Raw genomic sequence first — 72,089 nt, forward strand, 5'->3', positions numbered from 1 at the left:
TGAGAAAAAAGGCTGCACCAGTGCTTGATTTGCACTTTACCTTGTTCCCAAAGGGGGGCATCAGATAAAGGGCCACTCACTCAGGAGGTGATAGTAAGTGGTGTAATAGTAAAGGGTATCGGCTGAGTGTCTCTAGGACGAATTGCAGGGTACACCAGAGTTTCTTAATAAAGAGGCAAACAATGAACATTTGTTATTGAAAATGGGCTCTTCAAAATTATACGTACACCTTAAAGACATTAAATGAATGATCGTATTTTTAATGTATAGTGCAGATGATGTACTGGGTCTCTTCTGGGCGTCTCTAATTTCTGCTTGACAAAAGAACAGAGGTGCAGAGAAGTTAGATGGTATGCCGAGATTCACATATTTTGAGACATGTTGAGAAGAAGGCCCTAACCTGTGTTCTCTGCTTTGAAAGCCACATAGAGATGCCAGTGCGAAGACAATCCAAACATGGAGTAGGCCCTGCACAAATATGCTACTTTCTGAAAGCAGTCGCCTCTGAAAACCCACCTCTCAACGACAGCTCAGAAAGGAGTTTTAGTGTTGAAACATGTTAACGATCAAGCAGGAATGCAATAGGCTTGTTGTACAAGTGAAGTTATATATATTTAGATGAACGGAGACTCTTGGAAAGGTGCATAAAGTTTGTGTTTCATTAGTGCACAGCGATATTTTTTATACAACTATAACGTTGATATAAACAAGTAGAAATTAACGTATGCGGTTCATTTACTGGAATAAGGGTTTTCGACCAGCCTGAAATAAAGATCTTATTTGAAAAATGTACCTCATGCAACAGGAAATTCACCAATATGTAAGTTCAGTGGAAAGAATGAGACGGTGAAATTAACATCATCCGTTTTTCCGAAGCAGAAGGAATGCAGCCTCCCACACACAAGTTTCCTGAAACAGAAAACAGGACAAAGGTAACAGTAATGTTCACTTTTCATTAAATGTCTGCAGTGTAACACATACCAGGATACAAAGCAAACAAAAACCAGCAAGTATTGACAACACCAGTTGGTTAGGATGTTTCTTAGTGCATGCACTAAATACAAAAGATCCATACACAAATAGATCTAAATCCCACCTACATTCACATGTGCATAAATTCAGGAATAGGAAAAAACACCCACCTATCAAAATCCAAGTACATTCAAATCTGTATACAGACACCAAAGGGCAGAGACCATAAGACATGCAAGTGCACAGCACAGAGGTATAAAGGAGCCACGATCATCAGACTACTGACACCCAATCACCCGGCCCACCACACGTAAAGCTGTCCAAGCACACAGCCCACCAAACATGCAGTGACCTATACATACAGACATCTAGTGATGCAGAAAACATGCATACAAAACACTAGACTTTGCAATCACTTGTTATGACTTTTTCTGCAGGGCCACTCCCAAAAATGTTGCCGTTCACCTCCCCTGTTTGCTGAATTCGTTTTTGTTGGCTTTAGGACTCTGAGCACTTTACTACTGCTAGCCAGTGCTAAAGTGTATGTGCTCTCTCCCCAAAACATGGTTTGATTGACATACAACATTGGCATTTGTTATTCACCTATAAGTGCTTGGTAAAGTACACTACTTTTGCCCAGGGGCTGTAAATCAAATGTTATTAGTGGGCCTGCAACACTGATCGTGCCACCCATATAAGTAGCCCTTTAAACATGCCTCAGGCCTACCACTGTAGAGCCTGTGTGTTCAGTTATACACTGCCATGTTGACTTGATATTTAAAACCCTTTGCCATGTCTTCAACTCCCCTTTTATTACATAAAAGTCACCCATAAGGTAGGCCCTAGGTAGCCCAAGGGGCAGGGTGCAGTGTAATTAAAAGGTAGGGCAAATAGTGCTAAGCTTTACATGTCCTGGTAGCGAAAAACTCCCAGATTCATTTTTCACTACTGTGAGGACTACCCCTCTCATAGGTTAAAATTGGAGATTCTTTGTTACAGACAATAAACTGTAATTACCAATTGGAAGGAGGTGGATCTGTCATGTTTAGCATCACTAGAATTGTAGTGATAAATACTCTTTAATGGTAAAGTCGAATTTATCATTTCAATTTTAAAATTGTACGTTCGTGTTGCCACACCACTTTGAAGTTAGAGCAACCACCACTGCCTAGGTGTTGGCATCTGGCCAGGAGCGGGAAGGCAAGCTGGGGCTAGCGGCATTTATATGCTGTCACATACTATGGGGGAGACTTACAAAATCTCCATGCAACGCAGCACAGCCCCCCACGAGACTGCGCTGCGTTGCACGAAAGGGAGGTAACAGGAGAGCGTACATAAACATAGGGATCCACCCACGGGTATAGTAAATCAAGAATCTTCCGTTTGTACAATATGTATCCCACAGTCGTGGAGAATACACATTAGTTGTTTAAATACCCCTCACACACCAAAAGGGCCCTTGGTGTCATGCTTCATCATAGGGGTCTTCCCGCCCCTCTACGGGACGGGGCGTGCTACGACCTACGTTTGCGTGGGAGCACTGTTGTTACTGAGACAACTATGTGTGATGCAGGGGTGTGAGAGGAAGGGTCAGGAGTGGATGGACAGGTGAATTAAAAAATACCTGGCTCTCTGGTCTAGGAAAATTTTATTCTGCCGTTTGAGGTGGTATTAGTAAAAGGTGAGGGGGAGGAGGGTGTATGCCTCAATGAGCTATGCCTCCTAGTGGTGTCGACATGTTTCGAAGCTTCCCCATGCTTCTTCGTCAGGACCTTAAGGATCCCTTCCTACAACTCACTGTGATGTGTGAAAAAACAACAAAAATATGAGTGAATCAATGTAAAGGAAGTAAATAACCTCCAGAAGGTAGTAATGCCTCAATAGGTCTTACATAATCCGATTAACCTAAAAGGAATAAACATAAAAGGGAGAAAAAACGACATTAATCACGTGGGGAGAGGTTCAATCCAACGTGTGAGAATAGTGATCTGAAAGGGAAGTGAGAAACAATCGTCTCTTAACGCTATCCATAACGTTACCACGTGATCTGTGATGGAAGGACTGTGCGACGAATGGACATCAAACATAAGACATAACAAACAAAAAACATAAAGCACACACTCTATTCAGAATGGAACAAAGTTCCTGGAATTCTGCAATATTCAAAGGGATTATCCATGCCAGTAAAACATATCCAAAGTATAACATACTTGTTGAAAAGAGATAAATAACCTCATGAGCTCAAAAACCGAGTGGTGGGAGTGCCAATTGGGCTACCTAAATGGAGGAAGGAGCAGGAGAGAAAGATGTAGTCAAATGGTCATGAAAATCACACTGCCAGGAATTACCCTAGACCAGCCGGGTACGCCGTACTTACAACCCCAAGGATCGATGTCCCGCCAAATGAACCACCCCGGTCGGCTCCGTCGATGGAACTGAACTGGAGGGAACGGGGATTAAATAACTGCATCAATTAGGCAGTGCGTGCCAAAAAACGGACGGGATTAGACCTGTGCGAGGAGATGTGCTGACTCTAGCTGGGGAGACCCGGAACCGGAAGGTAGAACGGTCGGGTCAACTGACGGAGCTCAGAGTGAATTTGGAAGGACCCCAGGAGTATAGGTGTCTAAACAGAATGCCTGCGTGAATGGAATATCGGGAGAAATACGGGAAAGGCAATATGCTGGAGCGTTTTGGCTGCAACAAAATATTTTAATAAAAAATACCATGAAAGAAAAGAATAAGCTTTCAAATTAAAAATTCAAATCAAAAACAATAGTTAGGGAAGTTTGATCAAGTGCATGAGTTAAGTAGTGGTAGCGGTAAAGAGCGTGATGTAGAATCGCCCAGAGAAAAACAAAAACAGCAAATAGCAGCAAGGGCATGTCTACCCAGAGGGAGGAGCCGCTAAAATGAGGGGCTCACAGCCAAATGAGCAAAGAGAGCCTGGTAAGGTATTATATATGTGCGTGAAAGTTACGGGGCAACGAGGGGTAGACTGGCCCCACAGTGCTGGATTGGCTATTAGAAACCCCCCCGGGGGGGGGGAGAGGCAAGTAGAGGGAAAAGGAACCACTTCAACATGTTAGGGGGAAGGTGAGCTGAGCTAACAAAACTTGACGCTGAAAAATACTCAGTCTGCAGTCATGACTTTTAAACCTGAAACTGGTTCCATGGTATATCATCAAAAAGACGGTCAAAAAGACAAAACAGGCAAATCACTAAGAAGTGGGAAGACAGTAATTTAGTAATTATCATTTCATCTCACATTCTAAGTCCACAAGAAAAAGCCATCTTATCCAAAGGAATGTCATTTGTACCCACTAATAAAACAACCTTACTCAATGTAGAAGCTGATTTGTACAAATTCATGAGACAACTACGTCTAAAGCATTTCTTTACCAATATTGTGCTAACCGAGGAACCAAACATAATGTCACCACCCAATCCTTTTAAACCACGCAGCAAATTCATTCCTCCGGTTTCACATAAGATTCTTGACACTTTTGAACGCTTGGTTCGTAGAGATGTCGCCAGCATCAACTATCAATCCATGAAAAACAATAACCTCTCACAACATGAAAGATCAATCATTAATCAACTGGCCAACAACCCGGATATCATTATGAAACCAGCGGACAAAGGAGGCGCTATTGTCCTGATGGACACCACATACTACACGTCTAAAGTCAACACCCACGTACAAGATTCCAACACCTATATGAGACTTCCCCGAGATCCTACCACACAATTGGAAGACATTTTGTCCAAAATTCTCCAAGAAGCAACGGATCAGGACTGGATAACTGAACAAACCAAAAATTTCCTGATGATAAAGAATGCCAGGAGACCTAAATTATACATGATACCCAAGATCCACAAAAACCATCTTGATCCACCTTTTCGACCCATAGTTTCAGGCTGTGGGTCCTTGTTTGAACCCCTAGGTAAATTCGTGGATCACTACTTACAAATATTCGTCCAGAAATGGCCCTCCTACATCAAAGATACCACTCACTTCCTACAACAACTGAACACGATTAAAGACAGGGACCTCACAGATGTTCTACTGTGTACTATAGCTGTCACGTCTTTATATACATCCATTCCCCATGAAGCGGGATTGGAAGCCTCAGAGTGGGCTTTACTGCAAATTTCTGAAATTGACACAGAGAGACTGTTCATCCTCAAAATTCTTCACTTCTGCTTACACCACAGCTACTTTGAATGGAAAGAGAATTACTATGCACAACTCACTGGTACATCAATGGGTTTTTCAGGAGCACCTGCTTATGCTAATACATTAATGTCATCATTTGAATCCGAGAACATCATGTCAAACAACTGCTGGTGGAAACACATGTTGATGTACTGTCGTTACATTGACGACATTTTCATTTTATGGACAGACACAACCACAGCTTTTGAGAACATGATATCTGCACTCAATACAGTCAACCCAAGGATTCAATTTACCCACAGGATCCACCAAAAACAAATACATTTCTTGGATGTTCTCATTTCCAAATCACCAGACAACCGGACCTTTGAAACTTCGGTCTTCCAAAAACCAACAGACCGCAACAGCACATTAGCTTTCACTAGTTTTCATCCCAGAAGCTTATTAAAAAATCTTCCGTATTCACAACTACTCAGAGTTAGACGCATCTGTTCAAACCCAGACAACAGTCAAACTAAAGAACAGGAATTCATTCAACGATTTAAAGAAAGAGGATATCCTGACAATATATTACAAGATTGTTTGACACGTGCCCAAGAAATTGACAGAACTAAGCTATTACAATCTACAACCAAACCAACACAAGCCCGCACTGTCTTTGTATCCAAATTCTCTACTGCATCCAAACCCATACGAGACATCATCAACAACAGATGGGAAATGTTATCCACAGAAGAAGACTTTAACAACATTTTTTCCGCAAAACCTCTGTTTGCATACACGAGGGGTAAGAACCTCAAGTCGCTATTGTCCACACCGGTTCACACAGTTCCCATTCATGAATTTAAAGGCACTACTAAATGCAATAATTGCATCCATTGCAATAACGTCATTTGTGGCAATGTATTAACTCATCCCACCTCTGGTAAATCCATGAAACTCAACCATTCAAGCGACTGCAACACAATGAATGTTATTTATTGCATCAAATGCCCTTGTGGAAAAGCCTATGTCGGAAAAACAGAAAGAAAAATCAAAGTGAGAATTACTGAGCATAAAAGCAAAATCAGGATCCACAATACTACTTCACCACTATCTACCCATTGGCATGAAACTAAGCACACCATCTCACAGCTTAGATTTCAGATTATTGAACCCGTGACACCCAAACCAGGAGTAGATATTACCCAAAAACTTCTCCAAAGGGAAATTTACTGGATCAAATCTTTAAACACCTTGTTTCCGAATGGTCTCAATGACCACATTGATATGAGTTGCTACCTCTAGAAGTCTGGTTATGCTTCGAGACACACAATGCAGATACCACCACTATGTTTTCTATTAGCCGTGCAAATCCGACCACATATTAGTATTTACCAATGCTTTCTGTTCCATACTGCACGTTCTTGAGTAACATCATGTCCTCATTAAGTATCATTGTATTGCATGTATATTTACTCAGTTTGGATCACCAATATTTATTGCTTTTTGTATTTGCGTCTGCTAGCACACACAGTACATATTAATTATCAACTACACCTTACGTATCATACATACATCAATACTCATATACCACACACCATTCCCTAGATTTCACAACATTAAGGTTTTCCATGGTTCACCAGATTTTATTTCGTTTTCCTAAAACTTTATTGACTTTCGTAGTTCCATTGCTTCATTTTACTTCCAGTCCTATTTCTGCCTTCATGAATGCACGGTTATCACACGCTCCGTTACTCACTGGCGTCACTCTGCGTTCCTCCGCGTTGAGTTCCTGTACTTGGCTGCCATTAACAACGCGTTACGTACATCCCGTCAACTCCTGCCGTTCAGGTACTTCATATTTGATCACCCCGCTCTACCCAGAGACCGCGACTGGCATCTTAATGCACAGTAAACTAAACTCCCGCTACTCTTACAGAACCGATAATTATCGACTGAAGGTTTTCCCCGACAACCATTACTGCCGCGACACGGTCCAGCTAACGAGCTCACCACGGACACTCAGCCTTTGCAGTCTCGTTGAGACTTCAGGTACCTATCTCATTTCATCGTTCACTTGGGACAGTACGGGCCACACTTTTTGTTAGTATACCACCATGCCTTTTTCATTTCATTTTTCCTGTAGAACTTGAAGAACTTTACTTCAGTCCATCATTGACTGACCATTTTTTTGTCTTCATTTCTTATCCCGCATTGCCGCTTTAAGAGGTGAGCCACCTTTAGATCGGTTTCTCTGTCGCTTTCCTTTTCTCTGCCTTACATCATGGTCTTATGAGGTTCACGCGCTTTCTATTCGTTAAACATCACTGTTCTATTCTTTTGAATAACACTGACCACATGGTATATTCGGGACTCTTTCCCGTTTTTCCTTTCCACTCATGATCATTGTCTTACAGAACCCTATTGGATCTCCATCAGGGTCCTTATCATTTGTGCAATCTATAGAATACCATTGAACGTCTTGCTGAACTTGCCTGCTAAATACTAACACGGACAGTTCGCATTGGTATCTAATCGTCATGTTTCACAGTCACACTTGGTTTTTTCCACCCTGTGGATTTGTTTTATCAGGATCCTTATCACATGAGCTATTTACATAACACCACTGGCTCATTTATTGCACTGGCTCACTAACCACACATACAACCAATCCTTAAGGTTCACGCAAATGTATCTCCACCAATGTACCATCAGATTTGTATTTGAATATTGACTATACATTGTCTAGAGACATGTTTCTGTTTTCTGTTTACGTTTTAGACTGCCCCTGACGAAGGGATTCTACAAATCCCGAAATGCATTGGGCTCCAACACCAATGAAGATATAAACTACTTGATTGATTCTTTTCTCTTCCAATGGAAACCTTGTATATTTACACAAGATGTATTTACTGTTCAACATATTGTGAAACTAACAATATAAATGTGATAATGAAATGATTTTTGCTTTGTTTTTTACCTAAGGTTAAAACTGACTGAAAGTTAGCAATAGATTTCTTGCTCACAACCCAGAAGTATCTGTCTGAAATTTGTATTTTGAAAATGTACACCCAGGGTCTTGTTCCCACCGAGTGAACAGTGCGAGGCACTTAGTGGGTTCCCCCACTTTTCCTTGTTTCTCATTAATTCCACATCCGCAGTGACACCGGATGCAGTACCTCAGCACCCTTATCAAAATGTTTAACCCTTATCAACTTTAAATTACCTTCAACATCACGCACAAATTGGAGTGCTCCTTACTACCTATTTATATCATCATTTAATCCATGAATGTGGGTCCCCAAACGAAAAACCCACCGCTGTTCTTTTTCAAGGAGGCCATGTTCGCTGCCCAATTGTTCAACCACTGTCCACAGTAGATCATCAATGCCATGTCCACTAGAGATATAGTGGTTGGACATCTTGGTAGTACTTCTCCCACATCTGACATTGCTACGATGTTCGCCAACACGTATCTTGATTGGTCTGGTGGTCATCCCCACATATTTAAGACCACAAGGGCAGGTGATTAGATAGACAACATTTTTGCTATTACAATTGGTGAAGCTTCTCTGGTCCCATTCGACGCCATTACGGAATTTAATGTGTTTACTTCTTTTCGTTAGATAACAAGTGCTACAGTTGCCACAGGGGTGATGACCCTGTACTGGAGGTAGCAAACTTATGATTCTGGGCCGAGACGTGTTCTTGGGTCTGGTGTGGACAAGCATGTCTCTAAGGTTCCGACCTCTCTTGTGTGCAAACATAGGTGTAGTAATGTTCAAGCCACAACTATTGAGAAGACGCCAATGTTTATTCACTATCTTAGTGATCTTGTTGGAATGAGTGTTAAAAGTGGTAACACAGATAGGTCTCTCATCGGTCTGGTTGACCACTTTGTCTTCCAAGAGGGCCTCTCTGTTATTATTCCTTGCTCTCTTGAGGGCTTTATCAATGACTTTCTCAGGGTAGTTCCGCTTAATCAGTTTCAGGCGTAGTTCAGATGCTTGTTTTTTTAACTCTTTTACTTCCGTGCAGTTTCTTCGAAGACGGAGGAATTGACCATATGGTAAATTTACTCTTAGGTGACGGGGGTGAAAACTATCGAACAGGAGCAAACAGTTCTTCGCTGTCGCCTTGAAATGTGTAGTGGTTTTAAGTCTCCCCTGTTCAGGGTAGATATTGAGGTCCAAGAATACCAGGTTGTGAGCCGATACAGTATGTGTGAACTTCAGAAATATGTTCTGTTGGTTAAGCCACAGCATAAATGCCTCAGTTGAGTTTGTGTCACCTTCCCATATGACCAGGACATCGTCTACATACCTTTTTCAGACTTTGATGTGTGGGAGGTAGGGGTTCGTTGTGTGCAGGATCCTATTTGTTTCCAGATGGTGTACATAAAGACCTGCTAGAATAGGAGCAAAGGTACTCCCCATACTGGTACCGTGTCGTTGTTCATATATGTCATCAGCATACATGAAGAAGTTTCGAGTGAGTGCCAATGATACACACTCCATCACCAGATTTCGTGGTGTGTGATATTCCCATGGAGCAGAGAACAATACCTCCTCTATAATTAGCAATGTTTCGTCATGAGGGAGGCTAGTATATAGGCTCTCCACATCAAGTCCCATGAGCAGATTCTTTGTAGGGTCAAACTCAATATCCTGCAGTACTTGCAGGACATTCTTGGTGTCTCGCAAATAGGTGCTGGTAGCTTGAACCAAGGGTCGAAGGAACGCGTCCGCAAACCTAGACAGTGGTTCCAAAATTGAATTAACGCCAGAGACGATGGGTCTACCAGGGGGGGAGGCCAGGTTTTTATGAATTTTGGGTATAGTATAGAAATAAGGGACCCTAGGATTGGTATTGACCAGAAATTCAGCCTCCTTCTTAGAGATCCAATCATTTGCAAAAGCTTCCTCCACCATCGTGACGATTCGGATCCTAATTGACTCAGTAGGATCTGCCTGTAGGATGCCATAATTTCTGCGATCGTCCAGAAGTCTCCTACACTCAGTGTCATAGTTTACTGTAGTTTGTAACACAATGGCTCCCCCCTTGTCTGCGGGTTTGATAGTAATGTCCTGGTTCATGGATAGTGTGTGTATAGCCTCCTTTTCCTCCCTTGATGTATTGTGAAAGGTGTTATTATTTACTGTCGGGATATCTTGTATCTCTCCCATCACTGCTTTTTCAAAAGCAAGGATTTCCACCGGTAGTGTGGAATTGGAGGGTACAAAAGTGGATTTGTTCCGGAGACCTGTGTCCTTTCTCATCATCTCAGCGGTAGGTAGATTATCAAAAAACACCTTCAACTTCAATTTGCGAATGAACTCAGTGACCTCAGTGAGGATCTTAAATTTATCAAACCTATTGGTGGGTACAAAGCCAAGTCCTCTCTCAAGGACCTTGCTTTGTGTCGGTGTAAGGGCCAAAACAGTGAGATTGACCACTAAGTTTACTTCCGACTCGTTGATGGTTGGGGGGCATGTTGTTGGTCATGCTCCTGGTTGAAACCCGAGGGGTCTCGGTCTCTGGTGCAGACCAATGGACGTTGTACCCTCCTCTGTTCCGGGCCCTTCGTGGTCCCTGGCGTGCCCCTAAAAAAGGTTGTGGGGTATAGTTATAATCAAATTCTTGTGGAGGAGGTATCCACTGTGGAAAAGGTCCGCCCATCATAGGTGGACCATAGGCATACGGGGGATACGCAGGGGGTCCTTGGTAGCCATTCCATCTACCACCCCTTTGGTAAAAAGGGCGCTGGTTGTAATTACCTCTCCCTCTATTGAACCGTTTGCCACTACCCCTGCTGGAATTAGAGTTATCTGAGCCAGTATCAGATGAGTCTCCATCATAGTTCTGATCTTGATTTTTGGGAACATAATCATCTCGTGTATAAGGGTACACTCGTTCATGACTAAACCGTGCAGTGTCTTTCTTAAGTTTATTGTATTTGCTTTGTTTTAATGTCATTTCAAAATCGGTTATTTCCTGGTTGAGTTCCTCCAGACGTTTTTTGAGGACACTTGGGGATATATAGGCCTTCAAACGGATTTCCAGGTTCACAATCTCAACCTTTAGCTCTTGTGTTAATCTGGTGGCTGTTTTTATGATCAGGATTAGCCAGTCCCGGGTACAATGCCACGTAATCAATGACCAGTCGCGTTTGGAAGTCATATCTTGTTGAAAATTATAAGGTTCGTTACGGACTATCAAGCCCTGGGGGGCTGCATTTGCCCGTAAATATTCTGTCATCAATAACCCATGCAGAGCAGTTCTGATCTGCTTTCTCCTTAGATGTGCTAGTTCGTCCCAATCAGTATTGTTGGGACCTGGGTCGGTATTGCTTAACCCTTCGAAGGGGTTGATAGCAGCCAAAATTCTTTCCACTTCGTCTTCAGCAAAGGTCAATCCCATGTTGTCTGCCATCTCAATACCACGTGAGATGTAGTTGTAGTGTTACTGAATAGAGAGGGTGTGTCAGTCTGGAAATGTTATGTGTCTAATGTTGGGTGATGTAATTGTCTAACGAATCTGTTTATGTCACAGAGGTAGATAGCCTCTGGTCTCAGAGGTAAATAGCCTCAGGTAGGGAAAAGACCGCAGTGCTATTAATTACAGCACCGGTGCCAGAAATACTGGAACTAAGAAAAACAAAAAACTCCCACAGCTGCACGCTGTCTATCATAGAAAAAGGAACAAAGAGGGGAGTGGAGAGGTACCACTCAGCGAGTGGTGGAGGTGGATACTTCCTCCCAGTCAAGCGTACATAAACATAGGGATCCACCCACGGGTATAGTAAATCAAGAATCTCCCGTTTGTACAATATGTATCCCACAGTCGTGGAGAATACACATTAGTTGTTTAAATACCCCTCACACACCAAAAGGGCCCTTGGTGTCATGCTTCATCATAGGGGTCTTCCCGCCCCTCTACGGGACGGGGCGTGCTACGACCTACGTTTGCGTGGGAGCACTGTTGTTACTGAGACAACTATGTGTTATGCAGGGGTGTGAGAGGAAGGGTCAGGAGTGGATGGACAGGTGAATTAAAAAATACCTGGCTCTCTGGTCTAGGAAAATGTTATTCTGCCGTTTGAGCTGGTATTAGTAAAAGGTGAGGGGGAGGAGGGTGTATGCCTCAATGAGCTATGCCTCCTAGTGGTGTCGACATGTTTCGAAGCTTCCCCATGCTTCTTCATCAGGACCTTAAGGATCCCTTCCTACAACTCAATGTGATGTGTGAAAAAACAACAAAAATATGAGTGAATCAATGTAAAGGAAGTAAATAACCTCCAGAAGGTAGTAATGCCTCAATAGGTCTTACATAATCCGATTAACCTAAAAGGAATAAACATAAAAGGGAGAAAAAACGACATTAATCACGTGGGGAGAGGTTCAATCCAACGTGTGAGAATAGTGATCTGAAAAGGAAGTGAGAAACAATCGTCTCTTAACGCTATCCATAACGTTACCACGTGATCTGTGATGGAAGCACAGTGCGACGAATGGACATCAAACATAAGACATAACAAACAAAAAACATAAAGCACACACTCTATTCAGAATGGAACAAAGTTCCTGGAATTCTGCAATATTCAAAGGGATTATCCATGCCAGTAAAACATATCCAAAGTATAACATACTTGTTGAAAAGAGATAAATAACCTCATGAGCTCAAAAACCGAGTGGTGGGAGTGCCAATTGGGCTACCTAAATGGAGGAAGGAGCAGGAGAGAAAGATGTAGTCAAATGGTCATGAAAATCACACTGCCAGGAATTACCCTAGACCAGCCGGCTACGCCGTACTTACAACCCCAAGGATCGATGTCCCGCCAAATGAACCACCCCGGTCGGCTCCGTCGATGGAACTGAACTGGAGGGAACGGGGATTAAATACCTGCATCAATTAGGCAGTGCGCGCCAAAAAACGGACAGGATTAGACCTGTGCGAGGAGATGTGCTGACTCTAGCTGGGGAGACCCGGAACCGGAAGGTAGAACGGTCGGGTCAACTGACGGAGCTCAGAGTGAATTTGGAAGGACCCCAGGAGTATAGGTGTCTAAACAGAATGCCTGCGTGAATGGAATATCGGGAGAAATACGAGAAAGGCAATATGCTGGAGCGTTTTGGCTGCAACAAAATATTTTAATAAAAAATACCATGAAAGAAAAGAATAAGCTTTCAAATTAAAAATTCAAATCAAAACCACTAGTTAGGGAAGTTTGATCAAGTGCATGAGTTAAGTAGTGGTAGCGGTAAAGAGCGTGATGTAGAATCGCCCAGAGAAAAACAAAAACAGCAAATAGCAGCAAGGGCATGTCTACCCAGAGGGAGGAACCGCTAAAATGAGGGGCTCACAGCCAAATGAGCAAAGAGAGCCTGGTAAGGTATTATATATGTGCGTGAAAGTTACAGGGCAACGAGGGGTAGACTGGCCCCACAGTGCTGGATTGGCTATTAGAAAACCCCCCCGGGGGGGGGGGGGGGGAGAGGCGGGTAGAGGGAAAAGGAACCACCTCAACATGTTAGGGGGAAGGTGAGCTGAGCTAACAAAACTTGACGCTGAAAAATACTCAGTCTGCAGTCATGACTTTTAAACCTGAAACTGGTTCCATGGTATATCATCATTTAATCCATGAATGTGGGTCCCCAAACGAAAAACCCACCGATGTTCTTTTTCAAGGAGGCCATGTTCGCTGCCCAATTGTTCAACCACTGTCCACAGTAGATCATCAATGCCATGTCCAATAGAGATATAGTGGTTGGACATCTTGGTAGTAATTCTCCCACATCTGACATTGCTACGATGTTCGCCAACACGTATCTTGATTGGTCTGGTGGTCATCCCCACATATTCAAGACCACAAGGGCAGGTGATTAGATAGACAACATTTTTGCTATTACAATTGGTGAAGCTTCTCTGGTCCCATTCAACGCCATTACGGAATTTAATGTGTTTACTTCTTTTCGTTAGATGACAAGTGCTACAGTTGCCACAGGGGTGATGACCCTGTACTGGAGGTAGCAAACTTATGATTCTGGGCCGAGACGTGTTCTTGGGTCTGGTGTGGACAAGCATGTCTCTAAGGTTCCGACCTCTCTTGTGTGCAAACATAGGTTTAGTAATGTTCAAGCCACAACTATTGAGAAGACGCCAATGTTTATTCACTATCTTAGTGATCTTGATGGAATGAGTGTTAAAAGTGGTAACACAGATAGGTCTCTCATCGGTCTGGGTGACCACTTTGTCTTCCAAGAGGGCCTCTCTGTTATTATTCCTTGCTCTCTTGAGGGCTTTATCAATGACTTTCTCAGGGTAGTTCCGCTTAATCAGTTTCAGGCGTAGTTCAGATGCTTGTTTTTTTAACTCTTTTACTTCCGTGCAGTTTCTTCGAAGACGGAGGAATTGACCATATGGTAAATTTACTCTTAGGTGACGGGGGTGAAAACTATTGAACAGGAGCAAACAGTTCTTCGCTGTCGCCTTGAAATGTGTAGTGGTTTTAAGTCTCCCCTGTTCAGGGTAGATATTGAGGTCCAAGAATACCAGGTTGTGAGCCGATACAGTATGTGTGAACTTCAGAAATGTGTTCTGTTGGTTAAGCCACAGCATAAATGCCTCAGTTGAGTTTGTGTCACCTTCCCATATGACCAGGACATCGTCTATATACCTTTTCCAGACTTTGATGTGTGGGAGGTAGGGGTTCGTTGTGTGCAGGATCCTATTTGTTTCCAGATGGTGTACATAAAGACCTGCTAGACTAGGAGCAAAGGTACTCCCCATACTGGTACCGTGTCGTTGTTCATATATGTCATCAGCATACATGAAGAAGTTTCGAATGAGTGCCAATGATACACACTCCATCACCAGATTTTGTGGTGTGTGATATTCCCATGGAGCAGAGAACAATACCTCCTCTATAATTAGCAATGTTTCGTCATGAGGGAGGCTAGAATATAGCCTCTCCACATCAAGTCCCATGAGCAGATTCTTTGTAGGGTCAAACTCAATATCCTGCAGTTCTTGCAGGACATTCTTGGTGTCTCGCAAATAGGTGCTGGTAGCTTGAACTAAGGGTCCAAGGAACGCGTCCGCGAACCTAGACAGTGGTTCCAAAATTGAATTAACGCCAGAGACGATGGGTCTACCAGGGGAAGAGGCCAGGTTCTTATGAATTTTGGGTATAGTATAGAAATAAGGGATCCTAGGATTGGTATTGACCAGAAATTCGGCCTCCTTCTTAGAGATCCAATCATTTGCAAAAGCTTCCTCCACAATCGTGACGATTCGGATCCTAATTGACTCAGTAGGATCTGCCTGTAGGATGCCATAATTTCTGCGATCGTCCAGAAGTCTCCTACACTCAGTGTCATAGTTTACTGTAGTTTGTAACACAATGGCTCCCCCCTTGTCTGCGGGTTTGATAGTAATGTCCTGGTTCATGGATAGTGTGTGTATAGCCTCCTTTTCCTCCCTTAATGTATTGTGAAAGGTGTTATTATTTACTGTCGGGATATCTTGTATCTCTCCCATCACTGCTTTTTCAAAAGCAAGGATTTCCACCGGTAGTGTGGAATTGGGGGGTACAAAAGTGGATTTGTTCCGGAGACCTGTGTCCTTTCTCATCATCTCAGCGGTAGGTAGATTATCAAAAAACACCTTAAACTTCAATTTGCGAATGGACTCAGTGACCTCAGTGAGGATCTTAAATTTATCAAACCTATTGGTGGGTACAAAGCCAAGTCCTCTCTCAAGGACCTTGCTTTGTGTCGGTGTAAGGGCCTAATCAGTGAGATTGACTACTAAGTTTACTTCCGACTCGTTGATGGTTGGGGGGGCATGTTGTTGGTCATGCTCCTGGTTGAAACCCGAGGGGTCTCGGTCTCTGGTGCAGACCAATGGACGTTGTACCCTCCTCTGTTCCGGGCCCTTCGTGGTCCCTGGCGTGCCCCTAAAAAAGGTTGTGGGGTATAGTTATAATCAAATTCTTGTGTAGGAGGTGTCCACTGTGGAAAAGGTCCGCCCATCATAGGTGGACAATAGGCATACGGGGGATACGCAGGGGGTCCTTGGTAGCCATTCCATCTACCACCCCTTTGGTAAAAAGGGCGCTGGTTGTAATTACCTCTCCCTCTATTGAACCGTTTGCCACTACCCCTGCTGGAATTAGAGTTATCTGAGCCAGTATCAGATGAGTCTCCATCATAGTTCTGATCTTGATTTTTGGGAACATAATCATCTCGTGTATAAGGGTACACTCGTTCATGACTAAACCGTGCAGTGTCTTTCTTAAGTTTATTGTATTTGCTTTGTTTTAATGTCATTTCAAAATCGGTTATTTCCTGGTTGAGTTCCTCCAGACGTTTTTTGAGGACACTTGGGGATATATAGGCCTTCAAACGGACTTCCAGGTTCACAATCTCAACCTTTAGCTCTTGTGTTAATCTGGTGGCTGTTTTTATGATCAGGACTAGCCAGTCCCGGGTACAATGCCACGAAATCAATGACCAGTCGCGTTTGAAAGTCTTATCTTGTTGAAAAATATAAGGTTCGTTACGGACTATCAAGCCCTGGGGGGCTGCATTTGCCCGTAAATATTCTGTCATCGATAACCCATGCAGAGCAGTTCTGATCTGGTTTCTCCTTAGATTTGCTAGTTCGTCCCAATCAGCATTGTTGGGACCTGGGTCGGTATTGCTTAACCCTTCGAAGGGGTTGATAGCAGCCAAAATTCTTTCCACTTCGTCTTCAGCGAAGGTCAATCCCATGTTGTCTGCCATCTCAATACCACGTGAGATGTAGTTGTAGTGTTACTGAATAGAGAGGGTGTGTCAGTCTAGAAATGTTATGTGTCTAATGTTGGGTGATGTAATTGTCTAACGAATCTGTTTATGTCACAGAGGTAGATAGCCTCTGGTCTCAGAGGTAAATAGCCTCAGGTAGGGAAAGACCACAGTGCTATTAATTACAGCACCGGTGCCAGAAATACTGGAACTAAGAAAATCAAAAAACTCCCACAGCTGCACGCTGTCTATCATAGAAAAAGGAACAAAGAGGGGAGTGGAGAGGTACCACTCAGCGAGTGGTGGAGGTGGATACTTCCTCCCAGGCAAGCGTACATAAACATAGGGATCCACCCACGGGTATAGTAAATCAAGAATCTCCCGTTTGTACAATATGTATTCCACAGTCGTGGAGAATACACATTAGTTGTTTAAATACCCCTCACATACCAAAAGGGCCCTTGGTGTCATGCTTCATCATTGGGGTCTTCCCGCCCCTCTACGGGACGGGGCGTGCTACGACCTACGTTTGCGTGGGAGCACTGTTGTTACTGAGACAACTATGTGTGATGCAGGGGTGTGAGAGGAAGGGTCAGGAGTGGATGGACAGGTGAATTAAAAAATACCTGGCTCTCTGGTCTAGGAAAATTTTATTCTGCCGGTTGAGCTGGTATTAGTAAAAGGTGTGGGGGAGGAGGGTGTATGCCTCAATGAGCTATGCCTCCTAGTGGTGTCGACATGTTTCGAAGCTTCCCCATGCTTCTTCATCAGGACCTTAAGGATCCCTTCCTACAACTCACTGTGATGTGTGAAAAAACAACAAAAATATGAGTGAATCAATGTAAAGGAAGTAAATAACCTCCAGAAGGTAGTAATGCCTCAATAGGTCGTACATAATCCGATTAGCCTAAAAGGAATAAACATAAAAGGGAGAAAAAATGACATTAATCACGTGGGGAGAGGTTCAATCCAACGTGTGAGAATAGTAATCTGAAAAGGAAGTGAGAAACAATCGTCTCTTAACGCTATCCATAACGTTACCACGTGATCTGTGATGGAAGCACTGTGCGACGAATGGACATCAAACATAAGACATAACAAACAAAAAACATAAAGCACACACTCTATTCGGAATGGAACAAAGTTCCTGGAATTCTGCAATATTCAAAGGGATTATCCATGCCAGTAAAACATATCCAAAGTATAACATACTTGTTGAAAAGAGATAAATAACCTCATGAGCTCAAAAACCGAGTGGTGGGAGTGCCAATTGGGCTACCTAAATGGAGGAAGGAGCAGGAGAGAAAGATGTAGTCAAATGGTCATGAAAATCACACTGCCAGGAATTACCCTAGACCAGCCGGCTACGCCGTACTTACAACCCCAAGGATCGATGTCCCGCCAAATGAACCACCCCGGTCGGCTCCGTCGATGGAACTGAACTGGAGGGAAGGGGGATTAAATACCTGCATCAATTAGGCAGTGCGCGCCAAAAAACGGACGGGATTAGACCTGTGCGAGGAGATGTGCTGACTCTAGCTGGGGAGACCCGGAACCGGAAGGTAGAACGGTCGGGTCAACTGACGGAGCTCAGAGTGAATTCGGAAGGACCCCAGGAGTATAGGTGTCTAAACAGAATGCCTGCGTGAATGGAATATCGGGAGAAATACGGGAAAGGCAAGATGCTGGAGCATTTTGGCTGCAACAAAATATTTTAATAAAAAATACCATGAAAGAAAAGAATAAGCTTTCAAATTAAAAATTCAAATCAAAACCACTAGTTAGGGAAGTTTGATCAAGTGCATGAGTTAAGTAGTGGTAGCGGTAAAGAGCGTGATGTAGAATCGCCCAGAGAAAAACAAAAACAGCAAATAGCAGCAAGGGCATGTCTACCCAGAGGGTGGAGCCGCTAAAATGAGGGGCTCACAGCCAAATGAGCAAAGAGAGCTTGGTAGGGTATTATATATGTGCGTGAAAGTTACGGGGCAACGAGGGGTAGACTGGCCCCACAGTGCTGGATTGGCTATTAGAAAACCCCCCGGGGGGGGGGGGGGGGAGAGGCGAGTAGAGGGAAAAGGAACCACCTCAACATGTTAGGGGGAAGGTGAGCTGAGCTAACAACAGTGCTCCCACGCAAACGTAGGTCGTAGCACGCCCCGTCCCGTAGAGGGGCGGGAAGACCCCTATGATGAAGCATGACACCAAGGGCCCTTTTGGTGTGTGAGGGGTATTTAAACAATTAATGTGTATTCTCCACGACTGTGGGATACATATTGTACAAACGGGAGATTCTTGATTTACTATACCCGTGGGTGGATCCCTATGTTTATGTGCGCTTGACTGGGAGGAAGTATCCACCTCCACCACTCGCTGAGTGGTACCTCTCCACTCCCCTCTTTGTTCCTTTTTCTATGATAGACAGCGTGCAGCTGTGGGAGTTTTTTGTTTTTCTTAGTTCCAGTATTTCTGGCACCGGTGCTGTAATTAATAGCACTGCGGTCTTTTCCCTACCTGAGGCTATTTACCTCTGAGACCAGAGGCTATCTACCTCTGTGACATAAACAGATTCGTTAGACAATTACATCACCCAACATTAGACACATAACATTTCTAGACTGACACACCCTCTCTATTCAGTAACACTACAACTACATCTCACGTGGTATTGAGATGGCAGACAACATGGGATTGACCTTCTCTGAAGACGAAGTGGAAAGAATTTTGGCTGCTATCAACCCCTTCGAAGGGTTAAGCAATACCGACCCAGGTCCCAACAATGCTGATTGGGACGAACTAGCAAATCTAAGGAGAAACCAGATCAGAACTGCTCTGCATGGGTTATTGATGACAGAATATTTACGGGCAAATGCAGCCCCCCAGGGCTTGATAGTCCGTAACGAACCTTATATTTGTCAACAAGATAAGACTTTCAAACGCGACTGGTCATTGATTTCGTGGCATTGTACCCGGGACTGGCTAGTCCTGATCATAAAAACAGCCACCAGATTAACACAAGAGCTAAAGGTTGAGATTGTGAACCTGGAAATCCGTTTGAAGGCCTATATATCCCCAAGTGTCCTCAAAAAACGTCTGGAGGAACTCAACCAGGAAATAACCGATTTTGAAATGACAATCAAACAAAGCAAATACAATAAACTTAAGAAAGACACTGCACGGTTTAGTCATGAACGAGTGTACCCTTATACACAAGATGATTATGTTCCCAAAAATCAAGATCAGAACTATGATGGAGACTCATCTGATACTGGCTCAGATAACTCTAATTCCAGCAGGGGTAGTGGCAAACGGTTCAATAGAGGGAGAGGTAATTACAACCAGCGCCCTTTTTACCAAAGGGGTGGTAGATGGAATGGCTACCAAGGACCCCCTGCGTATCCCCCGTATGCCTATGGTCCACCTATGATGGGCGGACCTTTTCCACAGTGGATACCTCCTCCACAAGAATTTGATTATAACTATACCTCACAACCTTTTTTAGGGGCACGCCAGGGACCACGAAGGGCCCGGAACAGAGGAGGGTACAACGTCCATTGGTCTGCACCAGAGACCGAGACCCCTCGGGTTTCAACCAGGAGCATGACCAACAACATGCCCCCCCAACCATCAACGAGTCGGAAGTAAACTTCGTGGTCAATCTCACTGATTTGGCCCTTACACCGACACAAAGCAAGGTCCTTGAGAGAGGACTTGGCTTTGTACCCACCAATAGGTTTGATAAATTTAAGATCCTCACTGAGGTCACTGAGTTCATTCGCAAATTGAAGTTGAAGGTGTTTTTTGATAATCTACCTACCGCTGAGATGATGAGAAAGGACACAGGTCTCCGGAACAAATCCACTTTTGTACCCCCCAATTCCACACTACCGGTGGAAATCCTTGCTTTTGAAAAAGCAGTGATGGGAGAGATACAAGATATCCCGACAGTAAATAATAACACCTTTCACAATACATCAAGGGAGGAAAAGGAGGCTATACACACACTATCCATGAACCAGGACATTACTATCAAACCCGCAGACAAGGGGGGAGCCATTGTGTTACAAACTACAGTAAACTATGACACTGAGTGTAGGAGACTTCTGGACGATCGCAGAAATTATGGCATCCTACAGGCAGATCCTACTGAGTCAATTAGGATCCGAATCGTCACGATGGTGGAGGAAGCTTTTGCAAATGATTGGATCTCTAAGAAGGAGGCCGAATTTCTGGTCAATACCAATCCTAGGATCCTTTATTTCTATACTATACCCAAAATTCATAAGAACCTGGCCTCCCCCCCTGGTAGACCCATCGTCTCTGGCGTTAATTCAATTTTGGAACCACTGTCTAGGTTCGCGTACGCGTTCCTTCGACCCTTGGTTCAAGCTACCAGCACCTATTTGCGAGACACCAAGAATGTCCTGCAAGTACTGCAGGATATTGAGTTTGACCCTACAAAGAATCTGCTCATGGGACTTGATGTGGATAGCCTATATACTAGCCTCCCTCATGACGAAACATTGCTAATTATAGAGGAGGTATTGTTCTCTGCTCCATGGGAATATCACACACCACGAAATCTGGTGATGGAGTGTGTATCATTGGCACTCACTCGAAACTTCTTCATGTATGCTGATGACATATATGAACAACGACACGGTACCAGTATGGGGAGTACCTTTGCTCCTAGTCTAGCAGGTCTTTATGTACACCATCTGGAAACAAATAGTATCCTGCACACAACGAACCCCTACCTCCCACACATCAAAGTCTGGAAAAGGTATATAGACGATGTCCTGGTCATATGGGAAGGTGACACAAACTCAACTGAGGCATTTATGCTGTGGCTTAACCAACAGAACACATTTCTGAAGTTCACACATACTGTATCGGCTCACAACCTGGTATTCTTGGACCTCAATATCTACCCTGAACAGGGGAGACTTAAAACCACTACACATTTCAAGGCGACAGCGAAGAACTGTTTGCTCCTGTTCGATAGTTTTCACCCCCGTCACCTAAGAGTAAATTTACCATATGGTCAATTCCTCCGTCTTCGAAGAAACTGCACGGAAGTAAAAGAGTTAAAAAAACAAGCATCTGAACTACGCCTGAAACTGATTAAGCGGAACTACCCTGAGAAAGTCATTGATAAAGCCCTCAAGAGAGCAAGGAATAATAACAGAGAGGCCCTCTTGGAAGACAAAGTGGTCACCCAGACCGATGAGAGACCTATCTGTGTTACCACTTTTAACACTCATTCCAACAAGATCACTAAGATAGTGAATAAACATTGGCGTCTTCTCAATAGTTGTGGCTTGAACATTACTAAACCTATGTTTGCACACAAGAGAGGTCGGAACCTTAGAGACATGCTTGTCCACACCAGACCCAAGAACACTTCTCAGCCCAGAATCGTAAGTTTGCTACCTACAGTACAGGGTCATCACCCCTGTGGCAACTGTAGCACTTGTCATCTAACGAAAAGAAGTAAACACAGATCACGTGGTAACGTTATGGATAGCGTTAAGAGACGATTGTTTCTCACTTCCTTTTCAGATCACTATTCTCACACGTTGGATTGAACCTCTCCCCACGTGATTAATGTCGTTTTTTCTCCCTTTTATGTTTATTCCTTTTAGGTTAATCAGATTATGTAAGACCTATTGAGGCATTACTACCTTCTGGAGGTTATTTACTTCCTTTACATTGATTCACTCATATTTTTGTTGTTTTTTCACACATCACAGTGAGTTGTAGGAAGGGATCCTTAAGGTCCTGACGAAGAAGCATGGGGAAGCTTCGGAACATGTCGACACCACTAGGAGGCATAGCTCATTGAGGCATACACCCTCCTCCCCCTCACCTTTTACTAATACCAGCTCAAACGGCAGAATAAAATGTTCCTAGACCAGAGAGCCAGGTATTTTTTTATTCACCTGTCCATCCACTCCTGACCCTTCCTCTCACACCCCTGCATCACACATAGTTGTCTCAGTAACAACAGTGCTCCCACGCAAACGTAGGTCGTAGCACGCCCCGTCCCGTAGAGGGGCTGGAAGACCCCTATGATGAAGCATGACACCATGGGCCATTTTGGTGTGTGAGGGGTATTTAAACAACTAATGTGTATTCTCCACGACTGTGGGATACATATTGTACAAACGGGAGATTCTTGATTTACTATACCTGTGGGTGGATCCCTATGTTTATGTACGCTTGACTGGGAGGAAGTATCCACCTCCACCACTCGCTGAGTGGTACCTCTCCACTCCCCTCTTTGTTCCTTTTTCTTCGGTAACAGGAGAGCACCATATTTTCAAAGAAATGGCTCTCTCCTCCCCTTTCACTTGCGCCGGTGCTGATTTCAGCTGCCGTGCCCCATGCACACACCTTAGCACCGTAGTCCTAGGGTGTGTGAATGAGTGTAGCATAGGTTTTGTACAGGAAGGATACCTTTGCTGTACAAAATACTATGCTAGACACGGGGAAAAGCTTTTCCCACTTTGTATGCATGCTGCACAGTGCAGCACACATGCAAAGTTAGGAAAGGAAGGAGAAATGAAAGCATTTCTCTTTCCTTTTGCCTAGTTGAAAAGGGCGCTGTTTTCTCACGCTAAACCCAATCTACTATTTTTAGTAAATTGGGTTTAGCGTGAGAAACCTTGGGTGATTGCATGGGAACGCCCATGCACCACCCTTGACATGCCCCCATGGTGCAAAGTAATGCGAAGCGGCGCTATGCGCGGCTTCGCATTACTTTTACCTTATTCCAGCGCTAAACAAGTTAAGTGCTGGAAAGTTATTAGCTCTAATTAAATCCTTTTTAACCTTCTTTCTTAAATTCCCAAAGCTGTGAAATTTAATACATTTTTTAGATATTTATTGTATATTTCAAATTTGATCTTTCTTACGACATGTTTTAAAAATAATGAATTTGTAATTGTTTTTATGCATTTTGTGCTTTTATGACATCACGTGTCGAAATAAAGCTTTGTTGATTGATTGGGAAAGTTAATTAGGAAAAAAAGATTTTGCGCCATTTTGCGTCACTTTTGTGATGCAAACACGGCACAAAATCTTAGTAAATCTCCCCCTATATTTCTACAAAAGATTTTCATTAGAGTGACTGAGGCTCACACCAATCATCACACCTATAGCTGTCAATTTCTTCAGAATATTATCTTCGGTGTGTGAGTCAAGGGGAGAGCAGGCACCACAATCCCCTACTATGAGACAGCATAAGGTTGTCTCACTAATGCAGTCTTTACTCGGCACTCTTCTTAGTTACTCTTATATACAGGTGGGTGACTCCAAATTATGCATATATCACACATTCTTTCTTGGCAGAGGAACAAAAGTGCACGATGGTCGAACTTGATTTTTAGCAATTCTTTTATTGGTCATTCACTTTATGGTAAAAAAAATATTCTTGTTCGACCAGAACTTCTTCAGGGCTACAAATAAACATATGTAAAAAGTGTATCAGTACACCATCTCAATTAAAGCTCTTAATCATACACCATTATCGGCAATATAACCATTTACTACTTATTCATCCATAACTTGCGCAATTTCTACATTGCTCAAGAAACATGCAGAGCACCTTAACGTTACCTAAATGGAGTAGCGTTCTTATTTCACATCATTCACAATGGTATTTATTCCAATTCATCCAGCACAACTTTTACATTAAATCATCATCGCAAAACCATGTCATAAATATCTGTCTAAAATAGCAGTATTACATGGTATCTCAGTTACAGAAATTAACATTCGTCATCTTATTACTTACATAATTACTGGAATTAATGCAATCTGTCATTGCCAAACACAATCTAATTTTTACGCACAGATTGTCAAGATTTAGGGGCTGATTTAATTTTGGATGGACAACTCATTTTTCCACCAGGGCAACGGAATACATCACTCCTTCACCCTGGTGGTGGGACCAGCTGCCAAATCTATAAATGACTGCCAAGCTGGTGGTCATTTATAATGCACTGGTAGGAACCACTGTCACAGCAGTTCCATTATCTGCATTTTTCTGTTTTGTGCAAAGCTCCGTCAGAGGGACCAAAAAGGTTCTTTTTTTTTATTTTCGAAAGGCAACTCCTGAGACAAAATGTTCTTTTTGAGAAAAAAAACCGCAGTTCTCCCCTTATAATGGGAGTACTTTCACATGATGAGGGGAGCATTTAGCAGTTTTTACTGTCCCTTACCGCCCGGGCTTTGCTGGCGGTGATGGACAGTGAAAACTGACCTGCAATTCAAGTTAGGTGGGCAGAATGACAGGTCAGACTCCAACAGCCCTTATTCCACAGGGCTGTCGGAGGGGATTCGGAGAGGATTATTCTCAGTGGGGACAGTGTCGTCTTCACCTTGATTAACCCTAAGGTCAGCCTGCAACTAAATTCAACAAGCAGACTGCATTCTTGGTGGTAAGGATACTCAGTTGCGACAGAGTATCCATACTGCCACAAATTAAATTGAGCCCTTAGTCTTGTATTGGATACATTTCCCGTGACGTTATAATTTGAGCAGGGGTACACATTCATAAAATATAATCCTTTTTCTTACTGAAGATTTTTGTGTCTCGGATACTTTAACACAGTTGATCCATTGTTTCACATTTTCCCAAGAACAAAGATAATAAAACTGTTGCGTGTTCAGCGTTCAACTCAAGTGCCATGTGTATTTTTTCATTTATACCCACAAGGATCGAACCATATGGCGTTATTCATTATGAAACTAAAAGGATTACAGTTGCACATCCTCAGTTGCCATCTTACATGCCATTGTCATATTAAGGCCTAAATATGTACATAGACATACGCATCCCTGTGCGTCCTCACTTAATGGCAATAACTCAAATTTACTAGTAAAATAATTCAGTTAAAAAGAAATATCTCTGAGACAGCGCAAACTGAAGCTACAACAATTAATGCATGTGCTGTATTTAGTTGAAGTACCATTTTGAAATCCCTATTTCTATTTTCATGATTCCATCCTTACACAAAATGTGCCTCAAATAGAAAAAATTGACTGTAGGTACGCCTCTGTGGCTGCCATTTTTCGTGTCATGATCAAGTCAAAGCACTGAGTATGCAGACATATCTCCATAAGCACCATCTTGTAAGGGCAATATCCAGTATTCCCCAAAAGATGAATCTCAAATTAGTGAGAATAGGACTTCTGAAATTGTAGCTTGTCAAACAACACATTTTCTTAAATCACAATATAGAAAGATCCAAGCTGGCAAGGGAAGACAGCAAATCGTAACTATGTACATCCTTAGACCTAAATCTATCTAACGGAGTCAGAAGGTATGATGCGTCTTATGCAGCATTGTTCAGAGAAGGATCATCATGTGGAATTGTGGCACACTTATTGGGAATAGTGCCTCTAAGTTTGCTAATTTATTTACCACGTGGAATGGTGTCACCCTATGGGGGTTAGTTATTCTAAGTTCACAAGTTTGTGTGATCCATATCCCAAGCCAAAAATATGTATGATAGAATCTTAAAATAAGGAAGAGAAGAGGATGATAATGAAAAAGAATACAGTTCATTTGAGAAGTTATGCCCCTGTTCCACACTCCTGAGTTTGCTGATCCAATTGGCTTCCACTTTTCTAAGTTGTATCTCTTGATTGCCTTCCATCTCATTATTCTTACTGTGTTATAAAACATGAAACTATCTCTCATAACTTCTGGGATGGCCCTCGTGGAAATGGGAAGCTACTGGATAATCCATGTTCTTATTCTTTATAGCCCTTAGGAATTCTTGTATGTGATTTTTCAGTCGGCTTATTCTTCTGTCAGACATATATTTTACGGATTTACAGCCCAGCACATAACTGTATTGTTTGTATTTCAATTGATGAAATCATTAATTTTGCATGTTCATTTAGTGTTGTATCAAAAGTGTTAGAAATGATGGTCTCTAGTTGGCCATGGTTTGCAACTTTGTCCAAGTAGGGACCCTTCTTCCTAGTCAGGATAAGAGGAATATACTTCTAAAATAACCCCTGTTAACCCCCTTGGTAGCTTGGCACAAGCAGATAGGCTTATCTCAGAGGCAGTGTGTAAAGCATTTGTGCATGCATACAGTAACACAGTGAAAACACTACAGTTGGACACCACAACAGTTTAGAAAAATAAGTAATTCTTTATCTAAACCAAACAAGACCAAAAACGTCAAAAGTCCACATTACAATCTTAAAAACATGCAGTTTGCAAGAAAACCTTCAAATTGTCGAAAATATCCTCAAAACACAGTTCTACCAAATCGGTAGCTCTTTCCGGGGCTCCTGTGATTCTGAAAATGACAGAGACTAACAATTCCAGCCAACCTTGTCGGCGTGGAGCAGCTAAAGCATCGACAGACTCAAAAAGAGTACCTTTCTCATTGCGGCCAAAACATGGGTGCAAGTTGGTTGGGGCAACCGTCCCGGTTGCATTGCAAAGACGGGAGCGGTGCCCTCATGATGCAATGCAGGCAGTGGCTCGGTGACGATCATCCAGATGGCGTTGGTGAGACCAAAGCTTACGGTGCGGGGTGAGGTGGTGCTCAATGTGGTGCTGACAGACTGCGGTTCAGGCTCCTGTGCGGCACTGAGAGAGACTGACTATAGTGGCGGTGTACCACTCTTGATGAATGTGTGACTACATAGGGTCGCCCTCTACTCCATTGCAAGTTTTAGCGTTCTACCTAATAAACTTGTTTCCAATGGAAGAGTAATGTTACCAACAACTTCAGACTCACAGGTGGAGTAAAGCCCAATATAGTGGGTGTACTAGAGGGGTTTAATAGGAAAAGTAGCATAGGGATCCAGTTGTCCTGATGAATGCCAAGTAAACAACCTATAACCGGCTGAAACATGTTGACCTCTATGCAGAATGGAGGGGTGGTGAGCACTTAAATCTACTCACACCAGCATCATCCGTAGGTATATTTATTATACAATTTTTAGCTCTGACTATGGAATCAAGCAATAAAAATATTATACTGATATCCCGTAGCCAGTTTTAAATCATGAATTTTCTGCATTTTCATAGGATTCTTTCTTTTCCTTTCTTCTTTATCACTGTTGTATTGTCTACCCCTCCCTATTGCTCCGCCTCTAGCGTTGGTCTGCACAGAGGCTTTAGTAGCATCCCTATTATGAAGCATGCTACAACTTGTTGTGGGGGAGAGCAGTTTTTTACAAAGTAGTTGTGCTCCCTTGGTTAACTACATTCGGTAAAACGGAAATAGGACGACTGCTACTTGCTCTACCTCTTTGTGTGTGTTTGCATTACTTCTGAGGAGGATGAGGTAGGGTTGATCCTTCTCCCCCTTCATTTTAGTGTGTGTACTGCGGTACAGGCGACAGAGCCGGACGATGTTCGGGTCGAGCAGCGGCGTTGTCGGTGACGGCAGGTGCCCACAGGACGCGGTGCAAGCAGCGGCCCGGTGACAATCGTCCAGACAGCGTTGGTGAGACCAAGACGAAGTGCGGCGGTGCCTTCTGCAGGGCCTTCAGGACACAGAATCCTGCAATGGACTTGTGACAGAGTTGGTTCCCCTTTTCTTCTGCGGCAACTAAAACCAGCGATTCCAGAGATGGTGCCCAGAAGGATGGTGAGGTCTTTGCTGTTCCTAAGACATCTTGAACAGGGGGCAAGCTCCACTTCCAAGCCCTTGGAGATACTTTCTCAAGCAGGATACACACACATTTCCTCTCCTTGGCAGAAACAGCTACTGCAGGTCAACCCCAGACAGCACACAGCAAAGGGGCAGTACTCCTCCTCCAGTTTCTTCCAGCTCCTCTCATTGGCAGAGGTTCCTCTTGAAGTCCAAAAGTGATCTAAAAGTCTGGGGTATGGGCCCCACCTTTTATAGCACAAATTCCTTTGTTCTCTGGTGGCAGAGAAGCTGTTTACCCAGCCAAAATCAGTTTTGTCCTCTCTGGTGTAGCTGCCCACAGGAGGTGGAGACAGCATTGTCCAAGGCAGACCAGGCCCTTTCAGGTGAGAAAGAAATCTCCTCCCCCTACTCTGAATGCAGCCCAGGTCTATTCAGCCCAGAACTGACTCAGCATGGAAAGGAAGGACACACCTCAACCCCCAAGTGACTGTCTGAACAGAATGCACATCCACAGCCACTGTCAGTCCAAAGCTAGACAGTCAATAGACACTCCTAGCAGTGGCACACTGGGTGGTTAAGCAAGAAAACACCTACTTTCTAAAAGTGGTATTTTAAAACCAAGACTGTAAAAACCATCCTTACTAAAAGATGCATTTTTAGATTCTGAGTTCAGGCACACTAAGCTCTATTTTCCTATCTTGTCCCAGTGGGAAGTTATATTTATAAGATGCTATAAATAAACTCCCATTCTATCCTATGGGACAGATAGGGTTTCAATAGTGAAAAACGAAATTGGCAGTATTTCACTATCAGGACATGCCAAACACGTCAGGGCATGTCCAACCTTTCACATACACTGCATCCTGCCCACAGGGGTACCTTGGCCCTACCTTAGGGGTGACTCATATGTGAGAAAAGGGAAGGTTAGGGCCTAGCAAGTGGGTGCACTTGCCAGGTTGACATGACAGTACCCAACTTTGCACAGACAATACAGTGGCAGGTCTGAGTTACATTTACAGGCTGCTCATGTGGGTGGCACAATCAGTGCTGCGGGCCCACTAGCAGCATTCGATTTACATGCCATGGGCACACACAGTGCACTCTACTAGGTACTTACAAGTACTAATCCATAGCAACAATTTACAGAGGGAGCACTTGCACTTTGGCACTGAACAGCAGTGGCAAAGTGCCCAAAACATCTAGACCATCAAAAACGAAGTCCAACACACAGCAAAATCACAGGAGGCAAAGGCAAAAATACAGGGGGAACCCACACCAATGATGCCAGGTCTAACAAAAAGGCTTTATTCTATTTTCCCAAACTCACACACATTACAGTTTCCACATGTGAAAAAGCCTTTTGGGGATCCAATTGGCCTTCGTACCCACAGTTTTGGTTGATCTTACATAGCTGGGACAGAGTTTATTCTTCATTGTGACCCATCTTCGGTGTGTTATTTATGTCTCCCCATGACGAACTCTTGAGATAAAGTGTGTCCTATGAGAATGTGCCAGTGTTTTCTTAGTATGTTTAATATGTGTTCACTTTGGGCATTGCATTGGGTTATGAAGCATATATCATCCTGTGCTCTCCTGGCCTCATTAGGTTTCCATTTACAGTTGCTGACTTTTAAAATATCTTGTCTCTGTAGTTTCATCACCCTTGATTCAGAATCCACTCGAAAGTGCTTAATATAGCCCCTGTCTATAAAGTTGTTCCTAATTTCCTCTATCTTCTTCTTAAATTTGACATCCCTCTACAGTCATGTCTGGCTCTGACCATCTCCCTTCAAGGGACCGAGTTGATGGTTGATCTTGGTGGGCACTAGATGCATGTAAAATACTGTTACAAGAGGTCTCTTAATGGAATATGTTACTAAGTATGGTAATAGAATCCACATACAAGAGGAAATCCAAAAATTCTATCCTATGGTTATTATACTTCTGGGTTAAATGGGCGTTACGCCTATTATTAATTAGATATCCATGGAAAGATGTTAAATCCATCTCTGTACCGTTCCAAATGATGAAGATATTGTCAATATCCCTCCCCCAAAATATGAAGTTATCCATCCAGTGTGTGGCATGCTTCCATGGGTTGATAATATAATGTAACAGTTATACAGGACAAATTGGTATAAATACCGTTGTGAATAATGTGAAATAGGAACGCTGGTCTATTAGGTTACCTGAAGATGTTTGGAATAATTCTTGGGTAATGTAAAAATTGCCCTAATTATGGATGAATTACTTAATTGAAATGGTGTATTGATATATTTATGCATATGTTCATTTCTAGCCCTGAAGAAGTTCTAGTCAAATGAAATGTGTTGACTACAGGAACAATTTTTATCATAAAGCGAATGACCAATAAAGGAATTGCTAAAAATCACATTGGAGAATTGTGCATGTTTGTTCCTCTCAACTGCCAAGAAAGAATGTGTGACACACACTTAATGTGGAGTCACCCATCTGGGTATAAGAGTAATTAAGAAAAGTGCTGAGGTTTTTTAAAAGTCTATAGTCTATATTTCTATGACTATTACATCACTCTTATAGGCCCTTGTAAAAGCCGTCATTTAGACTAGGAGCAATCTAAAAAAGTGTCTAGATAATAAGGATAGAATGCATAGATGCTCACCTGGCACTGAAGAGATTCAGATACCATATCCACCGAATATCTAGCTCCTTTGCATTTGTGGTGGGTCGAATACTGCAGCATCAACACCAATTCAATCTTCAGATTCTACGTATACAAATCACTTTTACTTGGTAATGTAGTACTTCTGGCTTGAGTCCTGTCCATTCCTCTGCCTTTTTGCATGCCCTTTCCACCCTTGGCATCTATGATTTAATCATACATATGGAGTACTGCAATTCCAGATTTGTTGCTTCTAAGGCTAACAGTTTCAATAATCTGTGTCAATAATCTGTGTCCAGTCCTAGGATTTCATTTTACACATTTTTGAGTGTGATAGTCCAATCAAGCAAAAACTTAAACTTAAACTCCAAGAATGCACTAATTTATTAAATGAACAACCAGTTGCAGAAATGCTAGTGCCAAAAAAACCTTGAGGATGGGTGTGTGCTTTATTACTAGCTAATACCATAAAGCAGTGTTTTGCACATTTATATATATTTGGCAATCCCAGTCCCACTGTATTGCGTATGCGTTAATGCTATCTACTTTACTTTTCTACACTAAACAACTTTTGCTGCCTACAATGTATTCTCAAAAACATGCACGTGTTTTCCGGGGTAAAAGTAGACAAAACTTTTCGATGCTTTCCTTATGTTCGATGATCAAAGGTTTTACTGTATCAATGTTGACAGGTAATTGGCGCCACGTAATAAATCTTTGTAATGGATCTTCATTTTAGAATCTATGAGACACTCACTACCTACAGTTAGGTCTCGTGGCCCAGTAATGATCCAGTTACTTACCAGTAATCTTCATTACTCAGAGTCCAAGTCTTCTTTGCCACAGCTCCTATGGATAGAGCTTTTAAAGAAAAAAAATCGTACTCTGATATTTCACATCCCTCCCAAGATGGCCGAAATCCATTTTCCCCTAATCGATCTAAAAAAGGAAACGTCATATATACCTCATCCTGTAACTTTCCTAACCCTCAAATAAATTAAGCTGAACCCAAACTGATTTAATCAATCATAGAGAGTTATGTGCACTTTTCATATGGTACATTCATATATTACATGTTACCACTTACTTTCAGTAATGTGGAAGCAAAATCTTTTGATGTATTGCCACCTATTACCAGTATAAAATGGTTTATGTATGTATGCAGGAATGACCAAGCAGCTATATTGCATATTTCTTCTATTGACACAGGACTAAATATTTTTCATGGAACTCCCCTGAATCTGGTTACACAATTATTCACCCTGAGCTTGTACAATTGTCTGCTTGTTCCACCAGCTCAAAGAGTAATGGGATGGTTTCAGTCCATTACTGTAATAAAACAGGGCTTTTTGTAGATGTAACCCACTTTCCGCCACCATTTAGACTACTAGATGCTGGTTTCTGACTCAGACAGTGCACTGAATCCTCCCAACCATGCAGCAGTGCCAGTGCTCTCTCCTTAAAACTGCCATGTGTAAATTGGAATCCCTAATTGACAGGACTTTACCCCACCTTATAAGTCCCTAGTATATGGTACCAGTGGTACCCAGGGCATGGGTGGTAACGGGGTCCCCAGGGCTGCAGCACTGTTTGTGCCACCATGAGTGACCAAAGTAAACTAATGACAGAAGGTCTGCCATTGCAGACTGCAGGAACAGTGTATGCTTCTCCATTTTGACTTTGCCCTCACTGTGGGGCATATTCTGAAGGACTTATCGCCGATTTATCGGCACTTTAGCGCCTCAAAAGTGGCGATAGATTTTTCACCCTATTCTGAAGCTGGTGCAAACTGCCGATATTGCCAGTTTTCCAGCGATAGCTGCCGCAAAAAAACATCGCCACGGATGAGAGAGACAACTAACACTAATGATATGCAGAGTAGGTGTTCCCGTGCAAAAACACACGAAAACAGCACTTCGCGATATTCTCAATGACCAGCCAGATCGGCAAAGCGATCCAAAAACAGGCGATAAGGTGCGGTAGCAGCAGGGATTTAACACCTGCCCTTTACTGGTGTTAAGCAGGACGACAATCTGCAGTATGAAAGGGAGCCCAGCCCAGAGCCACATCTGAGACCAACACATGTCATGGAGCTACTGATCATGCAGCTCAGAGACCCAAGAGGGCCACAGCACCCACTGACACCACCCCCAGGCCCCCCAGTCCCTGGTCGTTACTCACCCTGTTGCTGTTGTGTCAGGTCATGTTGAGCAGTGTCCGGTCCCCAAACTCCTGCCACCATCTCCACGCTGATGACTGTGGACACCATTTCCTCCATCTCATCCAGCTCCTCCTATAGCGCTGGACTCCCATCTCCCGTCTGCATTGCTGCCTTCTGGTTGTTGCCGAGTTTCTGCTTGGTTTTGTGCTTCACATCATTCCAGCGCCTCTTGACCTCTTCCATTGTCCTCCTCAGCACTCCAACTGCATTCACCTTGTCCACGATGGACTGCCATATTCAGTTTTTTTGTTGCCAATGACACAGTGGAGGTGACGAACAGTAGTTGATGGTGTTCTATCACCTCCGTTATCAGGATCCTGTTTTCCTGCGGACTGAACCACGTCTTCCTCTTCTTCTTCTCCTTGCCCTTCCCTGACCCGAGGCCCCAGGCTGGTCCTCCGTGGGGCTTGTGGGGTTCTGGTTGTCCTCTGTACTTGCTCCGGCTACCTCCATTGTGCTTCGCAGTTGTTTTGGTTTTGTTTGTGGGTTTTTTCTGCTTTTATGGTGATTTTTCCCACCTGACGTGTGTGAATTGCAGGCCTGGCGCAACTTATCGCTGATTTTTTTATCGCGGTTGGGTCCATCGCCACTTTTTTCACATTCGTTTTGAGATTTTTATCGCCGTCCAGGTAATTTTGTCGCGGACATTTGACGCGTTATCTGGAAACCATCGCATGTTACCGCCGTGTTGGGAATACGACGTTAACACCGAGTTATTTTCCCGCCATAGAAGGGGATATGAAAAATTGCGTTAACCTATTTTGACGATGATTATCGCACGTTCTTGATACTATCCCCCTCTGTGTGACAAAGACAATGCACTGCTTTTAATATATGTCAGTCACCCCTAACAACGGCCTCCTGAGCCAAGTAGGCAGGGTGAAGTATAGTAAAGTTGTGGGCATGTAAGTGCAAGCTCATATTTCTATATAGTGACCATCACCATTAAGGTGCACTGTGAGTGAAATGCGATCCATGGGATAACATGGGCTGGCACACGGGCAACCCCCAGGATTGCTAGCTCCATTATGGTACCATCTAAATATGTCACGTTTGGTGTCAAACAACGTGCCTCATCACCCCTGACACAAATCTTGTTTTGAGGGCAAGGTGGCATTGACCCAGGTGGCTACCTTAGAGGTTGCCCACCTGGTTGCCCCAGCTTCTCTGTACTCTGGCTGACAGCCCATGCTGATTGCCACCAGGACAGGATTCTGACCTCCTGCCAGGCTGTGTGCTCACTCACAGAAATAAGGAGCAAAGGCCTTGGCAGAAAGGATATCACACCTCCTTCCTTCCAGAAAGGCAAGTGAAGTGCCATATCAAATTGGTGAGCTTCAAAGGCTGCACCGCCTCTGATATACATCAGGGCTGGATCCCAAAGGAGTAAACAGCACTCCCCCTGCTCCAGGCACATTTGTTCCCAGACAGGTGGAAAAGTAGGCATGCAGAATGGGTATACCCCCAGAAGGCTAGCTACACTTTTAGGGAGAGCTGCCTGCTCTGTAAACCTAAGGAAGACTTCAGCCGTTTTTAAAAGCGGTAGAAATAGTGGATTCTGGGCAGAAAAGGCGCCCCACAGCCCTTGATGTGGTCACCTCAGAGGCGGATTAACTGCAGGGATTAGTAGCCCATTGGCTACTTGCTCACACACCACTAAGTCCCCTAAATCTAGGACTTAAGGGACCCCCCTGACACCAGAACCTCAGTTCTGATCCAACTTGCATCAAAGAAGACAAAGAAGAGACCTGTGTTTGTGACAACAGGACTTGCACACACCAAAAGAGGGATAAACTGTACCTGTGGCAACATTCATGGAACTGCATGAACAAGACTCATCCTAGGCTAAATGTCAGTTCCCCCAGACAGAGGGACCCCTGTGAGAGCCAGAAGCAACTTCAGCATATATTTAACTAGTGGCAATTATTCCCTGCAAACTACAGGTAAATCAATGTTCCGAATCAAAAGAATCGCTGGCCAATGGGCCATCTGAGTGATTGCCCAAAAGCAGATGGTATAGTGCATTGTGAGAACTGTAGTCCTGCCTTCCACACAATTTCAGGCTGCTAGCTTTTTCCCTTGGACCGCTGGACGTCGAAGAATCTTCCTGCTGAGCTTACCGCTGCCAAGGCCTGTTGGTCGCCAGCCAGGCAACTGATCCCTGAACTCGACTGCATCAACAGGGAACTCCACAACACCCTCAAATGATCATGGCAGCTGGCCTTGTTGTTGAGAATTGTATCCATTTGCCTCTCATCACCATCTAAGCGGTAAAAGCAGCACACCCGGGGCTCCCATTCAGTACCAAGAACAACCCTGCACTCAGGCTCTATGGGCAAGGTAAAATTTAACTGGCTGTTGTGGCCCAGTCCTCGTATCCGCATTACCTTTACCCCAAGTGGGTTCCACGCAACTCGACCTGCAAGTGACCCATTGTCACTACTACCTTTTACCGTTGACCGCAATGCAAATGTTCTGCATTATTGAACTGCTGTGATTTGTGTTTTCTTGTAAAATCCATAACTCCTGTTATATGTAGGCTATTTCACATGTTTTGGTGTCTCAATTAAGATATAAAAATACAGTCTATTTTTATGAATTGGTGTTGGACCTCTATTGAGTCGTGTCAATTACTTATCCTCCATTTTGGTGTTCTGAAATGCTTAACACATGTTCCTCTAGTAAAGCATGACTGCTCTTTGCCACTCTACCAGAAATGAGCTAAGGATTTATTAGTGTGAATCCAAGGACCATCTTTGGGGTCTGTGATAGTATTGCATGGTGAAGTCTAACCAACATCACCACATAATACTCCGCCTTCCTACATTTGCCTACTAGATCAAATGTTACAAATATGTTCCCAGCCTTCCTAAATGGCTCAGTCCTATCTAGATAGATTAGAATCACCTTCTTTACTTCTAACATATGTAATAAAGCCTCTTCCCAAGAAGCTGGAAATAAATCTGATAGAATTACCTCACTAGACCGATTAAAGATGGAAGGAATTTTAGGTAAAAACTTTGGGTTCAGTCTTAGCACAAGCTTGTCTAGAAATATCTTTAGAAAAGCCTTTGACTTAAAAAAATGACCCCAATTCCCTTACTCTTTTAGCTGAGGAGATGGACACAAAGAACACAACTTTTAGAGTCATAGACTTGACATACACCTCTTTTAAAGGTTCAAAGGGTAAGAGTTGAATACCCCATAATACTAAAAGTAAATCCCAGGTGGAGAAGAACAGAACAACCTTGGTCAATTGAGGAAAATATTTCTCATAGTCTTGCCACCAATGGATGAGCATGATCTAATTTAGGACTTTTAAAGCCCTTTCTACTGCCCACTGACACAAAGAGTGGACGTGGCAGATGCAAAGTGATACTGAGTGATAGAAACCCCAACACATTTATAGGTTCTACAGGCACCAAATCATAACCCCTATCTTTACACCATTTTACAAAGGAATTCTAATCCCTGGAATAGGCTTTTAGGATAGCTGGGGATCCAGAGTTCTGAATTAATTCTTCTGCCTCTGAAAACCTACCCTTATCTAAAAGGTTTGACGTCTCAAAAGCCAAGACTGAAGGTGTCATTTCTGTAACTTCATGAGAGAGAGGGTTCCTCTCCAGAGGATACGGGTGAACAGGAATCACCCAATTGGGCTCTACTATCATCTCCAACAACAGGGGATATCAAAGACGCCTCTCCCACCCCAGAACTATGAGAAGGCCTAAGGCTCTGTCTTTCTTGATTTTCTGGAGCATCCTGGGAGATCATTGAGATAGGAGGAAATGCGTAGCTTAAATCTGATGTCCAACTTAATGACACTGTACCTATCCTCCATCCTTCTAGACACTGAATAATTGTGCAGAAGCGTGGTAGCACGGTATTCTCTTTGGTGGCAAAGAGGTCCACTGTCAGACACCCAAACCTCTTCTGCAACTGAAGGAATACATTCCACATCAAACATAACACAATTGTTGGATGGAAGATTTGACTCAGGCAATCTGCCGTCCAATTTGCCCTCCAGAAAGCTACACTGCTCTTAGAGAGCTAAAATTTAGCTTAGCCCATGACAAATCTCGTCTTTTAGTAGTCAAATGGATTGGACCCTGCAAACCCCTTCATGGTTTAAGTATCCCACCACTACGATGCTGCCCTTTCTTATTGGGTCATGATGGCTTTGAGATGCAAGATGAACGACTGTGAGTTCCCTGAAGTTCAATGAACAGGAGTCCTGGCCCCTTCTCCGTAGCTGACGATGACTCCCTCCAGGCCAGCTTGCTGACATCCATTATCACTACGTTTGTTAGGATTACATGAAATGGAAGACCTTTGGTCTGAATGTAGTCCATTAGCCAGCAGTCTAAGGATCTCTTGACTTAGTCTGAGGCTGCGATTTGTAGAATGTACTCCTGAGAGGAAGGAACCCAATGGGCTAAAAAGTGGTTGATTAATCAATAATAAAGAAGTCTGGCCCAGAGAAGAACATTGTACGCATCGATCAAGTTCAAGAACGAGTGGGAGTAAAAAGTTACCCCAATATTGAGGCACCCCAAAATTTGCCTCAATTACATTTTCCACATTTCACTGCATCAGAGGCGGTGTTAAACCTCAATTTAATGAGACAATGTGTCCCAGCTCCTTCCAGAACATTAAAATCAAGAAATACAATTCATTAACTGAATGAGATTGATTAGGTGGACCCATTGGGTAACTAAGTTCCAGATAAATGGGTTAAAAATTAATGGGTTAAAATTAAAGGGTTTATTCACAAAATTCAAAATTAAGGGGCACAAAGTCAATGCCACAAAAGCTCTCAAATACAGAATTATATAGAGTATGTAAGTCCCTTGAGCAGAAAAATCAGAAAAGAATCAACCAGCATCCCTCGTATATTAGGAAAGATCTTCTGGCGCCCTCCCAAAATCAAGAGTTTTCTATACATTATTTTCACATATGAAATTACAGAAACCGCAGTAAGGTGGTGGCGTGAGCAAAATAATCATTTCTTAAGCAAATCAGAGCACATGAAAAATAAACGTCAGCTTAACCTTAATACCTTAACACCTAAGCAATAGTCCATCACATGAATATTTATTATAAAATTATATAAACAAATAGGACTCAATGAACAAGCAGAAGATTTTGCATCATAATGCAAGTTATCTTTGAACTGGGGCAGGTTCAATGTGAACAAAACCATAACAGTGTAAATTGGTAAAATTCTTACTTTTATACGAGAAATTAATCTGAACTATCAGCCCAAAAAGCACAGTAGCACTTTATCAGAAAAGAGGAAAATTATGTTTGTGATTTTAACATGCATATTATATTTTTACAACATGACTGGTTTTATCAAAATATAGTTATGGTTTTAATTAACTTTAACAATAAAGATTCATTCATACCAGTGTAAAATAACTCAATACATGTTCGCTTTAATGTGTGCTGAGGATGTGTGCATGGGGGCAGAGAAGGAGGAGGGAAGAACACAGGATGAGAGGCAGAGATTACTTCCATTTTAGCCAAGATGACGTTTTGCACTGAAATGTGGCCTCTTTAACATACATTAGAAAATGTTTTTCAAAGTCACTGATACTATATCAGTCTCTATATTTTCAGTTAGGTGTGAAATTGCATTTCTTTTGTTGTTAATAATGCACAAAAATATGAATCCATACAATCTTTTAAAGATGCAAGAACTTCTCCCTGATGTAAAAATAGTAGCATTTCATGTAGCGTTACTATTCTAAATTTCACATGCAGGAAGCAAGAGTTGACATCCTAGAGATCTAAAAAGGGCATAAAATCTCCTGAGGCTCTCCTGATATACTTCCTGCCCTTCATGGTGAGCGGGAACTGGAGATATTGCATTCTTTGAAAGAAGGCTTTGAATACTATACAGAAGTGCTTTTCTCTTTATTTGATTTGCTGGCAAAGGTGTTTGCAAAACAGTCTGGTGGAGGGGAGCCCAAGACAATCTTGTCTATTATCTTCAGGACCCATTGGTCCAAGATTGATGTTTTCCAAGTATCCAAAAAACGAGAGATTTGTCCTACCATCTGAATGTGTGTCGCTTTATAGTCAGGATTTTGTGGGGGATGGGACCTACCAACAGGTTATTGCGACTGCTTTTTGTCTGAGGAAGGGACCCCCCTGGCAATCTGTCCTTCCTAAAAAGGACTGATTTATTTTTCCCTGAAGCACCAACCCAAAAACTCTATTATTTCCAAAGAATGTATCTCTTGGTAGCCTAGTTGGTGCTAGAAGCTTTCGATCTTCCGCAGACTATTTAATCATCTCCTCGAGTGGAGCACCAAACAAGTTTGTTCCTGAAAAAGGGATGTTCATTAGAAGGTGTTGTTATGCCATTTTCGCCTTCCAAGGCCTCAACCACTATTGTATTTTTGCTTGGATGGAGGATCCTGCAGTTAATACTGCTACAATCAGAGTATTATATGCTATATCTGATAGCATCCTTGTTTGCAGCTCCATTATCAAAATGTAGGAGTAATATCTGTACCTTGTTCCATCAGCTCTAGCAGGGATTGAAAATCTTTTAACAGGGGTTGGATTTCATAGGAAGAGCTGTGATGACAAACTTTGCAGCTGCATAAATACGCTTTACCACTGTGTCTACCCTTTTGTCTATGGATCTGGAGGGGCGGCATCATCCAATATGACTGTTCCTTGAGAAGCCAAACCTGCCATAAACAAATCCACCCCAACTGACATGGTGTATGCATTTGTGTAATTTTTAATTGGATACCTTTTAGTTAGATACCTAGGAAAGGTGCTCTTATCAACTTCTTTCCATTCATTCTCTACCACCTACCTATCTTATAGAGGATTGTAGATGTAGTGTTCCAGGCTCCTAATTCTAATAATGTAGGAAAATGTCATTGCTCTCCTCTGTGACAGAACTTTCAGGGAAAGCTACATAATCTTTTATGAGTTGTAGGACTTCCTTTGAATGCTGTCCTTGAACATATCTTGCTTTAATGTCCTCCTTTTTCCTCTCAGGGTCCTTCCCAGAAGTGGGGTCCAAACGTGGCTTATTAGGTAAAGGAGGGGTGTATTTCTCTTTAAAGGCAGCACCCACTGCTGGCTGAATAATTTGCTGGATAACTGCTAAAGAAGGTGCATTCTTAGTCACTGTTTGAGCCTCCTCAATATTGTGGCTCTTCTCTTTTGCCTTGCCAGAGTTCTCCAGTAAGACTCCCTCTGCATAATCTCAGGTAGAAAAATGCTGAAGCTCTACTTCCAGCTTCTGTATAGCTGCCCAGCAATGAGGCCGACCAGCAAAATGTGTTTGGTCCATTGCCTAGCAACAACAAAGGCAGCCAAATGCTGATGAGCATAGCTCTCTGTAAGAAAAGAACCTGACACAGCCTGTAGCTTTCATCTACTTGGTCTAAAATGGCAGGACCTACTTGATTGTGGACCCGCTATAGGAGGGTTTTGAGACCACCAGCTGAAAATTAAACATACTAAGCGCGGAGAAGTAAATGCTTCAAAATTGCTCCTGCTGAAGCAGGACCTTTAGTGGGAGTATGGGTCTGTTATTGCAAGACCGCTCCAAATTAATAATATATTCACTAACCTGAAACGTGCTGGAAGATTTTTCTGGCACGTAAACTGAAAACAGAATGAGGAAATGGTGGAGCTTCCTTTTGTAGATCGATTAAGGGAAGACAAAGTCAGCCATATTGGAAGGGATGGGAACAAGTAGAGCTCAGTATATTTTTTTTGCTTGAAAAGTTCTGTCCAGAAGAGTAAATCTTCACATTGTTATGACTGTGGCGAGGAAGACAGACGAGGAGTGTAAAGTCCAACTCCATGTAATCCAAGGTATATTTATTCTCGCTGAAACACCAATTACAGATTAGTGATACCATCCAGAGATTGTCCCTCCGCTCCAGCAGCCTTCCACCTACTCAGAAGAAACGCTCCAGAAGACCAGATAAAGAGCAGATGGAATTGAAACAGGTTTACAAAAATAAACTTAGCAGATCACAATGACTGCTTGTACTAAGATACCAATATACAATAGATAATCAAAGCATAACACAACACATCTTTCCTCCTTAAAAAATGTAAAATAAGATAGCAAAATAATATGTTGTAAGTTTTTTCTGTCTCACACACAAAATCAGACATCCACTTAGTTTTGGAACATAACCCACTATGCCCTTCCATTGCCTTCTCATTCTCCTTCACAATGTCATCCAAACATTCATTGATATAAATGGCATTCTCTCTGATGGGTACATTACTAGCCTCCACCTCTGTTTTCACATCAATCTATTCAGTCACTATTTCTACATTACCATTCTCCACCTTTTGGATCTAGATACCCTCCTTCTCAACATCCACATCTTGATCAATTTCCGTAAAGTGTTTAGAGAAGGTCTCATCACCCAAACACCTAAAACCCTCTTTATACACACACAATGTTCCCCTTTTAAACCAGGAATTCTTCTGAGGTTCCAAACTTTCCCATCACAAAGATGGATTGCATTTCGTAAAACCACTGGCACTTGCAGGGGTTCAGTCAACTGGCTCTCACCTTATTTTACTTTCCATGGAATTCTCACTTTCGCCCACATGCCTTCATCTATCTTCACATTCTTTGAACACCTCTTGCAATCAAAAGATTCCTTATACTTCTGAAGCTTGTTCACTAGCCTCACTTCTTCCCATAGACACATTACAATCAGTGCTTTATATTAACCACTCTGGATTACATTTAGTCCTTGCACTCCGAACCCTCATCATTTCGAAAGGGGCCACACCCAAAGCATCATGAATGGTGGCCCTATAAGCCCAAACCAATTTAAGGACTTGATTCTCCCAATCTATACCTTTTTTTTAGCCATTTGTATAGCACCTTTCAAAACTCCGTTGAACCTCTCAATCATTCAGTTACCACTGGGATTGTAAAGAGAGGTAGTTCTATGTTTCACTCTCAGTTTGCCAAAATATCTCCTTGCGACAATAGACTTGAATCGTACAACCCTTCATCAACAAATACTTTGTACTTTGTACATACTTTTGTACATGTGGGAGATAGTGCAAATGAAGCATAAACAATAATAAATTATTTGCCTCTGCTATCAGTCTGGGATATGCGATTCCTCCCAGGACCTTATTGCTTCAGTAATGGCTTTTTTTGTGTCAGAAAATTCTTTCTTGCATTTGTCAGGTCATACGAACTTAGTTTAATTTTTCAATAACTGCCTGATGGTATACACCCTGTTGGAAAACCCCTTCACAAATTTATTTTACAATTCAATTAGGCCCAAAAATTACCTAAGGTCGTCCTTATTAGAATGAGAAGGAGCGTTCTGAATTGCTTCCACTATCTTGGGTTTGTCGCTACCCCATCGCCACACAGTACATGACCTTAATAGGTCACAGAATGCATAGCAAATTTGCATTTCGATTGCTCCACTGTCAACCCATTCTTCCCTAAAACCTCCAAAAGTTCCTCCACTGCCTAATCATGTTCAAGCTTAATCTTCCCAAAAATCAAAATATCATCCGAAAACTCCTTACGGTAGGATGTTTTCCGAAAAGCTGATACATGACTCTTTGGAAGATGGCTGCTGCAGAAGCTAAGGTAATCTTTTGTGCTAGAAACAGCCCATGGGAGTTGTGAATGCTGTGTATGGTTTACTCTCCTCTTTCAATCGAATTTGGAGGTTCGCAGCTGACAAATTTATAGTAGAAAACCACCTGGCATCCTTTACTAATGCAAGCATTTCTGAGATCGTGGGCAATGGGAATTTATCAACCACAATTTTTTTGTCCTCATTTATGCAAAAGTTGAGATATGAGTAGGCAAGATCCCGCCGTTTTGGCCTGTTTCTGAGCGGGAATTTTTCTCATATTTTTGAAGAAGGGACTGCCTTCACACTTGACAGTGAGATTGCGTCTTGAAATCTTCAAATTCTCTAGGATGGTCTCTCATGGAGCCCCCAAGATGACCATCCCTGAATTTGCTTTATTGCATTGTAAGTAATCATCGGACATCCCTCCCTACCCTACCATATGTATGTTATTGTCCCATGTTTCCCCAAATTTAGTCCTAATGCTTTTCCCTCTGGATTTATCCAGCTTTCTTATTTTTCCCACGGAAGATGGCCATTCAATTAAAGTTGGAGGGTTGGCAAGTATCCACTTTATACATATCTCTCTCCTAGCCAGTAAGATCAACATAAACAGTAGTTGTTTTTGATTAAAATTTAAGACAGGAGGAGAGTCATTACCTTCCACTGTACCAGAAATAACAGTAGCTATGCTTACCTCGATATTCTGTCCTAATGCTTTGTTAATACTTTTACCCACTTCTTCCCAGAATATACCACGGTGAGGGCATTGATGGAACATGTGGATGTCGTCTGCCTTGGCTTAACCACACTTTGGGCCATTTTTCACCACTTGCCTGTTCATTTTGGTTAGTTTTTCTGGCGTCCAGTATGCCCTGTGTAAAGTGAAAAGATGATTCTTCCTGAGAGGTGCAGATACTACTATGTGCCATAATAAAGAACAGGATACTTGCCATAGATGCTGCAGATCTTGTGTAGGGAAATTCTTCTTCCAAAGGTCCGTCGGTAGAGTGAATTCCTCTTCTCCTGCTTGTATCATGCGCCAGTACCATTTCTATGCTTCTTTCCTTGCTGGCTCACTTTGTAATTCTTTTTCCAACTCTGTGTCGTCTTCTTGAAGCTCTTTCAGACCCTTTGCCCAACTTGCCAGCAGGTAATATTTGAACCTGGACAGTTTTCCATCAGTACTTGCTGATAAAAAGTCCTAGTTTTTCAAAGATCCTGCTTGAAACAATTGCCCCCACTTTGTGATACCGGCCTTCTTTAAAGGTCCTGCCAGGGTGTCTTTCAGGCATTCAGGAGTTCCTGGTGAGTTCCAGATGGGTGCTAAACTACTGTAGTATGGAATTTTTAAGATTCTCCCTATCTCATACCACAGTTTGCAAGCTGCGCCTAAGACCTTCAATTTGATTTTCTTGAAGTATTTTGGATGGCCAAATTTATATACACAACAGTTGACGTCTGTGGAGGCTTGCAGGTAAGGTGTATCGAAGGAGTGAGCTTTAAGAAGAATCCTGATGTTCTTAAACTGGAAGGCTCTGTAGTAAAAAAGAAGGTCGGGCTGGCAATACCGCCTTGATCTTTCCTCCTGCGTAGTTTTTTCCATGCAACCCTCACTCCCTTCAAGACTCATATGAATCCATTGATTTCACCTTGAATCTTCTTGACCCACTGAGTCTAAAACTCCAGAGGGATCGCATTAAAGATGAAGGAGAACTTAGGCAAAATAGAAATTTTTATGATATTAGGTCTCCAAATGAACGAAAGGGGTAGGCCGCTCCAAGAACTTAGCAATTTTCTTGTTTCCGTCGCTCTTATGTCAAAATTTACTCGGGCAATCTCATTAATATTGTTTAATGCTTCGATCTCTAAGTACTTTATTCTGTTTTTTTGCTTTTACTTTTGGTGATTGGGAATTCTACACCATTATTTCTGTTTTCTGATGGTTAACCAGATATCCGGAAATCTCACAGAAATCATTTAACAGATTTGTAATAGTAGGAAGGGAAGTTCTCAGATCACTTGTGAACCTCATCAGTTCGTCGGTGTATAAGGCCACTTTTTTTTAACCCAACCATTAAAGTTAAATGGGATAACACCTTGCGATCTTCTTATCTGGATAGCTAGAGGCTCTATATATAAGTTGAATAAGTGAGGAGAAAGGGAGCAGCCTTGCCGCGTGCCTCTCTTAATTCTGATTTCTTTAGTGAGGTTGCCGTTTATGAGAATTTTTGCCACCGGGGCTTTGTATATATTCATAACTGCATTTAAAAAACTGTCGCCTAAACCATAGTGAAGTATTACTCTGCGCAGGAACACCCAATTTACTCGGTCAAATGCCTTTGCGGCATCGAATTTGAGAACAGCAAGTGGGATGTTTCCTTGGGTGGCAATATCGATAGCTCTGATTAATTGATGGGTAAGGTCATGCATTTGTCTCCCCTTGATAAAGCCTTTCTGGTTTCCTTGGATTAAATTGCTGGTAATACGCCCTAGTCTTGTTGCTAAAATCTGCATATAAATATTGTAATCATTATTTAGGAGAGAAATGGGTCTATATGACTCGCATTTCGAGGGGTCTTTTCCTGGTTTTAGAATTAGACTGATGGTAGCGTCATTCCAGGTTTTTGGGAGGGCTGATCCTTTAAAGAAAATCATATTCAATAAATCCACTAATCTGGGAGCCAGTATTTCTTTTAGGACCTTATATAGCTCATTTGGTAATGCATTGGGTCCTGCTGCCTTCCCTCTCTTCACTCTCTTTATTGCATCCATCACTTCCTCCATAGAAATTTATGCATTAAGCATCTCACACAGTTCTACTTCTAATCTTGGAACTGCAGCTTCTCTCAGGTAAGAATCGGCTAGGTTACTAGGAACCACTAGGTCTTCGTCGTATAAAGCTTGAAAGAAGTTTGTGAAGGCATTCTCGATCCCCTGATCCTCCAATACCTGTTCTCCCATGGTATCTCCTTGTATTGCAGTGATTTTATTCCTATTGTAGTCTGTTTTAATTTTCCATGCAAGACTTTTCCCACTCCCTTCCCCATATTTGTAGTTTGCCAGATAACTCGCTTCCCACTTTTTCCTTACCCTATCCTCCAATAAGTTTGACAGGTCACACTTCTTTCTACAAATTACTTCCTTTGCCTTTTCTTGTTCTAGACTGGAGTTTGCAGCCTCTCGGATCCTCTGTTGATCCAGGATCTCTGTCTCTAACTGGTGTATTTTATGTCTAGTCTCCTTATTTCTTGTGGCCGCCAGGCTAATAAGGGCCCCCCTCATTACTGCCTTGTACGCATCCCAAATTACCTGGATGGAAGTTTCATTATTAAGGTTGTTTTCAGAATATTCCACTGTGGTGATTCTTAAGCTATCTATTACCTGTTCATTTAAAAGAAGTGTACGATCTAGGGTCCATCTTTACGCCCCCTGGGAAGGATTTTGATTTATCTCTATGTAAACTAGAGTGGTCAGATAAATGAGCAGGTATATGTTCTACCTTATTAACGTTGTTACTTATTGTTTTTTCTATCAAGAAAAAATCAATTCTTGATGCGTGGCCATACTTTTGGTTTTTATAGGGGAATTTATTAGTTTGATTACCTTTAGTTTTCCACACATCCACCAATCCCAGGTCCTCCCTAAATCTACTCAGCCATTCTCTCATTTTTGCTTTTTAATGCTTTTCCTGGATGTCTATCATTCTTGGGGTCTAGTAACAAATTAGTCTACTTCCCGAATAATTGGAGCAGAAACTTCTATTAGTTGGAGCGGGTCCGGATCGTCCGTATTTAGGCCATAATACCCAACTATAGTATATGGGTTTCCCTCAAGTTTTATTTTAGCAACTGCCCATCGTCCCTTCGAGTCAGTATTTTCTTCTAAAATTATCGCTTTTGATGATTTTTTAAAAATAATAGCTACACCCTAGACACAGCAAGCTTGATTTGTACAAATGTAGCTATCAGCCCAATTTTGGTGTTTCATAATATCCCTCCACTCTGTTTTTAAAAGATGAGTTTCTTGCAAGATTATTACATCTCACTTTATTATTTTAAAGTATTCAAATGTTTCTGGCATCTCTTCTTAACCCTGAGGCTGTTCACATTCCAAGATATAACTTTTATTTTGTTATTACCCAAAATTTTGCCCATTAACTTTTTATTGATTCTTTCACGTCATCTTCATCCTTTAAGAGCTTCTTTTGATTTATCAGGATCTTATCTAAACTCATGTTCTGCACGTTGGACAGTATGTTTTGTATTTTTTCCCTAATGCTCCCCACCTAAACAAAAAGAAGGTGCACATACTTAACAAAAATCTTCCCCCCCACCGTCCCATGGAAAACCCTCCCTGCTGTCATTGAACAAAACTGGTTTGTCCTATTCTAGCGCCGTCATCACGAGGCTCTAGTTTTACACTGGGACTGACCCCTATTTTGGGGATTTTATCTGTTCTATAAGATTGACAACTTCTCTGATGTTATAAGTCTGGTTCTTCCACTTGATCCTTAGTGAGGCTGGGAATTTCATTTGAACTGTTTCCCCCAGTGATCTGAGCTCTTACATATGGTTTCCCAGCTCCCACTGCCTATCTTGTGTGGCTCTTGATAGGTCGGAACGGATTTTAAAGTTCTAGTCTCCTTTAGTGAAAATGCCTGCATTTAGAGCGTCACTCACGATCTTTTCTTTCAAGGTGTAGGTTTTAAAATTCACTAGAATTGTCCTAGCATTTTTCCTCAATTTACCTAGTCTGAAATGATCTCTGTGCACTCTCTGGATGTCTTCATCCAGTATTTTCTCATCCATCCCAGGTACATAGTCTTTCAGTAAGTTTACCACAAACTTTTTTTATGTACTGTCCTTCCAATCCCTCCATAACATTTAGTATTCGCAGATTGTTTCTTCTTGCATTGTTTTCCAATATTTCAATCTTCTCTCTGAGCTCCTTCTCGTTTTATTTTAACGTGCCAATTTTCCCCTGACTGGCTCTTACTTCCTTCTCAGTTTCTTCCACTATATTTTCTATATCAAGCACTCGATCCATTAAGGAGTTTACTTTAGATTCAAGCGCTTCACAGGTTGCCTGAATCTTTTCTTGATTTTTTTCCGACTTGGCAAAATTTGCCCTCATCTCTCCAATTAACGTCCCCAACAGATTATCCATCCCAGCTTGTGGAGGTTGCTCTGGACTTTTCCCTTGCCCGCTTTGAGGTGTACTCTGGCACAGAATGCTACCTGCCTCTGGGCCTTCCTGGGAGGCTATTTGTAAATTCGCCCCTGCCTCTTCGAGGTCTCTCAGCGCCATGGCCTGAAACCGATTTTGTGTCTCTACTCCTCCATCCCTGGGGAGTGGCACTGCAGTTTGCATTTCTTTAATCTTACCAGGCTGGTTCTTTTCAAGGGCGGAGATTTTAGATGGTAGTTTTTCTTGTATCCTAAAAAGAGGATCGGAGGGAGGGCGTCACCCTAATTTTCGACCCTTGTCTGGTTTGGTCGACTTTAGCTGCTTTAGAGACTTTAGTTGATAGTACGGTGATGTTTCCCCCCTAGATTTTTTTGCCTTCTGCTTGTCCCCCAACTTTCTACTGTTTTTTATTACAATGTTAGTGGGAGGTTTTACTCGATCTTCCCCTGATGAGCTATGACCTGCCCCCTCTGTAACCTCAGAAATTAGATGTCTGCTCCTTAAAGAATAGCATAAACCGTAATTTGAATTTTTAGAGGGGTTTTTTGTGGGTGGGGCTTATTTGATCTTTAGTATTAGTTAGAGCTGCTGTTTCGGGCTGCATAGGGTGTTCTTCCAGGGGTCTGACTGGGGTGTTTAAGGCCACTGAGTCCCCTTTTTTACCACTCCCCCTTACCCTTACCAGTTTTGTACACGCCAGCTCTCCCAATACTCTTCTCTCTTCTTCGCCTTCTCTGCTGCGAGTGCTGGTCCCTGGGTTTGTCGTGGGGCAGGTAAGCCAGTCGTTTGTGGGGCCTCGATAGATCACTCTGGCCGTGGCTCTTTGACTGCAAAGCAGTCCCACTGCAGCTTTCTCCCACACACCTCCCCTGTGCGTGCGCAGTCCCAGGGAGACTCAGACGCAGCTCCCCGCCGGTTCCTGTTTTGAGACCGTACTGGCGAGAGAACCGCTGCTGCAACCCCGGCATGGTCTTTCATGGGCTACCCCGATGTGGAATTATGCATTTTGAACGAGTAAGTTCCTTCCTTCTTTAAGACATGAAGATTCCTTGCTCTGTTGAGTTTCGGAGGTCGTTTTTCGATTAACTTGTGTGCCTCGATGGAACAGAGGTCGCGACCAGACCTCTTAGCCGGCCGCCATGTTGTCCGCAAAAACAAAATCCAACCACAATATTATTGTTTACATGGCGCAAGTCAATACAAATTCTGTTCTTCCCATTGCTGCATTTCACCACTACGACTGAAGAAATCCACTTTGAAGACTAAATGGGCACTATTATGTCAGCTTCAACCAACTTTTCCAACTCTTTCTCCACTTTTTCCCTGAGAAGTACCGGTATATTCCTAGTTTTATGCACAAGCACCATTTTTTAAGACTATGTAGTGCTCAAAATCCTTCAGCATTCTGATTTTTCCACTGAAAACTTGGGGAATCTTTTTAAGCATTTCAGACTCAGACCCAATACTCTCACTTTCATCAATCACCAAAGCTGCCTCTGGACAATTTGGGTTTAGGAATATATGCAGATCATGTTGGTCCCTCCAACCTAGGACTGAAGGACCTTTTTTTGCAATGTACAGTTTCCCTATCGATTGCTATTCTAAAATCGGAAAACAAATGTTCTGAAACCAATTAAATCAATCTTTTTTCCAAAAAATCCTTTCGGATTTATATCTGGTTCCTGCACATTATTTCCTAATTTATCAATACATGTTGTGTTCCACACATCCTCGTTGACAATCGTAAATGGAGAGCCAGAATCTACATCCATTTTTACCTCCACTCCCTCTATGGTCATCAAACATAGGTTTCTTCTTGTCCCCAGCAACATTATCATTCAAAACAAATAAATCCTGTTGCACCTTACTGTTTGTGTCACAATGTATGATTTTTCTAACATTATCTTCCTCCTCACTTGTATTTGCCACATCCACCCATTTAACCTTGAACCTTTTCTTCTTTTTGCAAACTTTTGCAAAATGTCACATGCTGAACACCTTTTCTTGAGCCCTGGACAAAATTTACTTGAAGCCAGATGTGAGGCATTTTCATACCTATAGCCTCTAAAGCATTCTTTTTTGTGAAATGATGCACCTTAACATGGTCTTTCTTAGTGAGTTCTTGTACTCTAGAACCATCCTTCCTAGATTTGCTAAAACCTCTGTTCTTTACTTTTCCTATCACTACTTCACTAAGTGCCAGATGTATCAAAGGGTTTTACTCATTCTGGGCCTCATGTAGGTAGCCAAATACCGGTCGGTAACGGCCGATTTTCGGTAAATATGCCGTTACCGACCGGTATTTAGACAAGTGAGATGTAGGAGGCCAAAAACAACTTTTCGGTAAATATGAAGCGGTAAATACTGATTCATAATTACCGAATCCTAAAATACCGATTCATATTTACCGAATACATATTTACCGATTCGGTAAATATGAAGTGGTAAATATGAAGTGGTAAAACTGAAAATGACATGTAGGAACAATCGGTAATTAAGAAATCCATGAAATTCGGTAATTAAGAGTCGGCAATTAACACTGAGTGAAAGCAGGTGATAACCATCAACAGACCATATAAGCAATCCCAAAATGCAACAGCGTGGACAACATGGCCGCTCTGTATGTCATTGCAAGGCGCCTACGTCTACAGGCAGCAGGTCTGAGGATATGGAGACGGGAGGAACAAATCTACAGACAGCGCATCACACTCTTCCAACTGACTGATGCAGAGATACATGAAAGGTACAGGCTACACCCCCAAACCATCATGGACCTGATAAGGGACCTGCACCCACTCCTGGACCAGCCAACAAGAAGGGCGCATGCCATACCACCACATGTGCAGGTGCTCTGCAGCCTACATCTACTGGCATCCGGCAGTTATCAGGTGGTGATAGCTGCGGTGGGTGGTGTATCCCAGAGTTGCCTGTCCCGTTTCTTCAGGAAGTTCCTGGATACCATGATGCAGAGAATGCACCACTACATCAGCTTCCCAAACACACAGGCTGAACTGCAGAAAACTAAAACTGACTTTTATCACATGGCACAGTTCCCCCATGTCATTGGCTGTATTGATGGCACACACATCCCAATCTGCCCACCAGCTGACACAGAGCACATCTACAGGAACAGAAAGTCCACCCACTCCATCAATGTGCAGGTGATCTGTGATGCAGGGAACATCATCACTGATATTGTTGCGAAGTTTCCTGGGAGCACCCACGACTCTTACATCTTCCAGAACAGTGGGATCTACACACGACTGATTGCCGGAGAATTTGGAGAGGGATACCTGCTAGGTAAGTAACAGTGACGCCCCATGAAACCTGCAAATCATAGTGTATAGAGGCATGAGACTGATGGTTCCCTTTTACTCACCTAGGCGACAGTGCATATGCCTGCCGGTCATTCATCCTCACTCCCTACCTACACCCATCAACCCAGAGTGAGAGACGATACAACGTGGCACATAAATCAACACGCAATGTGGTGGGGCGCACGTTTGGACTACTGAAAAGCAGGTTCCGCTGCCTCCACAAGAGCGGAGGCGCACGCCAGTACACACCCATCAACTGCTGCAAGATCATTGCCACTTGTGCAATGCTGCACAACCTTGCCACGAAGAAAGGTACAGATGTGGAACTAACAGATTTTGAGGACAACGAGGATGAGTCAGGCCAGCCAGAGGGCAACGCAGCTAGAGTGCCAACTGCAATAGATGGGAGAGAGAGACGGGCAGAGATCACATGCAACTATTTCTGAGTAAGTAAGGGGACACAGCCAGTTGTGGTATGTCATGACGTAGTTTTAATGCGGCACTACGCCATGAACAGAAGATCAAGCCAATCTGGCAACATTGCATATATACAAGGAGTAAGTCCAGGGTTACGTCACCCATTGGGAAGTGGCTACGCAGGGCTGCATCAATGTTTGCGCATACGCGCTGCAGTGTGGGATGGCCCGGCTTGAGCATCCTCACTACAGCCAACCCCAAGCCGCCTGCTGCTCCTGCGTGTATCTGGGACGGGGGGTGTGATGCTGCTCCTGCTGCTGGTGTCGATGCTCTCCGCAGCATCCCCTGCAGCAGTTGTCGCCGCCTGACTAGTTAATAGCACCTCTAGTGCACTTGTCACCTGCACCATCCCCCGAGACACGTCGCTGCAGCAGTGTGTCAGGCCCTCCTGCATCGACACAGAGCGCCGGCAGAGTAGAGAAGTGGCAGTTGCCAGACGGTTGAGTGCCCTGGTGGTAGTGTCCCTCCTCTGCCGTTCCCGGCGCCGTGCATCTATGTCAGCATCTAATTTGCTGTACAACTGCTGGATTGACTGGGACATGTCCCGAATGCCCGCTGCCATAGCGCTGATGTTATTGTCCATGTTGACAAATGTAGATTTCATGAACCGCATATGCCTCTGGACTGACATGACTGCCTTTGTTTGCAGGCGCTGTTGTTTTAACATTTGGCCCTCGAGCCCCGAGAAGACACCATGGCTGTCAATGCTTGCTGGTGGACTCTGGACACGCGACCTGCGGCGCCCTCTTGCTCCCGTCTGTGCCGCCTGTGAGGTGTAGGGCACAGTGGCATGGCTCCCATCCTGGGGCATAGTGATTTGGTCAGGGCCCCTGCTGTCGTCAGACGAGGTGTCTAAGGCTCGCAGCCTGGCGGCAGGACGCCTCCTCATTCTCACACCTGCAGGTGGTGATGTGGCCGGTGACTCAAACATGAGTGGCGATGCTGGCTCTGGGTGAGGTGATGCTGGCTCTGGGTGAGGTGATGCTGGCTCTGGGTGAGGTGATGCTGGCTCTGGGTGCGGTGATGCTGGCTGTGGGTGAGGCGAGGCTGCCTGTGTTGGTGGTGCAGCTGCCTGTGGCCCTGCTCCCTGGGCTGAACTTGTGCTGGCCAGAGGTGATCTTTGTGGCCGGTGTGCCCTCTCTCCTGCAGCATGCCCTGTCCTGCGTGATGTCACATCTGTGGACAGAAATGCAACATCGGCTCAGTGTCCCCGAAGGGCTGCATTGCAAGCATCACAATAAATCATTTCACACTCCAAAATGTCCTCTGCCTCCTTGTGCCTCATGTGTGTGACATGCCTTGTTGCCCTGTGCTATTTACTTCATGGTTGGGGTTTCCCTGACTACATCTCCCAGAATGCATTGCCTGTCTGCACTAACACATGGACTGGAGTGGGATTCTCATTTCACAATGGGGGATGTGGGATAGGGGTAGGGGGGGGCTACATTGCTGTGCATTCGTCTTACCTTGTTGGGTGGCGGCTCTGGCAGAGCTGTCAGCATCCCCAAGACCCACGACGCTCTCTTGCTCAATTGTGGCCCCCACCAGCTCCTCCAGTTCGGTGAGGGCAGGTGCCCTGTTGGTTCCACCTCCAGTCTGGCTGGCCTCCTTCTGGATTTCCCCCATCTTCCTCTTGGTTACAATCCTCAGGTCATACCAGCGCTTTTTGAGGACCTCTATGTCCCTGTGGGTCACTCCCACAGCATTGACCTGCGCCTGGATGGCCAGCCAAATATTGCGCTTTTCAGCCTCAGGCACTTGCAGGGACTGCCTCCCAAACAGCTTCTGGTGCTGCTTCACCACCTCCTCCACCAGCACCTGGAGTTCCTTGGGGCTGAATTTCAGCTTCCTCCTCCTTTCCCCTCCATCTCTCTGTGTCCTCTGGCTGGACATGATGTTATTTTTGCTGCACGAACAGGCACTGGCTCCCTGCCTCTCCTCTGCACTCCAAGCCTCTCCAGGGTCTGTTAATTGTGTGCACCTGCCTGGGTGTGGCCACTTCCTGGTTGGGTGGGGTGTGGTTGCACAGGATTGGCTATTTCATCAAGTCATGTGATTTTTTTTACCGAATCGGTAAATACCGATTCGGTATTTTCCGAATCGGTAAATACCACCGCGGTATTTACCGATTCGGTGAATTCCGATTCTTGATTACCGAATGTTACCGATTCGGTAATTGTTACCGAATTTTTCCCTACATATAACTTACCGATTCTTAAATACCGATTCGGTACGGCTCGGTATTTAAGAAGCGGTAATATTTATTTACCTACATGAGGCCCTCTGTGTCTATGGGAAAATGTGTTCGTACATATGGCCCTAACATCCTTGCACATTCTGTGTGCCAAATTCCTTCGGGTCAAGGCCCACCCTGGCAATAGTCAACTCCATGACTCTTCTGAACTGGTATTTGGTTAAAGGGGGGCCGTCAGCGTGTAGTAGGAGCGACTCACCCAACAGTCCACCTTGCTGCCTGATGAAAGTCTCTACATGGTGTACCGGGCAGCAAGGATTATCCCTCGCCCTGTGCAGTACCACAGTCTCCCCCGCGACGCCTGATCAGTTTGATCTCAAAATTGTCACCCACAATGTGTCTTCCTGTATTGTTGTGTTCAGGACTTGGATACCCCCCTGCCTATCTGCCTTGGAGGCTGCCACCAACTCGCTCAGCCTCAACGCTCCATCAAAGGCTAATGTGAAGGCTGCCTTAACAATTGTATCTCCCAGCCTGAGCTACAGACGTCATGCAAATGCAGGCAGTACTGCCGTCAGCCTCCCCAAGCCTATTGGTTTCCTAGTGTCAGCCGTGCTGCCCTGTCGCGGCGCCAATCCCTCAGACCCTTCCGCACCGCAAAGCTGTTAGTTGGATCCCTGCCTGATGAAAGTCTCTACATGGTGTACCGGGCAGCAAGGATTATCCCTCGCCCTGTGCAGTACCACAGTCTCCCCCGCGACCCCTGATCAGTTTTTGATCTCAAAATTGTCACCCACAATGTGTCTCCCTGTATTATTGTGTTCAGGAATTGGATACCCCCCTGCCTATCTGCCTTGGAGGCTGCCACCAACTCGCTCAGCCTCAACGCTCCATAAAAGGTTAATATGAAAGCTGCTTTAAACAATTGTATCTCCCAGTCTGAACTACAAACGTCATGCAATGCAGGCAATAATGCCGTCAGCCTCCCCAAGCCTATTGGTTTCCTAGTGTCAGCCGTGCTGCCCTGTTAGCGGCGCCAACCCCTCAAACCCTTCCGCACCACAAAGCTGTTAGACATCACCCCGGTTTGAAATGCCTTGATGTAATGCCCCTAGTAAGCAGTCATGCTTCCACCATTCCGTTTCTAGGGCGAGCTAACCAAGCTGTCTTCATGCTTTAACAAGATATGTTCGCATTCACAAGGCTTTGCTTGTGGAACTACAACAATAACGGGTAATATAACGTATATATACACCTTGCTGGCTGACCTGAAGCAGGGCTTTTAAAACTTTACATTGGCGTCCGACTGTCACTTCTGACCGCTTAGCATAGCCTCAGTTCTATTACATAAGGAACATTGCATGTGACTTTCCATGAGAGCGCCTAGCATCGCGCCATTTCATTGAGGGAAGGAACTTTGAAAAACATATCACCAATTAAGCGCGCCGAGCATAGCTCCAGTTGCTTTACCTGAAGAACATTGAAATCTGAGTTTCAATTCCGATCGCTTAGCATAGCCTACCTAGGGACTATTGTATGTGATTTTAATGAGAGCGCCCAGCATAGCGCTATCTGAATCAAATGAGGAACCTTGAAAATCACATTACCAATTAAAAGCGCCTAGTCTAGCCCCAGTTGCATTTACCTGAGGAACATTTGAAATCAGATTTTCACTTATGACCGCTTATGACATAGGGAACATTGCATGTGACTTCCAATGAGAGTGTCCGGCACCCACTGTGCACTTTTCTAAGGGTTTTGCCAGTAGATCCCATATGCCACCCATGGTAGAAACCAATCCCTGTCCCCAGATAGGGAGCATATGCCCTATCGGCACTGCTCAGTGGAATCTAAAGGCCTCTTGCCTCTGCCCATGATGTTGCTTTACCTTGAGAACGCAGATAGTGAGGCGCTGTGGTATAGAGAAGTGCCTTCTACGCACAGTATTATCTGTTAACGTCAATTGCCTCCCGTACCGATTTGCAGAGCTCACGTTTACCAGAGGGCAACTTGGCGCTGAATCACAGATGTGTATTGTTACCCAACTCAATGGTATTCAGTTTATCAACTCGGAAGGATAAAGACTGAGTGAACCCATCGAGATATGAACCCGGAACATGAGTTCAAACACGGGCCCCTACAGTGGACACATTAGTCCCTTAAGCCCCCAGGACCCACTCAATGTGGAAGACAGCTGCAGATCATTAATAGTGCTGCCAAAATTACCCACTGAGACCCCTCCCGTTTCTTTTTATATGACGTCCTGATTTTGACATAAAAGAAACTTTTATAAATTTAGCAAGCACAATCCCATTTCTCTGCAGCAAGGCACCCCCAGGACATAAAAAGGAACACAGCCTTTAACCCTCAGCGTCGCAGACCCAACATTAACCTGCATTAACACATATCCGGCAGACTTACCTGGTGTGTGCTTTGCACAGATTCAATAATATCACTGTATGTCCCCTGCCAAACCACTGTTAGACTATCCATAAGCTGACCTTATTGCTTGTTCATAAATTCCCTATTTCAAAAACACTCCAACCGAGTGTTACACAAGCAATTTTCTTACCCATCCGTCAAGTACTCATGTTATGCCCACCTCATTGGCATCCCTAGGCCTAGCACTGCTGCGATGCACTAACCCAGAGCACATATGAACTGTACTGTATGTTGACAAACCCCAGCTGGCCTTCACATGCTAGCCCCTATCACTACTATCCCATACACTGTCATTGAGGGTACCTGGAGCCTACCTTATGGGGCCTTATATGTAAGGCACTACCCCAAAAGGAAGGCGTGTGCATATGCACTATTAGCAATTTCACTGGTGGTAAAGTGACCCAAACCTATAGCCAACCGAAACATGGTTAGGAAATGTAGGGCAAAGCAGTACATCACATATGCCACTCATGGCAAACCAATCATTGTCCCAGTTCATACCGAGGGCAGATGCACTATTAATACTGATCAGTAGTGGTAAAGTGGCCAAAACCTATAACCAACAGAAACGGGGACTGAAAATAAGGAAGTAGACGATTCACAAGCACCTTCTCCTAGGTTCTTGTTTGGCTAGTCAGAATCACCCCAGTGGCATTGCACCTACCAGAAAGACTTCTCGCAATACTTGTCGACTAGCGCTGTATCCTCATACCGGAGTTAGAGCAGTAACATCACCTACACACGGCGCTTGTTTCAACTGTAGCACCAACGTCGCACGAGCAATTCCTTGAAGCCATGCCCGCAACTGTTTCTCACCCCATTCATATGCAACTGACTTTGTGGGTGTAGTGCATGGCATCACCACAAACCTGCCGCCAGACTCAGGCCAAATGGTATTTCATTTGAAAATTGCCCGAAACAAGATGGCTGGGTGTATCAAACGCATGAACGTGTGCATGTTGTTACCCACCTATCCCTTGAGTGTCTAGACTCCAGCATCCTCAAGTTGTGAAATGGATATATATTATATTTTACTACGCTTTGAAGTGGAGTCATCATAACACGGAACGCACTAGGAATCCGCGACTCTGACGTCAAATCAATGTAAATGATTAAACAAATAAATACGAGGTACGCATGAGTTTTTATTTCAGCGTGAACTCGCTCAGAATACTACGACTTATGTTTCTAATAACAATCACACAAACACGCACAGATGCTAGCATAGCAGGACGTATAACGCATTTGCGCGCACACCGGCCAGTAATTGCACACGCATTTATGCCTCTCCCAGTCACTAACCATGAATTCGCAACCCTCGCTTTAAGTTGCGAAAAGGTTTTTACACAAGGGGAATCAACCACCTCTAGACAGAACTGCCTCCAACTGTCCTTCCTGAATGCTAGCCTTTGTATCAAATAAGCAGCGTGACGGATAGCTGCAGTGTACAAACGCACATTATTCAAAATCTATAAACTTGAGAGATGGCTCTGCTATACAATGGACCTGTGAATCAACGCTACGTGAAGGAGGTCCTTTATATTGAATGTATCTGTATGCGTTCTCTTTCCTGAGCTATCTCAACTCTTTGCCAGGGCCTCGAAGGTCTTGTGGTCTGGATTCCTCGACATTCACTTGCCACAACAGCGCAATCTGAAGGGTAGTTTAATTTAAATATTATCTTGGCGTCCTCTAGCCATGTTCCCGATCTGGGCTAACCAAATCAAACCTGGGGCTTGCAGCCTCACGTGACACCACTTTTATGGTCAGTTACCAGGAATTGCTTGCGCAGGGGGTTTGTATGGTAATGCAGACGTGACATCCCTCCTACAGTGTGCAATCTGTGGCCAGGAGGGCCATGCCAAGGTGACGACGGGCCCAGAAACCCAATACACAAAATACCCTTGTCTGTGCCAGGCCTTCATTAGGAGCGATGCTGTACCGATAGAAAACAACCTGTGCTGCTTCCAGCAAAGGAGGGGGTGTAGTCTCGTAGACATTTTCATTTAGACGATATGATGCCAGGAACGCTTAATGGCATGCTGTGCATGGATCAGTAATAGCAAAAAAGGTGAAATGTCAACCACCAGCAGGGGCGAACAGCATGCAGAGTCCCCCAAGCCCTGTTTGCTAAAACGCTTAGCACTTTAAGAACCCAGAGCGCAAGCACCCCACCGCCAGCGCGCGTGTACCACCACTGGTCCCATCGTCGTGTCCTCCGCCCCGAGCACCATCGGGACCTGAAGCTGTCCATGCTCCTCCGTCGATAGCGAAGCCCCTCCGCCGACAGCACACACCACTCCCGCTGTCGATCCTTCCTCAGCTCGAAGCCGCTTCGTGCTCTCTGACTCCAGCACCATCGAGACCTGCAACCTGTAACAGGGGAAAAACAGAAAATTAAAAAAGCCCCGAGTGTGGGGGCACACGAGGTATGCGGGGAGCGAGCCAGGGGCAAGAGGGCGCCCAGCTCGCTCCCCGGGCCTCTTCTGGCACAGTGCCCCAGGGGGGTCGCCGGCCCAGCCGGCCCGCCCCCCGTCTGGCCCGCCCCCTGCCCCGGAAGCAGTAGAGCTGCCTCCGGGTCATGGGTCCGGCATCAGCCTATCGGTGGTGAGGGCGCGCCGCGCACGTCATCTACCCGCGACGCAGCCCCACCACCGAGAAGCCGGGGGAGGGGGGGGCGCCGCACTGCCATATGGGCAGGAGGGCCGAACGGCCCCCCCTTTACATTTTGTGTCTATGGGAAAATGTGTTCGTACATATGGCCCTAACATCCTTGCACATGCCTTTTTAGCTTTAGCACTGCGGCTAGAAAGCTCAGCTTTCCTCACAATTGCCAAAATATCGTCCAAACCAGCATCGCCATTAATCCATAATCTCTCTGGGATTGCTGTATTACAAGCATGCATGACCACCCATTCCCGTATAAGCTGTTCTTGCAAATGGTCGAATTTGCAATCAGAAGCCAGTTTCTTTAGTGCAACCACATACTTATCAACAGTTTCTACAGACTCCTGCTTCATTTAAAAAATCTGTAAACCGGACAACACATTTGAATCTCCACCACCAGTAGTTTTTTCATTTGCACATATACTTTTATCCCCTCCGATCCCACAGAATACAAGAAAATGTTATTTTTCCTTTCAGGTTTCATCTTCCCTGCTTCATCAATTGTGTCCAAAAAATGTTTTAAAATATGATTTCAACTTTCATACACAGATTGCCGCCTGCAGGCCAAAATGCTTGTGGGGGTTGCAGAGCAAAAATATGAGTTACCATTATATAAGTGGTGAGAGCAGGATCAGTGTCCATTCTTCACCCAAAGGACTAGTTCACTGAATGCAGCTAATGCCCATAGAAACTAAAAGAAGCTCTGCTGGTTTAAAAATGAATATGTGGAGACTGAAGGGTGCAGTTCCCTTGCTCCACCCAGTAAAGGACTAGTCCACTGCCCACTTGAAGTGACAGATACCACATAGGCTGCTATTTAAAAAAAAATTAATAATCCAAAACAAAGCAGCAGGAATACCCTTTATATTTCCAAGATTACTCCAAACACTTACTACCAAAAGGGCAAAAATCCGCCGAAGTTTTGAAATGCTGTAGCAAAATTGCAGGCTTTCAGGAGAAATACCGGGGCAGATTTATGTTCCCTGGCGCATCCCTGCAAATCAGCATGGATGCGCCAGGGAAGATGCGTCACGCAAGTTTGCCCTTGCGCCAGCGCAAATGCGCCGCATTTACAATGCGGTGCATCGTGGCGCAAGGACAAGCAGATACGTGACGCATCTGCTGGCGTAAGGTTGGCGCAGTGCTGAAGTTGCGTCACAAGCGCGACACAACTCCAGCACTGTTCCAACCTAACCTACCCCTAACATGGTGCGTCAAGCCTTACGTCTGCTTCAAGCAGGCGCAGGGTTTTGACGCATCAGCGTTGGGAAAGTGACTCAGTGAACTCTTATAGATTTCACTGAGTCACTTTTCAGGGGCGTTCCTGTGACGGAACGCCCCCCCTGAGTAGAAACGCCCAGATGAAACCTGACGCAGGTTTCATGTGGCGCAGGTCTTTACACCATGACGCATCTCCATAGATGCGTCACGATGTAAATGGAGCGCAACATGGCGCAGGGTTTACGCTGCCGCTGCGTCACAAAAGTGACGCAACGGCGGCGTAAAAGTGGCTCAAGTCTGATATAAATCTGCCCCACCATATTTACCTGAATTCAGGTTGCTGACAGGGACAGAGCCTTTCAAAATGGTGGCACATACAGGCACGTTAGGCGTCGACGTAGGCTTGGCAATGTCAGAACTCCCTGCAAAAGCAAAGACTCCGTGGATTGTGCCCTTGTCAATTACGGTGATAAGTTCCCACAAGGCTGATTGGCATACCAAAGAGAACGGTAGGACTTCAGTTCCACACTCACACCAAAGTAAAAGACTTGCGTTTTTTTAAATCTTAGACATGATAAGAAGCGGCCCAAATCTACACAGTGACGCAGTCCAAGTTTCCGATGATACCTATCTTTAATCTTAAAAGAACGAGATATGAGAGCGTCCTTCCACTCCACCAGCCTTCTGTGTACTCAGAGACAGCGCTCTGGAACACCGGATACAGAGCAGATGGAATGGGAGCAGGTTTACAAAACAAAACATAGCAGAACACAATGACTGGATGTACTAAGATATCAATATAAAATATATAGTTAAAGCATAACACAACAAAGAGGTAATGATTAGAAGCGTCATTCAATAATTCGGGGCTGATTGTGAGTTTGGAGGATGGGATACTGCGTCACAAACATGTCTTGTCCACCGCAGTGCAAGTGCCTTAGGATATAATGCACCAATAATATGATGGACGGGATATTAGTCATGTTTGTGTCGGAGTATTCCATCCACTGGCGTAATGAAACCTGAGGGGGCCCCACCCTGCAAGGTACGCGGGGGCTGCGGGGGTCTGTGTTACGCCACTGATTCCATCCCCCAAACTACAAATCAGACCATCTGTGACCAGCAAAGCAGTGGCTAGGCTAAAACAATGATGGTACGAAAGAAGGTTATGCCTCCATTTTAACACACCAGTGGCATGTGTTTATCTGAAACGTGTATTGAACACAGTGTGAGGTAACATCTGTTATATAATGAGACATACAATGCATGTTAACTGAAAAACAGTATAATGTGCCACCTCTTGCACCATCAGCACTTCGGAGTCTTTGTCGGCTCGGCAGTGCACGGCACTGACTGCAAGAATGACATACTGGTACTGACTGAGGGGAGCAGCTACAGGAGGAGGGGGGAAAGCTGATGGGGGGAATGGAGATCCATTAACATGGGGCGGAAGGTGGCAGGAACATGCTTACAAAGTGCTATATGATTGTGTTTGCCTTGTGCTTAGTTATCACATGCATGGCACTGCAGTGCTACAGCCTTGGCAGCAATTCCGTTTGTAACAGGTCTCTTTGTTACCCAGTTTAATGGCACTCAGTTTACTGACCTGGAAACGCCGGAATCCTGAGACTAGAAAGGATTCAATGATGCGACCTCAAATCACAGCTGATGGCACCTGCATGCACTTAAGCACTCATTTGCAGCTTCTTTGCACAGGGATCTGTTAAAGTGATATTTAGCACACCTTCACAGCTTTCCCTAATAGCTTCAGGGGAAGAAGTTAGTAAAAGAATGCTAAACATGCAGAATTTGGTATGCTAAATAAAGTCTGCATGTGATGCCTCATTTGCAAGTTAATAAGTAAGAATAGGAGCTACTGACCACGTGGTAAATACATCGCCCTGTGGTAATGGTATGTCCCACGTGGTAAATCCCTCACCTCATTCCATCTACCTTGTAGTGAGGGCCCAAGTCATCTTGAAGACAGTGAAGCATGTAGGCTCTGTGTGTGGTTAACTGTTCATAGGCAGGCCCTCGTACCTTCCATTTTTATTCAATGCAATTTCCAGAATTAATAACAACATGTCAATGAAAATGTTAACATAATTTAAAGGTTAAGATATAATAAAAATGCATTAATTACACATAGGATATCTGTCCTGTGCTCAAAAGTAAACAGATCCTGATTGCAAAATGTCTCCTACGTGTGTTTGTGTTAATTCTACAAACTAAACTAAACGCAGACAGTTGTGAGGTATACCAGGAATACCTAATAAAAGGCAACCAATGAACATTTGTTATTGAAAATGAGCACTTCAAAATTATACATACATCTTAACGATATTAAATGAATAATTGTCTTTTAATATATAGTGCACGCCATGAACTGAATCTCTTCTACATGTCTTGAAACTTTGCTTGGTAAGAGAACTCAGGTGCAGGAAAATTAAATAGTATGTCTAAGATCACACATTGCTAGTCAAGTTGAGAAGTGGGCCCTAGCTTGTGTTCTCTGCTTAGAACGCCACAGAGAGAAGCCAGTGCGAACATAACCCAAACATGGAATAGGTCCTGCACAGATATGCCACTTTCTAAAAGTAGCAGATAACAAAATCATACCTCCCAATGACAATTCAGAAGGCGGATGGCCACGAACCCCGCAAGAGGACACTAGAGGGAACAGCCCCTTAACATTCCCCCACTGCCCGGAAGTGGCTAATATTTCTTCTATGCCTACCTGGCCGGAAGGGGGCAATCACAAGGGGCAGCAGATCTTGCCTCCCCCAGGGACGACGCACTTCCGGGAGCACGAGGGTATTTAGGTGGCCAGCTCACCTGGGCAAGCCCTCTTTTCCGGCATATGCAGCAGAAGAATTTTGTTACCCACCCAGCAAGGGAGCTGAACAAAACAGCACGCAAGAACTGCCAAACAGCGTCGCAAGAGGAGTTACAGGGCGATCTTTATGCCCAAAAAAGGCGAGCTATACCCCATCAGAGGGGCGATGGGGCCGCCAATATAAAATGAGATCCTCAGGCCATAAGGGGCCATGAGAAGTACGCAACGGTGACCCCTTCATCTCGTAAGGGACAGTTGGTATCCTGACAGCTGGGGGTTGGCCTTACCTCGCTCCGTGGTGGCACGGGTGCAGCCAACATTTAAAAATCATTCGGGCCGCAGCCTCAATACGCGAGATACAGCACCGGTTAAAGAATAAGATGGCAACGCGATGCCCGGTGGCTGGATATTGTTTCAGGATGGGCGCCAGCGGTTAGTCCTTAACAGCGCTGCATTCGGATGATCACCCAAGATAACCCTACCTGTGTTTATATAAACATGCATAACAAAATGCAAGCAAACTTGCGACAGGTTTCCCACAAGACAAAGGTGTTGGTGTGTGTTGTTCATAACACAACTGTTCAACTGTTTTTTCTCCAAGTCTGGATCCCTTTAATGTACGTGAGATAACAGGGGGCTGGGGGTGGGAATGCTTAGGAGTTGAAACATGTTAACGAACGAATCGAAAAACAACAGGATGATGTGGGTGCAGGGATAGATCTTTAGATGAAGAGGGGACTCTTACACAGGTGAATAAAGTTTGTGTTTTATTAGTCCAGTGGGACCTATAAATATACAACTACAGCCATATTGTCAACAAGGAGAAGTGACCAGAATGAAGGTTCTTTAAATAGCCTGAGATAAATATCTTCTTTGGAAAATGTCTCTCCTGTCAGACAGGAAAGCTCCAAACTTTAGTTCAGCGGAGGGAATGATTCTCCAGCAGAGATCAACATCCTGCGTTTGTCCGCAGCAGAAGGGAAGCAGCCTGGCATACACGGGCTTCCTGAAAAAAGAAAATCGGACAAGGGTGCCAGGAATGTCTACAGTGCTACACATTCCAGGAGCAAAGTGAACAAAAACCAACCATACCAGGAGACAATATGACCAAAAACCAGTAGGTTAGGCTTTTCTATAGTGCATGAACACAAACACAGAACATCCGTACACATATTGACATAAATCCCACGTACATTCACATATGCATGCATTCATACACACGAAAACAACCCACCAACAGAAATCCATGTGCACACAAACCAGTACACAGACACCAAAGTACAGAGACTATTAGACACACAAGTGCACAGTACAGAGATAGATATACAGAATCCACGACCATTAGAGTACTGGCACACAATCACGCAGCCCCCCACACATCTAGCTGCCCGTGCACACAGACCACCAGACATGCAGTCACCTATGCGATGCAGCAACGCTAAACCTTACAGTCATTTTTTAACACAGGCCAATGGAGATGCAGTGACCCAGACACACAGACAGCAAGTCAACCAATGCTCACTATTCACAACACATATATACAATTACACACATACATATATAGGGATGAACGTACATACCCACACAAGTTGGCAGGAGAACACAAGCAGGTTTACATAAATTGACCAGATCTTGATGGGCAGAACCAGGAAGAGGCAAACATATAGGCCGATGCATGATTCATTTACAGCTAATCTTTAGCCTCTCTGCTGAGGAAACACAATTTGAAGTGGAGAAAAGAATGACGTGCCAATGCCCATTCAATTGTTGGCCCCTCTATTTGTTTAATGGATATTCGAATAATTCAGTCAAAAAGTCCATCCAGCCATCAAAGTAGTGTACGCTCCAACATTTTTTTAATGAAGGGATGCGCCGTATTTGCAAATATATGGTGCAGTCCTGCATTTACCCTAGCACTGGCACCATGTTGTAAGGGTGCCTGCACTGCAGGGGCAATTTTTTATGTCCAGGAAGGGAAGCCTTCCGGCGCATAATCAATCTTTGAAGGCGATTTGCTGCTTCTATGTGTGCTTCAGAAGGCAAAAAACTATGAGAAATGAATAATTTCTCCTCGTATCGCCATCCTAAGACAAGGTATTACCTGGCCTTAGTATTTGGCACTGCCCCATATTTGGCGGCCTCAAAAAGCTGAGGAAATATGAATTTTTATGATCGATTGTGTCCCCTATCTTAGACCCCAACGGCTCCATGTACATGCTACAAGTACATGTATGTTCCCTCCACTTCAAGCTATGAAGACGCAAATACAATTGTGTCCAACGTCCACATGTCCTCTTTCAGATCCGCCATGAATGGGTCGAATATTCCGTTCCTAAGTATGCCTTGCCACCGTATTTATATGGTATACTTTTCACGTTCTTCAGCTCTGGCAAGGTAGGCCCTGAATTCTGCCATCGAGCTTTTCCTGCCTTCTGCCTCTGAATGCTCCAGCCTGGACCTGTACCTGTATCCATGACCTTTGTCTTACTTCCTGCGCGGCTAACGGTGCCTGGCCCGGCCTGTTGCCTGCCAAAACTGTATTCAGCCTTCAAGTTATCTGCTCCGCTCCTCGAGAAATGCATTCCTGTCTAGTAGTTTAGGTAAACATTCTTCCCGCTACAGAGCAAAGGGCCCGGCCTTACTATCTCCGTGCAAGTAATTCATGGCTACTGTTGCCATGGTAGGCCCATGCCCCCTCGCATCTCATGTAGACACGTAGACGCTTATACACGCACTAGTAGTTAGTATAGGATAGCCTCTGCCTGAGAGACCTTTCCTTCCAGATAATACAGTTCCTTAAACACAAGATATTAGATGCGATTTGGGATTAGGTTGTTCTGACATCCCAGACTTCTGTCTCCTCATGTAGGGCTAAATGTCAAGTCCCCTTCACCCTCCAGTTACACGTCAATCACACGTCATGCTACTGTGCGCGCATCTCTGCCAAGTATTTCTGCTGACTTTGCAGGATTCACTTATGGATCCACCCACCTGTGTCATCATCATAATGACGTTTCTAGTGCACGCCTTCATGCACGCCTATTGTAACGCCTTTATTCATTACGTATGTGTATTCTTATCTCTCTTCTCAGCTGTCACGCCTTCTGCATATGTCTTTACTGTAATGCATTTACTATATATATGATAACCTGTCAATAAAGTATTGCTCTATCCCTTCCCGAACCTTCGTGGTGACGGAATACGATTGCCTGGTTCGAACCAATTCCTTTGTAAGGAATAAACCCATTTTAAAACCTCAAATACCACGGATTCTGCCTCTTATTTTTACTGAGTTATTCTTATTGAATTTTACCGCATAAATTAAGTCCAGGTAATTAAAATTTACCACATAATTGGTGCCCGAATAGGGCCACCTTCCCCACCTCACGCGCCGGAGGTGCGTTGCAGACCCGGTCTCCTGCCACAGCCGGACGGACAACTACGCGTACCCGCAGGATTTCCTGTATCTCCCTCAGGCCAACGGGGGTGACTGAGGCTGCGATCAACACCCAGACGAGGCGGTGAGGGGTGCGGAGGATCCCGACCAGAGCCTAGCTGAGAGAGCAAGATCCGAGGTATACAGAGGCCCACCAGATTCCGAAGTCCGAAGTATCGAGTCCAGTCCAGTTTGGTCTAGTCCAGTCCAGACTTCCGAGGCCTTCTGTTCCGTTCCGTGCTTCCCGGTGAGTACCGTTGCTGGGGACGCATCTAGACGTGCGCATTGGTTTGTGCCGGTCAAGATGGGTTTGGGTACACAGACCTGGTCTGCACTGTTTCAGCAGTGTATCTGTGCTGTTTAGCAGTACATCTAGTATTATGCAGTTAACTAGCTTTATTCTGATTATCATTGTTCGTTCTAAAATGTTTTAATATGTTTTAAATGTCGTGGTATGAGTGATTGTTCGATCTTCATTACTGTGTTTATTGTATTAATTGTGTTCAAGTCCGAGTAAGAATCAAGTAGCAGAGAGGAGGAGCCTAGCCTGCAGCCGAGATGGCCGCCTAGCTCTTCGGCTCCGCCGACCCCTGCGCCCTTCGTCGATATCCTGGCAAGAATCCTGCGCCTCCGAGCCCTACGCTTACCTGCGCCACGTTCCTGACCACGTTACTGTGACTCCGGTCGAGAACGGAGCTGCCCCGGCGGAGTTGAGTCCCGGTTTCCATTCCGGCCTTCCAAGCGGTCGCAGCCGGGCCATTGTTTAGTGGGGACGGCCGGCGGCGACAACGATAGCAGCGGCCGCTGTGGAGAGGGAGGAGCCGGTGCACCGGACCTGGAGCGCGGCGCTGGGATTCTCACAGCAGCCTTTTCCATGCTCGGCTGCCCAGCGCGCCCCGCTCGCAACATTGTATCCGGCTCTCGTATACTGTATCCCGGCCCAGCTGGGAGAGGGCCGGGATCGCTTCTTTGTTGCAGCCTACAGCAGCGGACGCCATCTTCCGCATCGGAAACCCTGGTCTTGCCGGTGGGTTTCCCTGCACCACAGATTCCCCTGTCCTTGAAGCCTCTCCACGACCGGCTGCCTCCACGTTTCCGGCACCACCAGGGCCCCGCAGAGAGCTCATCACTTTCCAGATACCGATGGCTGGTGAAGGGGGCTTGCTTCCCGGGGCGCTCGATGGTTGCTTGCCTAAGATGGCGGACGCAACAGCACCCTCCATCCTTGATCCACCGCTGGGGCTTCGCGACATTCTGGCAGCACTGGAGGACCTGCGGTTGGCCTTCCACGACTCTGCCACTGGTTTGGAGGACCGGTTTGATTGGACTTTTTCAGCTGGCCATGATGATTCTCCAGTGCGGCATGTTAAGCCACATCTTCAGTCGACTGTCGGTGGATCACCCGAGTTGAGGTATGTGGCAGTGACGGGGGGACGTGTCCCAGTGCCCGCTGCGGTACTCTTCGGCTCTGCCCTGGAGGAGTCTGACAATACTGCTCCCTTGGTATGGCCGGAGCTTGTGTCTCAGACGCCGTTTTGCCCATCTCTTTTGTCCTTTGGTGCCACGTCTCTGAGCGTCCTCCTGGACTTGCTTCCTGTACATCGGCCGGCCGCTACTCTGGAACTTATGCATCGTCCTGCTCCCTGTTGTACTAGCCACGGCATAGCAGTGGCGCATTCTGTGGTCCTTTACTATCGAGCTTCACTCCAGTTTGACTTGTCTTTTACACCTCGACTTCTGCAACGGACTCCATGGTGGCCCATCCCGTCCAGGTTGGCTGTACTGCAATTGGATTCTGTTGGACTGCAGATTCGAAGGGGCCAAGGCTGAGGAAGGGGGTTTTTCTTGTTGCACATTGATACGTATATGGCTGGGACTGGGACTTGTGACTGTTGGAGGTACATGTAGCATGGGTGTTAGGTCGGGGCCTGGGGTTGGGTGACCGCGGATAACGATTTTGCTTGCATTGAATAGATCCTTGGCCCTCCTCCGATCAACCGTGACATTCTTTTTCTTTTTCTTCTCTTTCTCTTCTCCTACATTTCGGGTACTCTTTTGGGGCGACAGACACACTGCTAGGGGGGGTAGGCCGTAGCCTCTGCATGCGTGTAGGGTGGGGGGTATATTTCCTTGTCGGGTTTTTTTCTATGGGCCTCTTTTTTCTTTCTTTCTTTTCTCTTTTTCTCTTCTCCCTTTCTACTCTTTACCTTTCTCGCTTGCTCCTTCCTTTCTTCTTTCTTGGGTCGATGGGAGGATTGGGAACTCGTGGGTAGTGCTTGGGGATCGTCATGTGATATGCTTCTTTTCTATCCTGATTTCATTGAGTGCGATTGATTACCTTACGGATAAGGCTTGCTGACTCTTCTGATGATCGTTGCCCACTATAGTCCTAACTGCATTGCTTTGATTCGGATCCTTCCAGACCTGTTGCTATGGACTTATTTCAAAACTTTATAAAAATTAAACCTCATCATCCTGGCGCTCGGCGGCACAATTGTGTGTAACGTGACCGGGTCTATTCGTGCTTGTACTGATATGCTGCTGAGTTGTATAATTGCTTGCTGATGTGCCCTTTATTGCCGAGGCCGGCCTGAGGGTTGTAGGCCCGTATTTGTCTGCACATACTGTTAAATAAAGGTTTTCCAAAAAAAAAAAAAAAAAAAAAAAAAAAAGAATCAAGTAGCAAGGTTTAAGATGCCGTTATTTTCAAAATTAAGACAGATAAAAACTAGAAAAGGGATACTCGAAGAAGCCGTTCCCATTCCACCTAGGGACACTCCAGGGTACTTTATGTACCATAAACATGGCCTAGATGCCGTATTATATCTCGAATTGTGGGTAGACTACACCAAGGATTTAGCAGAGAATCAGAGATGGCCCGTTGCTGGGACATGGGATGCAGATTGCATCATGAGAGTAGAAGAAGCATTATGGAAAAAGAAAGCCAGACAGTCACAGAAAGATGCCATTGAATTATGGCGTAAAGAATCGCATAGACGCACAGAGAAAGCGCTCAGAAAAGAAGAGAAAAGTAGGGAGGATTCAGAAAAAGCCCGAGAAAATGTATTAATTGAGGAAGGTATCCGAGTAAAAGCAGAACAAGTAGACAGACAACAAAACACTCTTATGAATGGTATGTATCCTCTTCTGGCCGAGGGCTTACCTAAGGCCACCCTGGAAGTACCAAAAGATCTGCCACCTCCATTGCTTCCGACTAAATTACACCCCAAGACCGCAAAGGACATTTTCCTTTCTTCCTATTTAGACGATGTAGCCCCCGAATATGTTAATGCTCCGCCGCCACGCACACCACCTGCTAATGGTGCTCGACCCCGAGATAATCCGCCCCCGCTTCTGCAGCAACATACTCCTGCATCTGTTCCAAATCTTCCACCCGTTCCTCCACTTCTTCCTGCACCTATTCTTCCTACCTTACACCCAACGAATCCTTTTGGACCTAGCACCTCAGGAGGTGCGACAGGAAGTTTTCATACGCCGCCATCAGTGCGTCGATTGACTTATAGGGATCTAGCACACCAACGTACACCTCAAACAGCGAATTATGACATATTTAAGGAGCCTCTTACAGATTGTAGATATGATCCAGTACCAGGTAAAGACGACAGAATGATGCTATCATCAGTACGTCTACGACGAGTTGCGAACTATTTAATGATACTACCAGGAATGATTGACCATCTAGACAAAATATACCACTTTGTCCAAACAGGGCAAGGTCCTGAAAGTATTGGCGAGGCCATGGCCTACCAGAAAGTGGACACGCAAAAACTGTTGTTACGCTTCTTTATAAACTGCCTGATAAGACACAGAGATAGGCCAGGTGTAGACGCGGAAGAAATGAGGTCACTCAACAAATGGGGCCAGAATATAGCAGACGGAAAACATGATAAACAGAATAGTATAGAAAGTATGTACCGAAGGATCAGAAAAAAAGTAGAACAAATATGTGAAAAAGAACAGCCTGAAAGAGAAACAGATGCAGATAAAACCGAGTCCTCAGGGGATGAGGAACAACTAGAAATGACAACAGGACAATTACAATTACCAGCTAGAGAAACGATAGCTTATGTAGGAAAAGGAAGATCCTTCAATAATCCAATACGTCCGATACGTCCAGAAAGTAAGAGAATTTTTCAAGCAGCTATGTCAAACCCAAGGACCCCTGAACATTCGTTTCAGGCTACTGATAAAATACTTCAAGAACGAATGGGGTGCCATGTACTCGATTCTATGGATGAACAAGAATTAGCCAGGTCAGCAGTACAATGGGCTGACAGTTCTGATAAATATAGTGCTGACGCGCTAGTACATACGTTTTTGAATCTTTCACCAGACGAACAGCGTTTAGCTGGTATATACATGATACAACATCTCCTTATAGTATATAAAGGCCAACACTCCGATCCTGGTCCCCTACCTGATATACTGATAGAACTACTCATGAATAAATGGAGAGGTCTAGGTACCGATCTAATTAAAGTAATTCTAGAATATCGACACAGATATAGTGCCTTTTTGTGTCCAGAACATGATCCAGCTCCCTCCATGGAAAGAAAGACGTATTACTTAGACAGACAGAATCCCTTACGCGAAGTGCACCCAGTTAGAAATGATGATAATACTTTTAGACGCGTGTTCGTGTACACGCCTATAACTAAAATAGAACTATTGGAAATGAAAAAATTAGTGCCCAGCCATGACAGAGATCCAGCAGGTTTTCACCATGAAATAAAAGACATGTTACTCATGGGTGATTATACCTATCCTGACATTATGAAAATATTGAAAGTATTATTGCCTGCCGGTATTTACGAGAAACTCAAAGAAAAAGAGTGGGAGGTGGGAGAACAAAAGATTGATTGGACAGCATTAGGAAACGAAGAAAATGCCCGAACTGCAGGCGTAGGGCTTGGAGACAAAACTAAAGCATTACCAGGATTATTAGTACAAGTATTGCCCCGTTTATTAACTACGAAAAAGGAAGACTGGGGAGCAATCTCAGCTTGCAAACAGAAACCCGATGAAGACACTAGTGATTTTTATTCCCGATTTGAAAAATGTTTTGGTATTAATAGCGGCCTGAAAGCAAGTAGCGATTCATATCCACATCTTTTTGTAACGAAACTAGTCGAGAATTCCTTGCCTCAGGTTAAGAACAGAGTATTGAAAGTAGAGAGCTCTTGGCAAGCTAATACCCCGTCACAAATGTTACAAATGTTACAGTACCACCAGAATAGAATTAGAGAAGAACAAGAACACGAA

The sequence above is a fragment of the Triturus cristatus genome, chromosome 4_2 (genome assembly GCF_964204655.1).
Source record: "Triturus cristatus chromosome 4_2, aTriCri1.1, whole genome shotgun sequence".
Classification (NCBI taxonomy): Eukaryota; Metazoa; Chordata; class Amphibia; order Caudata; family Salamandridae; genus Triturus; species Triturus cristatus.